This window comes from Talpa europaea (genome assembly GCF_964194135.1).
Source record: "Talpa europaea genome assembly, chromosome: 7".
NCBI classification, from domain to species: domain Eukaryota; kingdom Metazoa; phylum Chordata; class Mammalia; order Eulipotyphla; family Talpidae; genus Talpa; species Talpa europaea.
Window position 1 is genome coordinate 81661950 of NC_140074.1, and position 72089 is coordinate 81734038.

Below are 72089 nucleotides of genomic sequence, written 5' to 3' on the forward strand. Positions count from 1 at the left end.
CCCTGGCCAGGGTTCAAACAGTGGCTGCGGATAGCTTCATAGGTTGTGTCTTAACCCCTTGCACCACCAGGGAGACCCATATTGCTCTTTAAAAACATTCTATAGTGTCTCTTTTTTTAAAAGATTTATTTATTTATGCATAGAAGAGCTGGGGTACAGGCCAGACGTGTGGAGGGTGAGAGGATTCACTAGAGAGAGCGGGGAACAGAACAGGCACTGACTGAAATACACTGCTGAGGGGAGCAGCAGGCGAGTCAGGAGAGGTCGGTTGTGCCATGTGGGTTGCTCTCTGGCCGTCCGGGGGATCGAACTTGTGCTGCAGAGGCTGCAGACAGCTTCATACATTGCATCTTACTCCCTTGCGCCACCAGGGAGGCCCTATAGTGTCTCTTTTTAGAGACTTAATAAAAATTACTCAAATCATTGCATAGACTCTCATAATAAAGGTTTAGGTGATAACAAAAATAATTACATTCATTATAATGGCAAATCTGACAGGTTTTATATGTCTCTAAAGCAGAATGTAAAATAGCAATGTACTACCATAGCTATTAATAGGTTAGTATAGTTTCTATAGTCAAATGCCCAAGTTCATATCCAAGTTCCATCTCTTAGGTGACCAGGATCAGGTTATTTTCCCTTTAAAAAAAACTTGCTTTTTCTTTTGTGCCTCAATTTCTTCATGTATAAAATGGGTATGATAATAATCCCACCTACCTCATGTGTTGTTATGGTGAATTGAATGAAATTATTTATATGTAAGATTAAATATAGAATATTTTATAATAATAGGTGTTGTGTTTGTAATCATTAGTTCTCATTATTTAGAACAGAGCAATTGTAATCAAATTGTTCTTTCCAAGCTTAGTAACTGTTAGATACCATCTTAACAAAAAATGATTAAATGACCTTCCTACTTCATTTACAGAGTTGAAACTGTGGGACAAGCAGACAGAAGAGACAGTATAGGAGTCTGTGCAGAGAAACAGAATGGATGTGACTCTCTGCAGCGGGATCAAGCAGTATGCATTAGTACAAATGGTAAGAGATAAAAAACTGTTATTCTCTGTGAAATATATGAATTACTATAGTAAGACATGAATCCGTTCCATTATTACACATTGTAGCCAGAGAGGTGGTGAGGTCTTAATGCCATGTTCATGTGGTACTATGCACCAGGCATTGTTCTACATCCTTCACAAATAATACATCATTTAATCCTTTTAACAAATTTATGAAAGGGGAATAGCATTTTATACATCTTATAAGTGATAAAAACTGAGCAACTGGCTTAAACTCTCATAACTTGGAGATGATTGAATTGGAATTTGCAATAGACAGTTGCAAATTCTGTGTTCCCTAGAGCATCTGAATTCAGCGTAGATTATCTACTATTCTGCAGTATGCACACTTTTTTTTTTAAGATTTATTTATTTTTATACAAGAAGTGGGGTACAGGTCAGAGGCGCAGGAGGGCGAGAGGATTCACCAGAGACAGAGCAGGGAGCAGAACAGGCAGACGGACCAAATACACTGCTGAGGGGAGCAGCAGGCGAGACAGGAGAGGTCCGCCACGCCGTGTGGGTATCTCCCTGGCCGGATGGGAATTGAACCCATGCTGTAGAGGCTACGTACAGCTTCACAGTGCTGTGCTCAACTCGCTGTGCCACCGGGGAGGCCCAGTGTGCACACTTTTAAAAATCACTGCCAAGAGGTATAATATTTTGGAAGATTCATATTTGTTCCATGTTGAACAATTTTGCTGTTCCACAAAACGTGATTTTGTAATGGAGTCAAGTTTCATTTGATGTTCTCCATATCAAAAATTCAGACTGTATAAGTCTATTCTAAAAAACGCTGGAGGGCCTCCCTGGTGGCACAAGGGTTTTTAGGCACCGCACTATGAAACAATCCGCAGCCGCTGCAGCAAGAGTTCGATTCCTGGCCGGCCAGAGAGCAACCCATATGGCGAGGCAAACCTCTCCTGTCTTGCCTGCTGCTCCCCTCAGCAGTGTATTTCAGTCAGTCTGCCTGTTCTGTTCCCCACTCTGTCTCTGGTGAGTCCTCTTACCCTCTGCTTCTTTGGCCTGTACCCCAGCTCTTGTATGCATAAATAAATAAATCTTTTAAAAATAAATAAATAAATAATAAAAGAATGCTGTACCATGACTCTAAAGTCTTGACTAAAGTCTTAACTTTTTCTCCTGGTTTAGGATCAGAGATTAATTAACAATTAATTACGTGTATTATCTTTGACCAGTTGGCATTCCAAAATGTTTTCTTTATCTGAGTTGGGAAGTTAGCTGTGTTATTGATGATGAAGAATCTTTTCAATTCTTGTTTATCGCACCCATGTAAATGACTCTTGACCTTAACATCTTAGGTGCAGTTTTTGTGAATGGAAAAGAGATGACTAATCAGTTGCCTGCAGTTACTTCTGGATCCACTGTCACATTTGACATTGAAGCTGTTACCCTCGGATCCACCAATAATAATGAAGGCGGAAACTTCAAACTTCGAGTAACTATTAGCTCAAGTAACAGAGAAGTGGTTTTTGATTGGTTGTTAGATCAATCTTGTGGTTCTCTTTACTTTGGATGCTCATTTTTCTATCCTGGATGGAAAGTGTTGGTGTTCTAAATTTTTGGCTGGCTGGCTGGCTCTAGTTTGTAGGGTTTTTGTTTAGCTCTCCTCCACCCAGTTTAGTTGTAATTGATTTAAAAATCATGAAATTCATCTCTCAGTTACGCCATCAGAAATGGAATATGCTTACTAGATTTATTTTTAAATATTATAATAATAAGAGGCTTGAATATTGTGGACAAAACCATAAATTGTCTATTTTTTCTTTTAGCATAAATTAATTGAAACACGACATTACAATACAAAACAATTTGACTTTAAAAGTGTGAAAAACTATTGTAAGGCTTATACCCTTTTTAAACTTATTAGGACTAAAAACATAGTAGTATTTTATTAAATAAATCTCCATCTATTAAGGAAAAAGCCATGTAAGACTTTAGAATAAAATAACAGGAATAGACCAGATAGAAGCCAGAGTTCTGTAATATACATTGACTTATTTGATCTCCGCATTGAGTGTGGTATATGCTCTCTGTATTCAGGTATTTGTAAACAGTGTTGGATTTTTATCTCATGTTCAGTAATCTTTAAATCTCAAAACATAATTTTGGCATTTTTAAAAATTACTGAACAAATGTCTACAATAGGCAAAGTACTTTCTGTTCTTGCAATTCAATTCACAATAGCTAGAGTATTTTTACAGGGTAAAACTACTTCCGGAAGTAGTATGTGCAACAGTGTTAACCACTGCACTTGTATGTAATATGCACATGTGCATATCCTGCCTCAGTGATATGCACATTGCTCTTCATAGGGTATGAGCTGCAGTCCAGTTTAATATATGTTTTATAAATGGTCTCTTGGTGGACCAAACAAATATAGGGTGAATACTTGACCTATTTTTGGGAAATAAATTTGTTTAAAATATTTATTTGAAGGAAGGCCTTACTGAGTATGTGAAAATGATCATCTTAACTTGCTATACCAGCCTACAGATTTTTTTTTTTCCTAATGTGAATTTCTTTTTCATTTTTACTAGTCGAAAAGTGGAAAAGCAAGTTGGATATTTTTGTAAAATAATTTATTTGGGGGTTCAAATTCCCTGTTAGACAATCCTGACTTTCTTCTCTTTTCAGTAGGTGTCCTTTTTTTTTTTTTAAAGTAGATGTCTTTCACTTGTTGATTGTGTTGATGTGCTAGAATGTAGGTGCCCTGTCTACCCCTATCTGAAACAAAATAAAAAGCTGAAAAGTGAAGTGTGTGTATTTTGTTTTTTTCCATGAGGTTAGACTAATCCTACTTTAATCTTTTAAATAGAGACAGAAAGGATTTCTTGTAGATCTACTCATTTTAATTCAGACATTATAACTTGTAAGAAGTAAATTATACTTTCTTATAGCCTGTGTGTTTGACATATAACAGGTACACAATAAATGTTGATTTGAATGTAGATGATTTACTTTCCCTAGAACATTTTCATCTCATTCCCTTCATTCACCAAATATTTATTAACAGTCTTATTTCTTATTCTCCATAGGAGGATGACATCTTAAATTTATACCTTTAGAATATGCCTTTTCACAGAAGTGACAAGTCTCATTTAATTCTAGAGAGGAATGGATTTGTAATATTTTGAACTCTGAAGTTTATTTAAATACTCATTTTTTTTCATGAATGATGAACTGAAGATTTTGTTTAAACTCAACTTATCCTATTTATTTTATTATTTTTTAAAGATTTATTTATTTATGCATACAAGAACTGGGGTACAGCCCAAAGGTGCAGGGGGGTGAAAGGATTCACCAGAGACAGAATGGGGAACAGAAGTGGCAGACTGACTGAAATACACTGCTGAGGGGAGCAGCGGGCAAGACAGGAGAGGTCTGCTGTGCCATGTGGGTAGCTCCCTGGCTGGCCAGGGATTGAATTCATGCTGCAGAGTCTGCAGGATAGCTTCATAGTGCTGTGCTTAACCCCTTGCATCACCAGAGAGGCCCACAACTCATTGTGTTTAAACAGATAAAATAAGCTAGTACTCCAAAACTCATGTGTTTGGAGTGACAAGAGAATTTAGGTGTCAGTATGACAAGAATTGATATTTATTGGGCTCCTACTATGTGCCAGGTACAATGCTATATTGTCAAAGTACATTCATTATTTAATTCATTTAAACTGGTGTTATTATTTCTACTTTACAGATGAATAAATTTAGACTCAAGAGATGTAAACTAATTTTTCTAGGGTCATGACTAGTGACTGGTCTAGTGAGGACTGTAGCCCAGATCTGTTTCACTCGAAAGCCTGTACCCCACCTCCTGTAAGCATAAATAAATAAATAAATCTTTTAAAAAAAAAGAAAGAAGACCTTCATCATGATCCACTGATGATTTCCTTTTTTTTTTTTTTTTAAAGATTTATTTATTGGGCCTCCCCGGTGGCGCAGCGGTTGAGCGCTGGGTTGCGAAGCTGCCCGCAGCCTCTGCAGCGCCGGTTCGATCCCCGGCTGCTCCCCGGCCACCGGAGGAGGGTCCCACATGGCGTGCAGACCTCTCCTGCCGCCCGCTGCTCCCCTCAGCAGTGTACCTCGGTCCTTCTGCCTGCTCTGCTCCCCGCTCTGGCTCTGGTGAATTCTCTCACCCTCCCGCGCTTCTGACTGTACCCAGTGCTTAAATAAATAAATAAATAAATAAATAAAAAATAAATCTCAGTTCTCCCAAACACGTTCTATGAAGCCAACATTACACTAATACCAAAACCAAACAAGGACAACACAAAAAAGGAAAACTACAGGCCAATCTCCCTAATGAACACTGATGCAAAAATCCTCAATAAAATTTTAGCTATCAGAATCCAACAATGTATCCATAAGATAATTCACCACGACCAAGTTGGATTCATTCCAGGGGCACAAGGATGGTTTAACATCCGAAAATCAATCAACGTTATCCAACACATCAACAAAAAGAAATATAAAAACCATATGATAATATCAATAGATGCTGAGAAAGCTTTCGACAAAGTGCAACACCCATTCATGATAAAAGCCCTTGAAATTCTTGGGATACAAGGAACATACCTCAACATCATAAAGGCCATCTATGACAAGCCAACAGCCAGTATCATTCTCAATGGTGAAAAGCTGAAAGCAATTCCATTAAGATCTGGAACAAGACAAGGATGTCCACTCTCACCATTGCTTTTCAATATAATACTGGAAGTCCTAGCCAGGGCAATAAGACAAGAGAAAGACATCCAAGGAATCCAAATAGGAAAAGAAGAAGTCAAACTATCACTATTTGCAGACGATATGATATTATACATAGAGAACCCCAAAAACTCCACAGAAAAGCTAATTCAACTCATCAATCAGTTCAGTAAAGTGGCAGGATACAAAATCAACACGCAAAAGTCAGTAGCCTTCCTATACACAAACAATAAATCTGAAGAAGAAGAAATCAAAAAGACCATCCCTTTTGTTATTGAAACAAAAAAAATCAAATATTTGGGAATAAATCTAACAAAAGAGGTAAAGGACCTATACAAAGAAAACTATAAAACACTGTTAAAAGAAATAGAAGAAGATACAAAGAAATGGAGAGACATCCCCTGCTCATGGATTGGAAGAATAAACATTATTAAAATGGCCATCCTTCCAAAAGCAATATACAGATTTAATGCTATTCCAATCAAAATTTCAATGTCATTCTTCAAAGAAATAGAACAATTATTGATGAAATTCATATGGAATCACAAAAAACCCCGAATAGCCAAAGCTCTCCTGAAAAAAAAAGAAGGGAATGGAGGCATCAGACTCCCAGACTTCAAACTATACTACAAAGCCATAATCATCAAAACTGCATGGTATTGGAACAAGAACAGACATACAGACCAATGGAATCGAATAGAAAATCCAGAAATAAACCCACAGATTTATGGTCAACTAATCTTTGACAAAGGAGCAAAGAATATGCATTGGAGCAAAGAAAGTTTGTTCAATAAATGGTGCTGGGAAAACTGGGTCGCTACATGCAAAAGAATGAAGCTTGACCACCACCTCACACCATACACAAAAATCAACTCAAAATGGATTAAAGAACTAGACATAAGACCTGAAACCATAAAATATATAGAAGGAAATATAGGCGAAACACTACGTGATTTGCACATCAAAGACATCTTTACAGACACATCACCCAAAGCAGTGATAGTGAAGGCAAAGATAAACAGCTGGGACTATATCAAATTAAAGAGCTTTTGCACAGCAAAAGAGACAATAACAAAAACAAAGAGAAACCCCACCAACTGGGAGAACATTTTTGCACCCAACACTAATGATAAAGGACTGATCACAAAAATCTGCAAAGAGCTGATGAGACTCAACAACAACAAAGAAAATAATCCAGTCAAAAAATGGGCAGAAGAGCTTAAAAGAAACTTCTCTGAAGAGGAAATGCAAATGGCCAACAGGCATATGAAAAAATGTTCAACATCACTTGTCATCAGGGAAATGCAAATCAAAACTACCATGAGATACCATCTTACACCAGTGAGAATGGCACATATTAAAAAAACTAGCAACAACAAATGTTGGCGAGGGTGTGGAGAAAAAGGAACTCTTCTGCACTGTTGGTGGGAGTGCAAACTGGTCCAACCACTGTGGAAAGCTGTGTGGAGATTTCTGGACCTACTAAACATAGAGCTTCCATATGACCCAGCAATTCCACTCCTAGGTATTTACCCAAAGGACACAGAAACATCAATTCCAAAGAACACCTGCACCCCTATGTTTATAGCAGCACTGTTTACAATAGCTAAGCTTTGGAAACAACCCAAATGCCCAAAAATAGATGACTGGATCAAGAAGATGTGGTACATATATACCATGGAATATTACTCAGCATTCAAAAAAGATAAACACATGCAATTTGCTGCAACATGGATGGCGCTGGAAGGGATCATGCTCAGCGAAATAAGCCAAAAAGAAAAAGAAAAATACCGGATGGTCTCACTCATAGCAGGAATCTAGAAAACTTAAATAAGGGACCAGGAAAATGAATAACTATAAGAAAGTGAAAATCAAAATCAACAAAAAACTATGAACCAGAGACACTTTTAGGGGGGCGGGGGCGGGAGGGGAGGGATTGGGGTCAGAATGGGGGGCTGCAATTGTATGGGGAATATAACAATAAAATTTATATAAAAAAAAAAAAAAAAAAGAGTCATAACCTTTTAAAAAAAAATAAAGATTTATTTATTTTTATACAAGAACCGTGTATATTTTTGGTCTGTGAAATGCAAAGTCTGGACTCTATTTACTAAACTGTATTTCCTGATGTAGAGGCATCTGATAAATACTTTTGAACTAATACTAATTCTTCCCTTTTTTAGATGATAAACATTTTCAGTAAAGTAAAATTAATCTTTCTCACAAAAGCTTTTATCTAATGAAATTTCTTTTTTTTAAGATTTATATATTTATGCATTCAAGAACTGGGGTACAGGCCAGAGGTGTGAGAGGATTCACCAGAAGACAGAGCAGGGAACAGAACAGGCAGATTGACTGAAATACACTGCTGAGGGGAGCAGTGGGCGAGACAGGAAAGGTCTGCTGTGCCTGTGGTAGCTCCCTGGCCGGGGATTGAACTTGTGCTGCAGTGGCTGCGGATAGCTTCTTAACCCCTTGCACCACCAGGATCTCATGAAATTTAATATTGATTCAAACCTTTCTATGCCATTTTGTTAATCTTACCTAGAGCAGTTTAAAAAATGTACTTTTGTAGGAAATTAAACTGTTACATAATTTCAAGTCACAGTGAAAATGTCAGTGAAAAATTCTTTCCCATCCATTCTTTATCTTCCCTGAAAGCAGTTGTTTCTGTGTATCCTTTTAGACATATTCAACAACCCAAACAAAAATGGGCACATAATTTTTCAATTAAAACAAACATAAAAAGAAGTACACTACAAATCATCACATCCCTTTTCACTTATATTTTAGCATATGTTCCACATTGGCTCACAAAAAAACTTTTCTGATCTTTTTAATGGCTGTAGAACGTTCCATTTATGGGTGTATGAAAATTTCTTTAACCAATACCCTGCTACTTACTTAAGTCTAATCTGCTGTTTTCAACAGCAGTAACAATTTGTCATTTCACACAGTCCAGTTTTTCTGTAGAATAAATCCTAAAGTTGAAATTGTTAGGGAAGAAGTTGAATGTATTGATTTGAATAGAAAGTACCAGATTGCTCTGTCGAAAGGTTGTACCAGTTTATTTTTCTCCCGGAAATGTGTTGAGTGTCCACTCTCCTTACCATTTTTGTTAGCAAATACTCATCTTTATCAAGCTGAATCATCTCATTCCTTACTGCTGCTTCTGTTAAGTTTTAACTTTGGTCTTCTGTCTCTTACCCAGTCTACAGTTATACTAACCTTCCTATCCATTCTCCCCAGAATTCTTCCTTTGCTTATCTTTCTCTTCCTGTGGCCATTTTATTTTTGTTTTTTAAAAAGATTTATTTATTTGTGCATACAAGAACTGGGGTACAGTTTAGAGGTGCAGGGGGTGAGAGGATTCACCAGAGACAGAGTGGGGAGCAGAACAGGCAGATCCACTGAAATACACTGCTGAGGGGAGTAGTGGAGAGACAGGAGAGGTCTGCTGCGCCATGTGTGTACCTCCCTGGCTGGCTGGGGATTGGCCGTCTGGGGATCGAACTCGTGCTGCAGAGGCTGCGGATAGCTTCTCAGTGTTGCGCTTAACCCCTTGCACCACCAGGAGGCCCCGTGGCCCCATTTTACACATACTGTTCATAATAATACTAATTTCCCATTTACTAAACTTGAAATCTGCTTTTTGTTTGGTAACTCAAAGTTGCCCTCTTAGTCATTCTCTGTTATATAGTACTACCTTATTCTTTGTGAAGCTACTCTCATGGCGTTGTCACTGTTCATTTTCATACTGCACCACCATTCAAAGATTACTTCTTGGGCACTTCATGATAGGCAATGTTCTAGTAGTTGGATGTTTCCTTACAGGACATTTAGTCCTGTCCAAAATGTTCTTTGATAATTGGTTCACACTAAAAGGTGCTTGAAATTTATTCTCATCAGAAATGTCCATGAGCGTATTTGGCCCATAATTCATTAAATAATACACTTAGCTATGTGAAAAATTTTTTATTGTATATCATGAATTTTGTTTGGTTTTTATATTTATCCTTCCTCATCAATTTCAGCAGGATTAATCTTAAATAAATAAGCAATTGTTCTGAAGTATATGTATCACCATAATTATCGGCATTTACTTGTTATATATGTTAATAATTTCAGGTACATGAATTTGATTCTGTTGGTAATAGGAAGTCAGTTGCCATAGTTGAGTGTGACATGGCTTTACTGTTCCTCTCTTAACATTTCAATAAATCTCCAAATTGAAGGAGAATGAACTGCCATCAGCATTTGAATTTTGCTGTGCCAAGCTTCTCTTGTGTTATTTGTGCTCTGGTCACTGTTCAGTACCCATGATAAACATTATGAGTTTCTGATGGATATTTTGTAGTTTCAGGTTTCTGCCTCTGCCATGCCTTTCATGGACACTCAGTATAACCCATCTTGTTTTCTAAATGTTCTTTTCTTTTTTTAAAGAGTGAGGTAGATTTTTTTTTTAATTTATTTATACAAGAACTGGGGTACAGCCAGAGGCACGGGAGGGTGATAGAATTCACCAGAGACAGAGTGGGGAGCAGAACAGGCAGACGGACCGAAGACACTGCTGAGGGGAGCAGTGGGTGAGGCAGGAGAGGTCTGTGTGCCATGTGGGTTTCTCCCTGGCTGGCTGGGAATCGAACGCGTGCTGCAGACAGCTTTACAGGGCGGCACTCGACCCGCTGCGCCACCAGGGAGGCCCTTTCTAAATTTTCTTCTGCATTCTCAGTGTACTCAAAACTTGTATCTTTAAAAGGCACATATAGAAGTCCAAACATGAATGTGTAGAGGTCAACTTTTTATTTTCATATACTCACCTGTTAGACTTGAAGACAATTCCACATTGTGAAGTATCTAACAAGCATCCTTTTATAAATTTGATAGTTGATACAATTTTGAAATCTACCATGTATAAAGGGCTAAATGTCAAGATTCCTTTCCCATGTAAATGCAAGTACCTTGTCATCTATTAGCTATTCATCTTTATCATCTTACCTTTTGTTAGCGCTTAAATCAATAACAGGGTCCCAATACTACACTGTGCACAATTTGGTGAACTGTTGGTGCTGTTTGGTAGTGCCATCACTGAATGTGGTACTGACACTTAAATATCAAAGTTTCATAAAAGTTCTTTCATCTTGAACTGTGTAATCATGCATAAGAAAAGGTTCTCTGCATGTCACTCTTATGCCTCTGGAATTTCAACCCCATGCAACGTAGCTGGTTTTGAAGGTTGGTATCTTTTTTTTTTCAAGTTTTTTTTTTTTTTTTAATTTATTTATACAAGAGCTGGGGTACAGGCCAGAGGCACAGGAGAGTGAAAGAATTCACCCGAAACAGAGTGGGGAACAGGGCAGGCAGATTGACTGAAATATACTGCTGAGGGGCGAAGTGGGCGAGACTGGAGAGGTCTGCTGCGTCATGTGGGTATCTCCCTGGCTGGCTGGGAATCGAACCCATGCTGTAGAGGCTGTGGACAGCTTCACAGTGCTGCGTACAACCCACTGCACCACTGGGGAGGCCCCTGAGGTTGGTATCTTGAAATTTTTTTTGAAGATTTATGCTTATGAGAACTAGGGTGCAGGCCAGAGGTGCAGGGAGTGAGAGGATTCATCAGAGACACAGTGGGGAGCAGAACAGGCGGATCCACTGAAATACACTGCTGAGGGGAGCAGCAGGTAGACAGGGTTAACTCCTTGGCTGGGGATGGAACTCATTTTGCAGTGCCTGGCCATACCTTCACAGTGCTGTGCCTTTAATCCCTGCGCCACCAGGGAGGCCCTTGTTTTGAATTTTCTTTACTTGCCTTTCTTTCTAGTAGCACTAACTGAACCTTTTCATTATCAACATCACAGTCTTAAAGAACCTTTGAAGGCAACATCACAGTTCTTCACAGTACATGGTGGTTCTGCATGTGATTTTAACCTATTCAGGTTTTTCCTTCCTCTTCAACATTGTGATGTTTCTCTCCCATCTTGAATGGTTGTATTATCCAAATGCTGACTAGTTGTGTTATTAGACATTACAGATTTTCCTCTTAACAGCTCCAGTACCTTTTATTCCTATTTCTGTTCAAGGAATGGAAATGGTAATGAAAACCATTGTAATGTAACATTTATTTTTGTCAGTATAATGTTTGTGACATTCTGCTGAGCATTTTCAAAAGAAGAAGTCATATTGCCAGGCAACAGAAAGGTTTTCTTTTGTAACTTCAGACAAATGGCTGCTGGTTTACTGGTAGGGGAGACCTCGTGGTTCAGGACTTGACACCCATTAAAATCTCCCACACATCATAGTTACTGGACATTGATTCAAGGAAAACATGGACTTAGTTTTAGGGGGAGTTAGATGCCTGGAATTCCCCTTCATGGCAGCTATTTGACTGACTGAACCACTATGTGGTAGGAGAGTCACCCCACCATTCTCATTTATCCCAAACAAGCCAGAACAGCATTTGTTTTAATAGCTACTTAATCCAGTTCCTCCTTTGAAACTCCTTTATTGAATGACCCAGCCACATCCAACCAAATACCCAGTGCTACATTAATACACCATCTTCAACTTCTTGCCTTCTGTGCATTTTTCTAACTGTACGGCTCTTCCTCAATATAGTTAATATAAATCCCACCTTTCTGCTAAGATTTGAACCCTGACCAATCTACCTAATTATGCACCATTTGAAAGCACTAGGCTACAGAGGCAAAGTAGGGTTATCAGCAACACAGTCACAATTAATGGACAGTAAAATACTATTATTGTCTTAATCCTGTAAACCAAAAATACAAATAAATGTTATGGGCTACTTGAAACAAGATTTTACTAAGCATGGATATCTTTGACAGCACCAGATTTCAGGAGCCTTTTGATAGGGACCAACATCTTAATGGTTGTTTTGAACTGGACTAAATATCAAGTAATCAGGTATTTCACCTGGCTACAGTAGCATCCTAGTTATTCTCCTACGTAGAGCCTCTTCTCGCCCAAATTCTTAAAGCCATATAGCTCAATGAAAACCACAAATTGGCTTGTGTCATATATGCAGTAAATCTCCTAAAACTTCCAAATGCTTGATATTCAAACCCTTAAAATGGCATATAAATCCCTCAGTTCATGTCACCATCTGAGCCCCAGCTAAGACCTTAGGCAGCACTAAGGTTAGTGAAATTAGTTTAACAGTCTAATGAAAAGGAATACTTAAATGCACAGTGAATCTGGGACGCAGAAAGGGGCGCTCATCTCTTAATACACAGCAACATGTATAGAGACAACAGAACAACTAAACTCAATTCTTCAGATGTATTCCTTTTCTAAGTACTGCTGACTTTACAAATATTTAAACTTTTCATTTAAAAGAAAAATCCGGGCCTCCCTGGTGGCGCAGTGCTTCGTCTCCGTGCTATCAAGCTATGAGTTTGATCCCTACCAGAGAGCTGACCCACATGGCACAGACCTCCTCTCACCCTCTGCTCCCCTCAGCAATGCATTTCAGTAGATCTGCCTTTCTACTTCCTACTCTGTCTCTGGTGAATCCTCTCATTCCCGGCCCCACCTCTGGCCTACACCCCAGTTGTTCTATGCATAAACAAATCTTAGGGGAAAAAAAAGAGAAAAAGCCCACAACCAAAGATGGATACCTGTTAGCTTAACTAGTACTGACATTACTAACTTCTTACTAGTCCAGGTGAGCATACTTTTTCTGGATCCTTACCAAGCCAAAATTTTTGTGCACACACTAACAATGCATAATAAAAAACAAAAACAAAAAAGCAGAATACAGCTTTTATATTATTGAACTTTATGTACAAAATCATTTGATTTCAAATAAACATTTAATGTAAAAACAAACGTTCTTTTAAACTGAATTTTTTTTACATCTATTGTACCATTCAAATGCTTTATCATCTTACATGATTTCTTCAAAATCTTTTATCAAGGGTACATATAGAAAAGCATTTTTTTTTATAAATAGAAACAAAGGGATTTTTTCAGCTTTTATTATAAGATGACATAAAAAGTTTACTCAACAGAAGTAATTTCATTACTATTTGGGGGAGGGAATCACCAACTTTTTGTGCAAACAATGCTAGCCTTCTTTTAAGCATTAAGAGCATAACTGCTTAAGAAATGACATAAGCAATAATTCTACACCTACATCTCCCCTAAAATAATCTATTTTTTTTTTTTTTAAAAACAAATGTGCACAGCTTTAGCAAATTAAAGCCCGAGAGAAATGCTGGAGATCCACTATCCAAAGGCATGATCAGAGTTTGTTTAACTCATCATTTGGAGAGCTTACTAATCAAGGAGTCTGTAATGAAAGCTGCAGTTTCCCTCTTTCCTATTTTTTTTAAAACACAAAAATCAATGACTAAGAACTTAATACTGGATGACAAATCACATCCACACTATTAGTTAAATAGCCTCACAGTTAAACACATCTTAAAGACCAATCAAATCAGTATTTACATTTTATAAATTTCTGAAAACACCATTAGAAAGCTTATATATCCCTTCATTAAACAAAATAGGGAACTGCATCTGATGGTGGTGGAATGAAATAAAAAATTAAAAATACCTGTATTTACAGCAGCATTGATCCTTTATAAATAAAGAATATGAAAATGCAATTATCTTTAAGGATAATAAAAAATTGAGGTGATGTTACTCAACCACAGTGCTTGGAGTTGGAATATAAATCTATTGGTGCTTGTTAATGTGCCAGTAGTGAAACCACTTTCTGTTGGAGAAAATCCAACCGCAATTATGTGCATAAAACACATACAACACAGGGCAAAATTGCTCAAAACAATTCAAGTCAGCTTATTTGTATTGGATATTCTAATCATGAAATACATTACAAAGACATCCTTGCAAAGAAAAAAAAAGTCAACATTTCTGGTTCATTTTTATAGAGTATTTCCTCCCTTGAAAGTGGCATCTTAAAAATCTCTAACTCGTTCTTCCCTTGGTTTACAATCCTAATGAAAAGAAGTGGAATTTTCCACATGATTACCTAATTGGAAAAAAAAAAAAACAAAAACAGTAACAGCAAAATGTTCAAGTTAAAAAAAATATATACTGGGTGAGCAATGCACTAAAATTATCCACGTAAAAACAAATGGTCAATAACTTTATAAACCAGTATGACATTTCACTGTCAACAATGTGAAAAATTAACATCTGTTCTCAAACAGGCATGAGATGAAGAAGTGCTATTTTAAAGTTGTGAAATGTACTTTTGTAATGTAAAATATATTATGTCGTAATTTTTCATTCAAAATTGATAAATGATTTCAAACTCAAGGATTAAGGTTTGATTGCTAATAGTAATGCAACATAATTTCACAAAAATTTTCAGATTTTAAAAAGGGAATCACATTCCAATTTTCCTACCCCCAGAAAATGTCTCACAATTAACAAGTAAAAAAATAGCCAGTCACAAATGCAGAAACCATTAAAATTTAAATGATATAATTTCTAGATTATCATTCAATATATTTCATAAAACAACTGTTGAATAAAAAATTTTCTTTGAAGTGTTGTTTTTCATGCTCAAACTACAGAATCTTAATAACATCAACAGAACTCATATTACACATTTATGTGATGCTGCATAATGAAGTGAAGTAGAACCCTGATACAAACATCCTCGTTGAAATCATTTACTTCATCTGGCAGTGCCTGTTTGGAACCTATGATTTAAAACAAAAACAAAACTTCCTAGAGGCTGAATTCCCTAGAATGTAGTTTCAGTGTTTGTCCATCATGGGGTGGGGGAGGGGGCGTTAGGCCTTTTCAGAGTTTTTGTTTTTTGCTCTGTTTTGAAACCCCTGAGACACCATCTGTTTCCAAAGCTTTCTCTTTTGAGTTAATTTCACTAAATCCATTTGCTGTCCCATTTTGTTCTTCAGTGTTTTCTTCATTTGTAGGGGAAGCTGATTCTCCTTTTTCTAATTTTTGCTGCATTTCACGGAGCTTAGTAACAGCTTTATCTATTGACATTATGCTAATAAGATTAAAGTCATGCATGCTGACTAGATGAAGCATGAAGTTTCGACATAAATTCTTCTTAATTATTTTCTGTCCATAGTTTTCTACAAACAGCATACAGGCATGATTCATTTGATTGTCAGCAATAAACCTATTTAATAAAAACAACACAAAACATCAATAACAAAGCATTTTCTTATAACCATTATAGTAAAGACTATATCCAAATACAGTAAACGATAATTTAACAAACAATAAAAGTACTGTGAAGCTGAGAATTATTCACCTGAATGTGCTTACCATTTCGGAAATTTAAAGACTTAACTTAAACAGATGTCACTCATTTCCTAATGAAAACATAAGGCAATATTAAAAATATAAATAACTACATATAGACACTAACTATTCCCTCTGTTCTTTTCCTTGATCTTGACAAACTTTCCTATTTTAGAAGCAATTTTCCCTCACATTTTCAGTTTGTAACAGGGTGGGTCGTGGGGACCACCCTGTTACAAGTTCATGGTAAACCTTTGAAAAAAATGAAGATGCCATAACAAATACAGCCTGTGAGGTTGTGGTGGTAGAAAGTGATAGAGCACATTTATAAGAATACAATTTGAGAGGACCAAATTAAACCAAGTAGGATTTGCAAATTTTTAAAGATCCAATCAGTTTACCCAACTACCAGTCACTTTACATTGCCATCACATAATGAACTACAATAGTTGTTATGCTAACAACTGGCTCAAAGAATTAAAATGGAACTGAATAAAGTAAGCTGAATAACACTGTATTTGAAAGTGGCTTTTCAGGACGCTAAAAAAGATTTAACCCAAATACCCTTAACTCATAACTGAGTTTAATGACTGGGAATATTTTCTTTAAAAGGGTAGATAGGGGCCTCCCTGGTGACACAGCGGTTGAGTGCTGGGTTGAGAAGCTGCCGGCAGCCTCTGCAGCGCCGGTTCGATCCCCGGCTGCTCCCCGGCCACTGGAGGAGGGTCCCACATGGCGCGCAGACCTCTCCTGCCGCCCGCTGCTCCCCTCAGCAGTGTGCTTCCGTCCTTCTGCCTGCTCTGCTCCCCACTCTGGCTCTGGTGAATTCTCTCACCCTCCCGCACTTCTGACTGTACCCAGTGCTTGTATAAACAAATAAATCAAAAAAAAAAAAAAAGGCTAGATAGATTGGAGTCTGCTGCTCCATGTGGGTTGCTCCCTGGCTGGGGATAGAACTCATGCTGCAGTGGCTGCGGACAGTTTCATAGGTTGTGTCTTAACCCCTTGCGCCACCATAGAGCTTCCACATGATCCAGCAATTCCACTCCTAGGTATTTACCCAAAGGACACAGAAACATCAATTCCAAAGAGCACCTGCACCCCTATGTTTATAGCAGCACTGTTTACAATAGCTAAGCTTTGGAAACAGCCCAAATGCCCAAAAATAGATGACCGGATCAAGAAGATGTGGTACATATACACCATGGAATATTACTCAGCATTCAAAAAAGATAAACACATGCAATTTGCAGCAACATGGATGGCGCTGGAAGGGATCATGCTCAGCGAAATAAGCCAGAAAGAAAAAGAAAAATACCGGATGGTCTCACTCATAGCAGGAATCTAGAAAACTTAAATAAGGGACCAGGAAAATGAATAACTATAAGAAAGTGAAAATCAAAATCAACAAACAACTATGAACCAGAGACACTCTAAAGGGGGGTAGGGGGCAGGAGGGGAGGGATTGGGGTCAAAATAAGGGGGTTGCAATTGTATGGGGAATATAAAAATAAAATTTATTTAAAAAAATAATTATTTAACAACAACAAAAAAAGGCTAGATAGCAACTATTTTAGGCTTTGCAAACCATGTGATGTTTGTTATCTTCCTCTTTTTTTTCCTTTTTCACAACCCAGTAATGTAAAGACTATTCTTAGCTCAAGGCAGTATACAAAAAAGTCTGTGGGCAATGTACCCCAACTAGCCCTTATGCTATTTACTCCCCAAGGGTAATGAAACAGCGTGTCACCTCCCACTTAATTTCACTTGTTGTAAATGAAAATAAAAAACAAAACTTTTGATAGCTGTGTTATAGAAGCCTTAAGTGAGGATCTAATAATAATGAAGGCAGACAAAAATCTGTGTTTTAACAGATAAATAGATCACAGAGGGAAGGAGATAGATCTGCAGGAAAAACAATGCTCAGCAACATATTTTTTTGCCACAAAGACATAAGTAGAATAAGGACTAGTACACTTTGGTCTATATGAAATGGCAACAAACAAGAAGTCAAAATAGATGTTCTATTCTAAATAACTAAGCGATTAAAAAATTATGGCAGTAACTGTGGCAAGTAATTTTCAGGATTTCCAGACATCTAGCTACATGGCATATTATTTCTGTATTCTCTGGCAATAAATGAAAAAATATGTCAAACAAAGTAAAATGTTAATAAAAATAAAAACACAGCTACCACGTTCCTTATGTTGAGCATCACTTTCTTCCCCCAAAGAACAGGTTTATTAAAAAGGAAGACAAATGGATGTTTACACAATGGGAAAAAAGAGCTGCCTTCACCCTTTCTCTTTATGCAATTATAATACTTTATGAAGGAATTTAAGGCACATCATTTAGAGAATATTAAGCAGCAAAAATAGCAGAAATTAAATAGAATATTTAAACTACTATCCTACCCATGCTTCATGACATGGAGATTCCAGAGTTTCATCACTTCTTTCTCTCCTTCATTAACATCAGAAAATTCTTCAATTTGCTTAAGGAAAAAAAAAATCTATTAAATGCAGAATATAATTGGCATTTTTAAGAAAAGTTGTGAGAGAATGCCAAAAACAAAACTTCCATCAGTTCATAACTTTTTAAATGACAATTAAAAACTGGATTTCTGAACTCCTTAAAGTTTCTTTACATTAAATTTAAAGTTTAATTTATGTCAAACAATAGTTTTCAAATAAAAATCATTTAATCATAAAATTCTAAAGTAACTGTCAATGATGATAGTGATAACAATAATAATTACTGTAATGGTTTTTTCTCTTAGCCATTCAGGATCTTTTTCATCTTCACTATCAACTTCCATTTCTTGTGGACGGAGAGGTAAGCAAGTGTCACTATGGAAATACAGACGATTGTGTCCACTACTGTACGTTCGTTGCTGTTCCACTTCTCCATCTTCAGATTCAAGAAATTCGGACATGCTTGCTTTCGTTCGCTTTGGCCTAATAAAAAGAGATGTTGAGGTAACATGGAATTTACATAAATGACATCTAATTTTATGATTATGAGTTTAACTCTAATAATTTGCAATATTACCATTTTATAAGACTAACCACAAAGCAACTGCATTTGAGGTAATCCTTTCTAAAAACCAATTATAAAGTTAATTATTTTTGCATATGTGAAATGGGTCTATTACATATCAACTTAAAAGCCAGTATTTTGAAGATAAAACTGTCTTTCTGGGTGTGAAAAATGAAGGAATTTTAAGAAAGAGAAGTATTGTTTAAAAAAGAGAAAAGGGGGCCTCCCTGGTGGTGCAGGGTTTAAAGTCTCAGCACTAATAAGCTATCATCAGCCACTGTGGCACTGCATGAGTTCAATCCCAGGTCACAGAGCTGACCCACACGGCAGATACCTCTCCTGTCTTGCCTGTTGCTCTCCTCAGCAGTGTATTTCAATAGATCTGCCTGTTCTGCTTGCCATGCTGTCTCTGGTGAATCTTCTCACCTCCCGCACCTTTGACCTACACCCCAGTTCTTGTATGTGTAAATAAATAATTTTTTTTTTTTTAAGGGAGAAAAGTGCTGGTTAGGGCACTTTAAGTTAAAATAGGAATATGCATGCATGAGTCCTAAAATTGTGTACCCAAACACATTCTGTATATCCATAAATCCCTTTTAACTTTAATCTTGCAGTCAGTCTGCTATTATGAATACACCACTGTGACTATAAAGCCTAACGGGAAGAGAACCAGTCCCACATGATGACCAAAAGGATAGTGTCATGTGGAATGTTAAGTGATGGGGTTGAGTTCTTTACATTCCTATCACCCAGTTTCTTTATATTTCAGATCCCATTCTTGAAGGGTTCTACTTAGGTATTCATAGAGAAATTTCCACTGGGAAAATATTTTGACCCTCCCAACCATTGTAGCAGCAGTGACATTAACATTTAAAACACAGGAAAAACTGTGAGAAGGAACTGAGGAAAGTCTGGAAACATAGGAGCTGGGAAGGTTATAAGCAGTATACCACCTATTTATAGCTAATGGTGGAATAATGATTCCCCCCAAACAGCATCTCTGTCGGACTTCTTTGTCCCTTCATCATCAATAAAAATCAGAGAATAGGGCCTGGTGGCGCAAAGGATTAAGCACTGCACTGTTAAGCAATTCGCAGCCTCTGCAGTAGGAGTTCGTTCCCCGGCCGGCCAGGGAGCAACCCACATGGCGAGGCAGACTTCTCTTGTCTCGCCCGCTGCTCCCCTCAGCAGTGTATTTCAGTCAGTCTGCTGTTCTGTTCCCCACTCTGTCTCTGGTGAATCCTCTCACCACCTGCATCTCTGGCCTGTACCCCAGCTCTTGTATGCATAAATAAATGAATAAATCATTAAAAAAAATCAGAGAATAAACTTTGGTTGTATGAACTTTTTACCCACCTGCACACAAGAATGTGTGTGATAGGTGTTCTCTTTACTGGTCCATTACGACTAAAAGCAAACCCAGGCTGGCGATGAATATCCTGAGGGTTTCCCGCATAGGAGCCATCATAACACTCGTTGATAGAAACATCTATCCTAGCACCTTTTGGATGATACTGTAACAAAAATGGCAATGTGTTTAGGAAAAGAAAATTTATTAATTATCCTATCCTAAAATCTAGCCTTCAAATTTAGGTAATTAAAAAAGTACATGTGGGCAGCACTCCGTCTGCCCACCTGTGCCTATGCAGGTGCTTTCTTTCATCAACTCTCTCCTCTGCAGGGCAGCAGCCTCCTGCCTGCCCGTGACCTGTACATGCCAGGGCTTCTCCTCACTGACCTCCCCCAGTGGAGGCAGGTCTCCTCAAGGCCGCCAGCCTGCAACCACTTAGGCCTCTCAGCAAAACTGAGCAGGGGCAGCTCTTCCTGCCCGCTGGTTGTCTATGCAAGTGTCTTTTATTGTCCTATCACTTTTCTAATAAACCTGCTCTTTAAAAAAAAAAAAAAAAGTACATGTGAGTTACTGATGTTTCGAAAATTAAAACAAGCCAGATGTATGAACATGGTGAACATAGAGTTAGAAGATCTGGAATCAAAACTGATTTGTGTTAAAATCCTGGCTGTGCCATTTATTGGCTTAACTGTTGTCTGAGTGAGAATAAGGCAATTACCACTTAAAGAGTTTGTATGAGGAGTATTCAAGTCAACACAGATGCACTGTGCAAATATATGTAAGCTCTGAATACATTTTGTAATTCATACATACAACAAGCCATCAAATACAGCAGTTTTTGGTATTTTGTTAAAAGTACAATTTTTGAAAACCAGATTGTCTTGTAATACATATCTTATTGATGAGAAAGAAATGAATTTACTGGGGCCTCCTCCCCTGGTGGCGCAGGCGGTCGAGCACAGCGCTGTGAAGCTGTACGCAGCCTCTGCAGCGCCAGTTCGATCCCGGCTGGCAAGGGTCCCACATGGCGTGGCAGACCTCTCCTGTCTCGCCCGCTGCGTCCCCTCAGCAGTGTATTTTATCAGTCTGCCTGTTCTGTCCCCCCTCTTTCTCTAGTGAATCCTCTCACCCTCCCATGCATCTGGCCTGTACCCTGGTTCTTGTATGGATAAATAAATCTTTAAAAAAAAAAAAAAAGAAAGAAAAAAGAAATGAATTTACTTACAACATAATTAAAGATAAATCTGCTATGGCAGAGTTTAAGATGCTTGAGTAAACTATAAAGTTTGCGGCAGTTCAGAGTGCACCAAGGGCAATGCAGGTCATCTCGAGCTTCAGTTTGTTGTCTTGTATTATTGTTATAAAGGAACTTAAAAACAAACAAAAAATCAGCAAATCTCCAGCTTATATCTCAAGATATTGATTCAACATCATCTTTAAAAATAGATTAAACTTAAAAAAACTATATCAAGTTAGAGAAATTCCTTTCCTTTAAATATGCCAAAATATTTCATATAACCACACAAAACAGAGGCACTTTAAAAAAGACTTAAAAAAAATAAGGGTCAGCTATGCTTACCTGATAAAATATTCTTAATTTTTGCCGGTTTTCATTTGAAGTATCTTTTTCTTTTCTTGTTTGTAGATCTGTAGTCAATGATTCCTTAACAGCTGAAAATACATACTTTTGTATTTACTGAAAATACTTAGGTTCTAAAAAATACAATAATGTGTCTCATGAAAGTAACTAAACATTAAAGTTTTCACAAAATCTAAGTGTAGTGTTAAACACAATTTTTGGGGCTTCCCTGGTGGCGCAGCAGGTTGAGCGCCTGTGAAACTGTCCACAGCCTCTGCAGCGCGGGTTCAATTCCCAGCCAGCCAGGGAGAAACCCACCCATGGCACGGCAGACCTCTCCTGCCTCACCCACTGCCCCCCTCAGCAATGTCTTCAGTCTGCCTGCCTGTTCTGCTCCCTGCTCTGTCTCTGGTGAATTCTCTCACCCTCCCGTGCCTCTGACTATACCCCAGTTCTGGTATAAAGCAATCTTTAAAAAAACAAAACAAACAAACAAAAAAACCACTATTTTTGTCCTTACCTTCAAAGGATAATCATAGGAACAATCCCCCTTAACCAGCACCCGTAAGTAGGTATCAAGATCTTTGTTGAAAAGTTATTTTTTTCCCATAAAAATCACACACAAGTAACTGTATGTAATCCCTATGTTATTTTAAGCACTTCAAGGTCAAAGTGTGGTTTGGGCTAGTTTTTAGACTCCTAGTACACAGCAGTTAGCGACATCTACTAGTACTGGTTTAAAAGAAATTAAATTTAAAAAATGATAGTATTAATAATGATAGTACTAAAACCAAAAGATAAACACTGTTACTAATTTTGGTGTATTTCTTTTCAGACTTAAAAAAAATTTTTATTTCCTTTAACCTAACTATTCTGTATAAATTTTTTTCCCTCAGTTGCTTTGAAACTTATACCTAACCAGCCTCAGAATATTTTTAGAAGTGCCAATACCACAATTTACTTGAGAAATCTTTCTTCTAATGCCAACCCATTTTTCCTATCTCTTTATAATCTGATTTATATATAGACTCTCATGCAATGATTGGACATGAGTGGTCAATGTCAAAGACAGGTGTTTTAAGCTTTTTGCCTTCATTTAAAGACTTAGATAAAAAACACATGGATGCTCTCAGATCAAGAACAATGACCCTGTTAAGGCAGATACACTCAAGAACAGTGTAACCTAAACTGTAACTCAACAGAGTTCATTCCATTTGTAAATGTTCTCTTAAAAATATACTGCAGGGCCTCCCTGGTGGTGCGAGGGGTTAAGACGCAACCTTTGAAGCTATCAGCAGCCACTGTAGCATGAGTTAGATCCCCGGCCAGGGAGCTACCCATATGCGCAGCATACCTTTCCTAACTCACCCGCTGCTCCCCTCAGCAGTATATTTCAGTCAATCTGCCTGTTCTGTTCCCCATTCTGTCTCTGGTGAATCCTCTCACCTCCCACACCTCTGACCTATACCCTAGTTCTTGTATGCATAAATATATTTTTAAAAAAATATATATACCGTAAAATTTAACCTAGTAAAATTCATGTTATGATGATCCTCTTCCAACCCCAAAATTGTAAAAACATACTAAAATGGTAAATTCACCATTATAGCTTCAATTTCAAAACCTTAAAAGCATTCAAAACCAACTGTATTCTCATGAGTTTAAAGCAAATTTATTTGGTGAAAAAACTTGTCTTAAATCCACATAAGGCTATTTTGTAGTTGTTCCATAAGGAACCTAAACTATATGCTAAATTAAAAACTAAAACAAAATTTCCACATACAGGGGCCTCCCTGGTGGTGCAAGAGTTTAGGATGCAATCTGTGAGGCTGTCCGCAGCCATTGCAGCACAAGTTTGATCCCCGGCCGGCCAGGGAGGTGACCCACATGGTGAAGCAGACCTCTCCTGATTCACCCGCTGCTCCCCTCAGCAGTGTACTTTAGTCAATCTGCCTGTTCTGTTCCCTACTCTGTCTCTGGTGGGTTCTCTCACCCCCCCACACCTCTGGACTGTACCCCAGTTCTTATATGCATAAATAAATAAATCTTTAAAAAAAATTTCCACATACATCTGGCACAAAGGTTTTTATTTTTATTTTTGCAGACCAACTGGGGTGCAGGCCAGAGGTATGGGGGATGAGAGGACTCACCAGTGACAGAGTAGGGAGCAGAAAGACAGATTTCCTGAAATACACTGCTAAGGGAAGCAGTAGGCAAGACAGAAGACGTCTGCTGTACCATATGTGGGGTAGCTCCCTGGCCCAGGACTGAATGCAGGCCATGGTGAATAGCGCTGAGACTTAATCCCTAGGCCACCAGGGAGGTCCCTACAAAAGTTTTTAGATAAAGCACTGCTGATTAGCACTTCCACACAAACTTTACATTTAAAATAGGACAATCCGGGCCTCCCCAGTGGCGCAGCGGGTAGAGTGCTGCACTGTGAAGTTTTCTGCAGTCTCTGCAGCATGGGTTTGATCCCCAGCCGGCCAGGGAGATAACCACATGGTGAGGCAGACCTCTCCTGTCTCACCTGCTGCTCCCCTCAGCAGTGTTTTTGGTGTGTCTGCCTGTTCTGCTCCCCGCTCTGTCTGTGGTGAACCCTCTCCCCCTCCCACACCTCTGATCTGTACCCCAGTTCTTGTAGAGATAGATAAATCTTTAAAAAGAAAAGATTTTTAAAAAGTAAATAAAAATAAAATAGGAGAATCCTAATTTACCATGGCTTGTAGTTAGACTCAGTAATAAATGAAACTAAATTTCCCAGAGAATAGTTACATGGAGCAAAAGACAAATTAATATGAAGTCTAAGTTGTAACTCTACGAAGAATTATTCTGATAACCATTCTTACCGATAGTTTGAGTAGGTTTAACTGAACCAGGCTTGTTTTCTTGATGAAGACTCTCTGAATTCCTAGTAGCAAGAGGCTTGGCAATAGGAGCTGTAGATTTATCATTGGTTTCTCCTGTCCATCGAAGAGTGAACTGCAACGTAGGTCCCTGAGAAAATGTTTCAAATGGAGGCAGCCTCTTAAAACAAAACAAAAAAACCAACCAGAAAAAGTGAGGAGATATATAATGAATTGAAAAAAAATTATTATAAGTCAGTGTAGATTTGATTTATATCAACAGGTTTTTTTTTTTTCCCCTTGAAAACTCAAAATGCCTACAGGATGGTCAGACAAGTAAATTAAATGTATAGTATGTAGAGACTGTAATCCTGGGATATCTAATAGTGCCAGCCACTTATCAACAATAACGGTTGCCAAGTTTAAACACTGGTCCAGCATAGCCAGAATTTCAGATTTTTAAGTCAGAAATTCATGTTTTCATGAGAAATCTTACCAGTAGTATATGTTGATACCAATTAAAAAAATGTCTAACAACAAAACTGTAGCACTACTAGTCTACAATCTGTGTTCTTAGATGACCAATTATTTTATTTTTGTAAAATGAATAGTTGTGGAAATAATTAATTTTCCTTGACTCCTCTCAGCTTCACTGACAATTGCCCTTGCTTCTCTTCTTTGTGTGACATTGAACTATATTGCCTTTCTTCCTCCACCTCTATTCCATTAGAACTCTTCTCTTTGTCTCTTTAATTCCTAACTGATATGTAGCCACCTGTCCCAATGGCTTAACTGTTAGGCTGATGATCCCACACTGGTTCTCCATTCTTTATACTTAAGCTGTAAAACTGTAAAATTGTAATCCCCAATTGTCTCTTGGACATTGGCACTTGGATATCTATGTTACCTTGAAGTGAAGTATGTAAATCTAATACCATTTCTTTCCTTCCCATGTCAAACTATTTTTGTTCCTAATATTCTCATTTACTAGTGATTCTAAGCTAAAGATTTTAGAATTACATTTGACCCTTATTCATCCCATATATTTAACCCTTTGCACTCCGCTGTCCCCTCTCAGGGGACATAGGAATTCTAGCATATCACTCAGACGTCCCCTCTCAGGGAACAATGCAATTTATTAGTGATTACGGGGAATTGAGGTTATTTCAACGCAACTTTTTGAGACATGCATGTTTCCCTGAAGTTTTATCTTGAAATGGCACAAGGAATTAAATCAAAATATCGTAAAATGGTTCGGAGTGCAAAGGGATATTATGTATGTATGTATGTATATATATATATATATATATATATATATATATATAAATAAATCAAGTATAGATTCTTGCTGCCTTATTAGTTATCATAGTATCTCAACTGCTCTTCATGCTTCTGATTTTTACTTCTCAGTCCATATACAGGAGGCCAAATAATCTCCTCAAAGACTACTTTCATGCTATTTTCCCTTTGTAGAAACCTTTAGTGGGTTCCTATTTATTTGACTACCTTTTAGGCCTAAGCTCCTTCTACAGCTTTATAAAAATCCTTTTAAAAATATAAACTGTAGACAGGAATGAGGTAAAAATGTGATAAACTGGTTATGATACATGAAGTCTCTATCGAGGAATGCATCTTACAAAAGTACTTGCAATACAAAAATATACCTAAAAAAAGTATATTCACGACATCATTTTTGAACATGTAAAAAAAATAAAATAACTGAATCATCCATTAGAATGGCATTAGTTTAGTAAATTATGGAACACATACTGAAAATGCCAGTTTTTAAAAAGAAGCAAATTTTTATGGTCTGACTTAAAGGGATGCCAACTTTTTATTGTTTCAGACAATTTCTTGGGAAAAAACAACTCATAAATGTAATCCTTAGTTCCTCACAGGTTAATTTAATAACCCTTTGCACTCCGCTGTCCCCTCTCAGGGGATATTGGTAGCCAATGTCCAGAATGGTTCGGAGTGCAAAGGGTTAAACTTTAAATAAGAAATTGAAAACATAAAAATAAATACCTATAGAAAATTCAAACCCTGTAGATATTTGAAACAAAAATATTTGCAAACCTATCACCTAGAGGCAATCACTATTATTAATTTTAGAAAATGTGGAAGTATGTATACTAGTCTGCAAATATTAAATATCATGGAAAACTTTCTGCCAAAGTACTGTCCTATCTGATGGCTATCTCTTGAGATTTAAAGTATTTCCAATTTTTCACTATTTAAAACATCTTGATAAGACTTGCTAATATATCTTTTCAATCAACCAGTTACTACCTTGTGATAAAACTAGAGATATGGAATTGTTAATGACTACAAATACAATTAAACTTTTTATCCATATGCCAGTCAACTCTCCAGTAAGGTTGTACCAACTTATTCTTGCATATAGTCTGTTATAGTTACTTAATGATGTTTAGTGAACACTGGATTGGTGGTCCAATAGGTTTTACCATATAGCTTAGACGTGTAGTAAGCTATACCATGTGGGCTTGTGTAATTAATTTCTATGACATTCACACAACAATGCAATCACCCAACGATGCATTTCTCAGACCATACCCGTCATTAATCATCTCATCACTGAATGTTCTCACATCTCCAATTAGAAACTGTCATCTTTTTTAATCATTGCCGAATTAACAGTCAAAAGCAGAACCTCCGATTTTGTTTTCATGTCTTTTTATAATAAGGTTAAGTATCTAAGTATGCTGGCTATATTTATTGCTTTAAGAACTACCTGCTTGTTTTTTTAGCCATTTTTAAAATTAGATTGTTGACACTTTTGTCACTGACTCATAAAACTATGTATTCATATTAGCCTTCTATATGTGGAAAATATATTTTTCCAATCCATCATGTTTTTAGTTTTTTTAGGATACGACTCATGTTAATCAACTGTTTTATTTTATGCTTTTGCATATTTCTACCTTTTGCATATTACTTAAAAAGGCCCTTCCTCACAGGAAGAATTATATTAATATTCACCTATATTTGTTCCTGAAACTATGTAGTGTTAATCTTACATGTACATTTATGTGCCTTCTGGAATTTATTGGGTCGAAGTTTATTTCCAGATGGCTAGAAGCCACTTCTGTCACAATTAATGAACAGTCTATGTTTCCCATAAAGTCCAAACACCATTTTTATCATAGGCTAAATTCCAAATATACATGAAACTATTTTAAGACCATATTTCAGTCATCTGCTTATCTATTCTTATATGGTTATACCACAGAAGTTCTTTTAATGCTACAGTATGCTACATTATCTGGTAATTAAGACTTCTCAGAAAACTTTTGTATAAATTTTCTTTAGTATTACTACATATTGTTCTAGGTTAATTTGATAGTAATTTTAGGACTTTAAAAAAAATCCTTTGAGGATTTTGCTTCTAATGGTACAAATGACCTATTAATATTTAAAATTAAGTGACAGTTTTTCTTTTGAGTTTGCCTATTCAAGAAATGTATGTAAGCCTTTTAAGTCTCTTAGAAGTTATTTCAAGAAAACTTTATCTAAGTTTAGCACATGTCCTGATAAATTTATTAGTAATCATCATCTGTACCTGCTGTTACTATGAATGGGATTTAAAATAGCAGTTAACATTTATTGAGCACTTATTTTATGCCAGGCACGGTGATATTTAAGTATTTCATTTAATTAATCAATTCTATACACCTCAATTTACAGATGAAAAAATCATGACAGACATGCTTAACTGACTGCCAGATGCTATAAGCTAGGAGTGGAGATGGGCACCTGGCAGTCTGATTTCAGTGCCCTACATTAAATACTCTAACTAGATAGTATTCACTTGTTTTTCAAAGTACAAAAACAAAGGACTCTTCTACTTCCAACATGAATTTCCATTAGGGGAAGAAAACATCAATCAAAAAATGGGAGTTTGTAACTACAATGTGCTCAACCTTCTAAGTTATCCATACCTTCCCATCAAGAATAGTTTCCCATGTTGCTCTTTTCTTGCTTATTGGACATTCTTCCATTTCCTGCATGGCTACTTCATATTCCCCATCTAAAAGCTGTAAGCGCCTGTTAGACAAACACATACACTTTAAAGTAACCTGTGTATTATTTTAAGTACACAAATTCTACATTTTTAGATTTATACTAAAAAGCATTTATTAAATTTATAAACTAGCTTACATATCCAACAAGATATACCTAAAATATACCTACAATCTATTCCTGGCAAAAGCAATTTTTATGATTTTGCACTAACAATCATTAGTTATTGCTGAATTATTATTTTGTTACTGCAAGTATTCAGATATAGCTTTAAATGTTTCAAGTATAAAGGCCTCAGCAATTTGCTCAGTTTTAAACATTAAGTATAAAGCATGTGTGCAGGCATTATACTTTTAAAAATGGGATAAGAAGCGTTACAATACTTGGCTAAGGGAACCACTAATGTCTGTTATTTTTAACTATTGTAAATATATGAACTAGAATTTTTATACTTGACCAATAAAATGATTATAATGACAACCCTGATAAATATATAAGATCCTGGGGGCACCTGGCACATATAGGTGCTCAATAAACATTCATGGATAAATGAAATATTGCCTGGATTAAAGAATCAGTTTAATTATACCCATATTGCAGTACAGTTTTAATGTGTAAGTACGAGTGAGTGAGTGGTGAGTGAGAGAGAGTGTGTGTGGTTTGTATAACTTTCCTATACCTTTAAATACTGGTACCTACACTACACTAAATATCATTCTTCAATCATGCACAATAATTGTATGTGTTAAGATTCTGGCTTCTCTTCATCAGTCTTAAAGAAATTCTGTTGGATGATAACAGCTAACATTTATTGAGTGCTTACTATGTGCCAGGCACTATTTTAGTAATTTTATGGTTCATTTAATCTTTTCAACAACTCTTATGAAGTAGATGCTATTACTCTATTTTTCTAAACTAAGGCAAAGAAAGTTAGATAACTTGGCTGAAGATCACAATTAGAGCTAGCAAGTGAATTCAGGCAGACTGACTCAAAGCACCTCTTAACAGGAAATGGTTTTAATTAAAGACCTGTCTTTATGCAATATTACTTGAATTTAGTCTACTTCAACAGTCCACCAGCAAAGCTATTTTAAAAGATCAATTTCTAATAATGTTATTGGAGTAAGCAATACATTCATATACTTTTAAACTGAAATGGAGTTTCCCTCATGTGTTTTCATGAGTACAAATATTATAGTTTATGGCTGTACATTTGATAGCTATAATCCAATTTACTCTCCTACCTTTAATGTAGGAGGAGGGCTTTTTTCCCCACAGCCTCATCAATAGTGCTTTATCAAGTTTTTTGATCTCTGCCAAACTGGTAAGTGAAAAAATGACATCTCAGTGTACTTTTATATTCAGATGTCTTATCAAATTGTTTAAGGACAAAATACATATTCTTTTTTTGCAAACAATTTTATTATATCACTTGCTCATTCATTCTTCTATTATACTGTGGTGTTTTCCTTTTAATCAGTATCTTTTTGTTATACAGGAATGCTATAGTATGAGTAGCAGTTAATTTTCCCCTGGTTTATTTTTATTATGACTTGGTTTATGGTAGCTCTTTTGTCTCTCAAAGAAGCATTTTCTTTCTCTCAATATTTCACCTATTTCCGACACAGCTTTTGAATTTTAGCAATTCTTTAAGGAGACCTGAGTCTCTCTGAGATTACAAAAACAACTTTTACACATCACCCGAGATCATGGCTTGCAAATACTTTTCCTCTACTAAAAGGAATCAAGACTCCTTGAAGAAATGGTCAATTCCAGAGGAGAGGTAGGAAAAGTAAGTTTGGAACATATAACTGTTACAGAAAATAAGGATGTATGCATGGATGGGTGGGTAGACAGATAACGTCAAAAGGATACAGAAACCTGGTAGGAGGGTTCCTCCTGACCAAATTAGGGACAACTATGAACAACAACATAAATAGATGAAAAAGCTGAATATAAATGGGAATCGTTAACCCATACTGATTTAAAAAAAAAAAAAGATGAGGGAAGGAAAGCTGTTCTTTACAAGAAAATACCAAGACAGTTGGAGAAATGATAAAAAGTTACTGTATGGCAAGTGTGGTACAAGTAATTTATTCAAGCAAGAATCATCAGTGGAAGATAAACTTTGGGCAAAAGGATGTTGGGAGGAAAATGACATTTTACCCAGTTTCATATATTACCAGAGATTATATAATTAAAGGCAAAAAGTATTGCTATAGTAATGATGAATATCAACATATACTGATGATGAAAATCAACACATGTGTCTATGATGTGCACAAAGAACATATCAGCAATAAGAATTCCTGCTAAATGAATCTAGTAGTAAGGAAATAATCACGATAGCCTAGATAGAGACATTTTACAAAACTGTAGATCTGTACTTGTTTTTAAAAAAAAAAAAAAAAAAGTGTTATAAAAGGCAAAACAGGGCCTCCCTGGTGGTGCAAGGGGTTAAGAAACAACCTATGAAGCAAACCACAGCCACTGCAGCATGGGTTCTATCCTCCACCAGGGAGCTACCCACATGGTGCAGCAGATCTCTCCTGACTTGCCCACTGCACCCCTCAGCAGTGTATTTCAGTCAGTCTGCCTGTTCTGTTCCCCATTCTGTCTGTCTCTAGTGAATCCTCACACCCCCTACATCTGTGACCTGTAACCCGGTTCTTGTGTGCATAAATAAATAAATCTTCAAAAAAAGGGGCAAAACACTACAGCCCAAAAATAAAGGTGGAGAAACTATTCCTAATTCAAAGAGACTGAATAGGTATGACGACTGACAACCAGCTACAGATCACAATTCCTGACTAAGAGGAGAGGGGAAACAGCTATAAGGGACATTATTGGGGCCAACTGGGAAAGATGATTGTATTTTTTTATACTATGTTAAATTTTCTGAGTATGAGAGGTGTATTGTGATTATGGAAGGAAATGTACTGTTCTTAGGAAATACAGGTTGAATGTTTAGGAGTGAGCAGTGAAGTAGACTGTTACAATCTCTAACTTTCAAATGGTACAGCATAAAAATAAAAAACACAAAGGTGGTAAAATTTTAACTTATGTATCTAGGTAAAGGACATATGGGTACTAATTATCTGCATTTTTCAACTTTTTTAAAAGTTTGGAAATTTTCCAAATTAGGGAAAAATACGCTCATGGTTTCTTCATGGTACTTTTTCATTGAATAAAAAGCAGCATAGAAATATACTAAGCTATATATATATATATATATATATATATATATATATATATATATATATATATATATGGCAGAAAGAGTTTTATAAAGAATATGTCTTCATGTTGACAGAACATTTACCAACATCAATAAAGTGTGCCACATCCTAATTGCTTTTCCCATGGATATAACCACTATCTCCTAGGACATTTTTGTGTGTTGTTTTCCCTTTAATCTTAGACCCCAATCAATTTGTCAGTAATATCAAGAAACATTAAGTGACATATCTAAGACAACATAGTAGCCACATCTATGGCATTCCTAATCTTTGCTTTCCTATAAAAAGGCTGCCCTGTTAGCTAGTAAGTGATTTCATTAAACTAACAATCAGTACTTTTTTTAAAGAGGAGGAAGAATGTATTAAGTTACTTTTCCTAGCTCTTTCTCCTGTACCTGACTGTGAACTGTGGCCTGGGACAAGAAATCACAGCATGTTAAAATTCCATTATTTAACCCTGACAAAAAGAAAGCCACATTTGCTTTCTTGATCTTCTTTAACTGGCACTAAGATGCTTCATTCCCAAATGAAAACTGCAGAGACAATTATAAATTCAAGTGTTGCTACCTTGTGCCAAATGCAGATAGTCACATGACAAGGGTTACACACGAATTTCTACCTTCACTTTAGTAAACACACATCTCAAGACTTTTATGTGGACCACTTCATTCATGTCTCTGCTCAAATATTACCTTCTCTGGCTTTCCTCTATAAAACAATAGCCCTTTCTATTTTTCTTTACGGCATTCACCACCGTGTGATATTAGTGGATATATTTTTCTAGAGGTGGTGTGTGTTTTCTACACTAGAAGTTAAGCTCCACTAAGGCAGGAATCTTTTTGTTGCCTTCTCACTGCCTAAAATAGTGTCTGACAAAGAACAGACATTCAAAAAATATTTGTCAAATAAACTCTCTTAATTGAGCCATAAGAGTCCTCATCTGTTTACTGTTTACAATGAGATAAAAAAAAAAAAATCAGTATTTATAAATTTTCTTTTTCATTTTTAAGAATGAAGGCAAAACAGTAACAACACCACAGTATTTTGCTTCAGAATAAAAATATCCTATAAAATTGATGTGTATTCATCAACATTACCTGTTTTTATCAAATACGGTCATTTGGGCAACAAATGTCTTTTCCCCATCCTCACGACTTCGTTTTCTTCTAGCTGGAAGTTCTTCATTGACATCTGAATTTGATAAACATTTCTTATGAATCAAACATTCTGGCAAAAATGTCATTATTTTTGCTTCACTGACATGTTACATTTATCCCAAATAAAGCACAAATAACACTTAAGTTGCAACAGAATACCCATATTAATCCTCTTTAATTTTATGATTTTACCATGTGTATGTCTCTGACAGCCATCTTATATTTTTGCAAATGTTCAGAACGCTCTTACTTGATAAAGGGGGAAATCCTCTTCTGTAGTTACTTCAAGACTCAAAGACTATTTCTTTCAAAGTGTTTCTCCACTGAACTTATATATAGCTCTAATGTACCACTCATCATTTTGCTGCAATTATTTCTTTTATGTCTATCTACATGTTCTAGGTCATGAACTTTGGAAAAAATAGAACTGGATGATTTAAATCTTTGTATACTCTATACCTATATATTGGTCGAGTACCTCAAAGGTGGATTCCTAACTGTTAGAAGTACTGAAGGATAGATATGTGATAAGCAGGTACAATAAAATGTTATAGAATCTAAGTGGTGGGTAGATAGGTATCCACTATAAAATTCTTTTGGCTGCTCTGTATGTTTGAAATTGTTCACAATAAAATGGGCAGGGGAGTGGTAGGGAAAAACTGCGGAGAGTCTGAGTACGTCTTTTCCATCCAGTGTTCAAGTTCAATTTATCTTTTTACTATATGAAATATAAACATCACTAAATAATAATGCTAACCTAACAGATTAAATACCTAGTCCAGCACACTGGCCAATAGTCTAAGAGCAAAGGCATTCTACCATAAAATTATCTCATTAGACTGTAAGAGATCTGCAAATAAAGACCATTCTATTAGCACACATGCAATCTGTTTCTATTCTATACCATCTTCTTCCTTGGAAAAGCAAAGTTTTAAGTAAGTTACTGAAATAAAAGAAAGTTTATACGCAATTAAGAATGCTACGAAGATATATATATTGGTTCAATCACTTTCACTGTTGCCTTAGTCTCCAGAGACAAAATATAGTAAAATTATTAAAATATAAATTACCAATATTTTCATTGGTTTCTCCATTCATTATTCCATTAAACTCTCTTCTTCCCGGACGAGTCACTCTAAATAGTAATGAGTAAGACTTCACCATATGGCTGTTACTAGGTTCAAATTCATTACTGGAAACTGCAAGGGATGGGAAATTTCCAGGTTTTGTTTGATTGAGGTCAGGATTCAAAGGCACCTGCTTTTTACCTGTAGGAACTTGCCTTATTGGACAACTTACATCCTGCAAAGGCAAAGATTATTAAATTACATTTATTTATGCATATAAAATTATAAAATTAAAATAAAACTTCTAATCACAGCTATGAGAACATGGTATAGAGGCCATGATTACCAAATGACATGCTAAAAGTTAAGTATAGTTCTGAAAATGGTGAAGTAAAACAAAATAAATTGGAAAAACTGTATTCCAAATATTAAACAAAATTTCCCCATTGTAATGAAGGTAACAATACAGCATATCCAATATTTAGCTTGAGAGTCACCTGAAATAGTTTAAAATTAGAAACATGGAATTAAAATCATGTTTTAGGGCCTCCCCGGTCATGCAGCTGGTTGAGCGCAGCGCTGTGAAGCTGTCCACAGCCTCTGCAGTGCCGGTTCGATTCCCGGCCGGCTGGGGAGAAACCCAGATGGCACAGCAGACCTCTCCTGCCTTTCCCGCTGCTCCCCTCAGCAGTGTCTTTGGTCCGTCTGCCTGTTCTGCTCCCAGCTCGGTCTCTGGTGAACCCTCCTGCACATCTGGCCTGCACTCTAGTTCTTGCATAAACAAATGAATCTTCAAATAAAATAAAATCATGTTTTAGATGTTAAGCCCATGTAAATTCATCTTTTTCCATATATATTTTTCAACAGAATAACTGTAGGACCATCAGAAAGAAAAAAGATTATAACCCCAATGTCAATAAATATTATGAAATAGTAAATCCATGTATTTGAATGTTACTTAATATTTGCCTTATGAGCAATGTTCTGTAATTATAAAGCTAGTTATGCTCAAACAGCACAGGAGAAAAAAAATGGAAGATGAAGAAGACCTTTATAACAAGAAAATATAGTACCTATTTTACAGTAACTTCTTTTTAAATATAAATATTTATGGGTCTTACAAAAGAATATAAAATGAGAAATACAAGTCTCCCTTGTAATTCTTACATTTTGGAGGTAACAGTATTAATGGTAGGCTGCATATATCTTTAAGACAATGTTTATGTCTATTAATTTTTGAAACACAGAAGGATTATACTATACTTACAGGCACATTCTTGCCTAAGTAACAATGTGTCTTAAAGAAACTTCATCTCACTATGTGATACTACAGATTGCAGTTGGGTGAAAATGGGGAGTGATATTCCTAACTTCAAATTTTTAACATACGCTACTGTTTCCTATTACCTCAGTCCTCTCCATACCAGTGCTCTAGCACAATTTTTAAGTCCTGTGTCACCTTATTATGATTTGAGGAAAACCGCAGCAGTAAGAATCTCTATACAGGTCATACTGACTAGTTTTTTAAAAACCATTTTATTTATTTGAAATGTTTATTTTTGTGTAGAAGAACTGGAGTATAGGCCAGAGGTGTGGGGGTTGAGCAGAATCATCACAGACAGAGTGGGGAGCAGAACAGGCAGATCTACTGAAATACAATGCTAAGAGGAGCAGCGGGAGAGACAGGAGAGGTCTGCTGTGCCATACATGGGTTAGCTCCCTGGCCGGGATCGAACTCAGGCTTTAGCAGTGATAGTGCTGAGACTTAACCCCCTAGGCCACAAGGGAGGTCCCCTACTGACTTAAAATGCCCAAGGACATAAAGTTACTAAAGATTTATCTACTGGCTTTGATGGGTTGCCCTCAAAATTTAAACATCATAACACTTGTTTCTGTGGTGAAATGATTTCATATTATAAATAAAAATTTAAGTAGTAAGTTAGTGGCTGATAATGGTGACAACAGTATTTCTTTGCCTGCAATAGTAGTATTGTAACATAATCATTTTGGGAGAATCTCTCCTAGCCCTTATTTAAAATTTCAAAGGATACAAATAGCTAAGAAATAAGTGGAGATTGAACTGGTAAAGAATCAATTAAATTTATATGTTAAAATGCTAAAAGATCTTCCTCCTTTGATCATCGTTCCAATTTTAGTATATGTGCTGCCGAAGCGAGCACTTCCTCCTTTGATTATCAAACTACTATAGGAGAAAGTTTTATATAGAAGACCTGGGAAGTTGTCAAAAGAGGTTCATCAGCAGTTTTACAATTCAGTATATTAAAAGCATACAAGATTTGAAAATACAATATTTATACACGAACATGTTCAATTAAGAATATTATTGCATTTAATCTATCAGTATCATTTTACATGTTACCTTTCTTTTTTTGTGGCAGACTTTGACAAGCAGGACTTCCAGCGTAACAGAATTTTGTTCATTTTCTGAGTTTTGTGATGGCTTATCTAAATAGAAAAATAAAAAAATGAAGACCTCTCAGAACTTTACTCCTTCTTTTTTCCCCCAAATCATTTCCAAATTTGCTGCAAACACTTTAAAAGCATGTATCTAAAATAATTTAAACAGGGCCTCCCTGGTGGCGCAAGGGGTTAAGACGCAACCTATGAAGCAATCCGCAGCCACTGCTGCATGAGTTCGATCCCCAGCCAGGGAGCAACCCACATGGCTCAGCAAACTTCCCTTGTCTCGCCCACTGCTCCCCTCCGCAGTGTATTTCGGACTGCCTATTCTGTTCCCCACTCTCGTCTCTGGTGAATCCTCTCATCCCCCACACCTCTGGCCTGTACCTCAGTTCTTGTATGCATAAATAAATCTTTTTAAAATAATAGGGCCTCCCTAGTGGCGAGGTGCTTGAGTGCAGCGCTGTGAAGCTGTCCGCAGCCTCTGCAGTGCTGGTTTGATTTCCGCTGGCCACGGAGATACTCACATGGCAAGGCAGACCTCTCTGGTCTTGCCCACTGCTCCCCTCAGCAGTGTATTTCAGTCAGTCTGCCTGTTCTGTTCCCTGCTCTGTCTTGGGTGAATCCTCTCACCCTCCCGCACATCTGGCCTATACCCCGGTTCTTGTATAAAAATAAATCTTAAAAAAATAAAAATAAAATAAAAAAATAATAAAATAATTTAAACAACCCTTTCACTAAACAACAACTAACTTCCTATACACTGTTGTTTCTTTTGGTTCAAATAAAGATTTAACATTTATGATAAAAAGAATGTAACAATCTAAGTCAAAAGTATTTCTGATATATAAAGCTTCCTGATGGAAAGCACAAATGATACAATTCAGATGAGACACACAGGAGATAAACACCTTTAATTTTTTCCTTCTTCCAAAATCTATTAGAATAAACACTTACATTTAGGCTATATTACTAGACTTATACATGTTTCATTTTGAATGTAAGGGTGTTAAACCAAAAGGTTAGATTCCTTTGTGATCAAAGAGATATAAAAATGGCTTTCATAAAATAATAAACATTATACAAGTTAAACATTACCATTTCATAAGAAAGATACCTATTTTTTTTTACGTTTTTCCTAGAACGTCTCTGAAGTCTAAATGGGCTAGCAAAAAGCAAGACATTATTATTACCTAGGGAAGTCTCCTGTTTTACAAAGTTTAAGGATTTAATTTTGAAATAGCAGTTCTCTTTGTCAACTAACAAAGTCTTTTGGCAAATTAAGGTCCCAGAGTACTTTATAATTTGTCTTTAATCCTAAAGGTGTCAATAGTTCCAAACTTTAAATATCTAATCATGTATTCATTAAGTTTCAATAATATATAGAACTACTCTAATAGATGAATTTGTAACATACAAAGAAATAATTTCTTTTCCTGAGATTTTGGAGACCTTTTTTGTCATTGAAAGCATTCTTATGCAGAGTGTGTGCACACACAAAAAAAAATAATCTGAATCAATTTCTTTGGAAGATGTAACCAGGATAAAAACATTTTATACAGTAACAAATAATCTAATGTCTAAAATGCAGTAATAAAAATACTCTATGAAAAACAATCACAATGAAAATATTACCCTAAGAATCTTCATGTATTCATCCTAAACAGTTTCAGTAGTAGTTGCTACAAAAGCCTTCATTTAAAAACAAAAGAAAAAAAAAAATTCTAGATTTCAGAAATCTGGATGGTTGTCTAGCATGGCTTCTTAAAATATTATTTCATAAACAAACAAACAAAAAAACCACTGAATAGAAAAGTGAAGCAATTTATCTGCTCTTTCCAACTTGCATTAATTTCAAAGTTACAATAGGAAATTATTTTCTGGAAACAGATGCATCAACAGAGTTTACATTCTCCTTTATTAACATGAAGAAAAAATTAAAAAGAAAATTTAAAAATGTTTTGAATTTCCAGTATTTTGTTATGTAAACAGGAAAAAGTTTAATTGGACAACTTTACAATTAGCTTCAACTTACTATTTCAATATTAATTCAGTTCACTGATATCAATTATAATATGTATGTGCTTTATACATGTTCTGGGAAAAAAGGACTAACAAACCCATTAGATCAAATAATAAGATTCTAAAGTATTAGAGTTCAAATACTTTAGAAGTACCATAGAAAACATGATAAATGATTAGCAATAAGGACACTGCAAGATGATTATAAATGTTTAGGAGGAAAAAAATGAAAATGCTACTTGGGTTTATTCCTAGTAAGAAATGGACAAATTTTAAGGCAAAAGTAGAAGCTACATTGGCTGCTAGTAGAGATTAAGATCAAATTTCTTACATAAAAAACCTGACTAATTATCGAACACTTCTTACATAACCATTTATTAGTATACATTTCTTTCCAAACAATATAAATACATTGTTTCCAAACAATATAAACATGTCAAGTTGGAGACATGTTTCTTATAAAGGTTTTATTCCATTTCACGATAATCAAAGGAAAAACACAAATTTAAAATGGACAAGCTACAGTCATTTTATCCATTTTTGAAACCAACTGTGACTTTGTCCAGCAATCTTTGACCTCTTCTAATAGAGCAACACTTAAGATTATATAATTTTCCTTATATCTAATATATTGATATATTCTATTAATAGCAGCTGTTGTCTCAGTTGTCCATTTTTTAACATTTGATGCAATAACATCAACTGTACATGTTTATGCAGACAGGTTATACTCAAGGAGTAGAACTTCTCCCAGTTTCTAAGGCAATTAACTAAAATTTTTATCATCAGTCTTTATAATTTAAAGCTCAAAAAATATTGGAATAATGGCAAAATCTAATAAATTTAATTTTATAAAAAATTTCCCCCAGATTTATTTATTTATGCACACAATAACTGGAGTATAGACCAGAGGTGTGATGGATGAGAGAATACACCAGAGACAGAGTAGGAAGCAGAACAGGCCAAACTACCGAAATAACACTGCTGAGGGGAGCGGCAGGCAAGTCAGGAGGGGTCTGCTGCGCCATGTGGGTTAACTCCCTGGCTAGGGATTGAACTCATGCTGCAGTGGCTGGTTAACAGCTTGATAGTGCTGAGACTAACCCCTGAGCTACCAGGGAGGCCCCAAGGTTTTTGACTTTTTTAATATTAACAGTGAGAGATAAGAGGTAGAATTTTATCTATTTAGATACGATCCAGATGAACCTTCAAGAATGTCCATATAGCTTTGACTAATGTAACACTTTCTATTTATTTATTTTAAGATTTATTTATTTTAAGATTTATTTGTTTATTTATACAAGCACTGGGTACAGTAAGAAGCACAGGAGGGTGAGAGAATTCACCAGAGCCAGAGCGGGGAACAGAACAGGCAGACTGACAAAATACACTGCCGAGGGGAGCAGCGAGTGGGGCAGGAGAGGTCTGTTGCGCCATGTGGGACCCTCGCCGGTGGCCAGGGATAGAACTGGCGCTGCAGAGGCTGCAGGCAGCTCCCCAGCCCAGCGCTCAACCGCTGCGCCACCAGGGTAGGCCCCTTTTAATTTTTTTAAGATTTATTTTATTTATACAAGAACTGGGGTAAAAGCCATATGCGTGGGAAGGTAAGAGGATTCACCAGAGACAGAGAGGGGAACAGAACAGGCAGACCGACCAAAATACACTGCTGAGGGGAGCAGCGGGCGAGACAGGAGAGGTCTGCTTCGCCATGTGGGCATCTCCGAGGCCGCTGGGGATCGAACTGGCACTGCAGAGGCTGCGGACAGCTTCACAGCGGTGCACTCAACTGCCTGAGCCATCAGGGAGGCCCTAATGTAACACTTTTAAGACCTACTGAAAACTTAAATGGATAAGGAAAGCATATGAAAACCAGGTTATGAACAAGATTAAAGCAGAACTTCTTAAAATATTTTCTTCAGAAAATCCACCTCTAAATTATCTTGGGTGTTTTATTTAAAATGCAGACTTCTAGGGCCTCCCCGGTGGTCACGGGTTAAGTCTCAGCACTATAAAGCTATTGGCATCCGGGCGCAGCGGTTGAGCGCTGGGTTGCAAAGCTGCCAGCAGCCCCTGCAGCGCCGGTTCGATCCCCGGCCGCCGCCGGGTGAGGGTCCCACATGGTGCACAGACCTCTCCTGCCGCCTGCTGCTCCCCTCAGCAGTGTACTTCTTGCTCTGCTCTCCCCTCTGCCCTGGTGAATTCTCTCACCCTCCCGCGCTTCTGACTGTACCCAGTGCTTGTATAAATAAAAAGAAAAAAGAAACAAATGTTTAAAAAAAAAAAAAAAAAGCTATTGGCATCCACTGCAGCACAAGTTTGATCCCCAGCCAGGGAGGTGACCTACATGGCACAGCAGACCTCTCCTGTCCACTGCTCCCCTCAGCAGTGTATTTCAGTCACTCCACCTGTTCTACTTCCCACTCTGTCTCTGGTGAATCCCCTCACTACCAAGTACCTCTGGCCTACACTCCAGCTCTTGTATGCAAAAATTAATGAATCTTTAAAAAAACATGCAGACTCCTAAATTCCACCAAAACCCTAAACTGTAGAATCCAAAAATATGTATTTAAACTGGTAATTTGTTTCTATGCACACTAAAATTTAAGAAACACTACAGCTGACCCTTGAACAACACAGGTTTGAACTGTGTGGGTCCAGTCACTGATGTAAACTTATCATATCAATAAATACAGTACTGTAAATATAGTCTCTCTTCCTTATGATTTTTAAAATAATTTTCTCTACCTTACTTCACTTAAAAAAGTGTACACACACACACATATATACATAAAATACATACACAACATATATGTTAATGAGCTGTTTGTTGTTAACAGTAAGGCCTTCCAGTTAAGAGCAGGCTATTAACAATTAAGGTCTGGGGGAGCAAAAACTTATATTGCAATTCAGTGTCCCCTACCCTGCACATTATTCAAGGGTGCAAGTAACATCAATATCTCCACATCCTATCAGTGACCAAAGTAGTAACTGACGTTAAAGAGAAGTTAAATTAAGAGCAATGTCTTTTCCATAATTTTATAAACTCCCTTCCCACAAAGAAAACTTTTTATATATTCACAAAGGTGTTTTGTTGTTAGAATGTCCATGTTTACTTTGAAGCACATACCATTTTTGTGGAAGAAACCAGTAAACGTAAGCTGCAGATGAGCTGACAAGCTGAACAAAACAAATAAAAAAATGTTATTAGTTTAATGCTCTATAATAAATAGCCTAGACTTTAAAATTTAACATTGGTATCAAAGCTACTTCAGCTAATTTATAAATCTTTTTTCTTCATTCTTAACTGCTATACATGCTATATAGGCTCCATGCCTTCCCCATTGAGTATTAAATCCCAAATAATGTCTACGCATGTAATTAAATAACGAAAAACCACCACACACAGAAATAAAAAGTCAAGAAAAGACCACTAATCAGAAAAGACCACTAAATAAAAGGCAAGATAATTTACTGTGCTTTAGTGTTTTAATCTATAAAATGGGCAGATTTCCCTTTTTACCCCTCAAAAGAAAATTTTCGTAAGGGTAGCTGAATAAAATGCAAACACGTTTTAATAGTTTAAGGCAATGGAAATTCAATTTACTGAAATGATGCAGAACCATCACTTTCTATTGCTAAGTGAAACCCAATACAGATTTGTAATTTACTGTTTCAACAAGTCATTTTTCTTTTTAGTTTTAGAAGCAATGAAAAAAGGAAAAGGTAACAAACTACAGTGATCCCTGTTTTGAAAAATATCTACTAACAATGGAAAAACTATTAAGATGTATAAACAGAAACAGACTTTTGTAGTACCTTTAAACTACAAAAGAGAACAATCTATCTGTTGATCAGGAGTCATAACTTTGCAGAACATAGTTTCTGTTGTGGTATTTAAACAGACACCAGATGACAGAGGGCTCCATACGCCAAAGATGGCAGGGAAAGAGAGAAGTACTGATCCTTTACTTGAGAAATTTACATAAAGAATGAGAAATTTAGCATAAAGAATGAAAGTAAACAGTAGTTAGTTAAAGGTCAGTAAAGAGTGTGCTTTTTAATGGTGATGATACAGGCATTTTTATAATCAGGAAAAGTTATATAAAGATATTGAGGCAACAGAGTTTTAGGAAGCAACTCATGATTGAAAAAGAGGTTTAGCCTTGTAACTTTGCCTGGACTCCTTTTTCTTAGAGAAGAGCTGAACAAGATATTTCAACAGAGATATGAGGATGCAGTATACCTTCTCAGTGCAATAAGCCATGGCACTGTTTAATAAGAAATACAGGGTGAGGGCAAAAAAAGGCATTTTTAAAGCCTGTGCTAAGAATATGCTAGGCTATCACAAAACAGCAAGATGACTAGTGAAGAGTAGAAATGTAAGGGTCCAAGCAGAGTTAGAAGGCATAAATAAGAGGGGAAAAAAAACTAAGAATAACTATAAAAGTATCAGCAAAATGTATCCTGGGAGTCATGAAAACAGATAATTCATGTATATTACTCATTTTCTAAAATGAATCAGATACATTTTAAAAAGATTTGGAGTGGGGAAGGGGATGGAGGATGACTATAAAAGGAACATGAGGATATTTTTAAGATTTTTTATCTTGATGTAATGGTTATTACCTGACTGCATGCATTTGTCAAAACTCAGCATTACACACCAAAAGGAGTGACAGTGACTACACATAATTCATACCAAACAAGCAAACAAAAAACATTAAGAGGATCTAATGTGAAGTCACCCAAAGGAACTTTTCAAGATGATGGAAATGTTCTACTTCTTTTTGTGGTTATGGCTATGCATATATATGTATTTGTCAAAACTCAAGCCATATACTTAAGGTGGGTATTTTTAATTAAACATTAAATTATACCCAAAGCTGATTTTTTTTTTTTTTTTTAAACAAAGAATTTGTAGCTTTTTTTTTTTTTTTTTAAAGATTATTTATTTATTTATACAAGCACTGGGTACAGTCAGAAGCGTGGGAAGGTGAGAGAATTCACCAGAGCCAGAGCGGGGAGCAGAGCAGGCAGAAGGACCGAAGTACACTGCTGAGGGGAGCAGCGGGTGGCAGGAGAGGTCTGCGCACCATGTGGGGCCCTCCTCTGGTGGCCTGGGAGCAGCCGGGAATCGAACCGGCGCTGCAGAGGCGGCGGGCAGCTTAGAAACCCAGCGCTCAACCGCTGCGCCACCGGGGGAAGCCCCCAAAGCTGATTTTTAAAGAATTTACCTACCATCTATGAAACGGTAGTATTTTCTTACAAAAATAGGAAAATTTACTAAAAGGGAATATTTTCCTATAAAAATAATTCCACAAATGTCACTGTACAAAGCAGAATTAGTTCAATTCTAGAACTTAACCAAGAAGAATATTCTACAATTTCTAGTCTTAGTGCTTCAGTTAAAGCTACATACCAAATGCTTGTTTATTTTCTTAAAACACCATTTTATAAGATTACTGCTTTCCCCCAATTTTCTGATGAGCCTCTCTCTCAGTGTCAAATCTTTTGCCTAAGTGCTGTCTATGGCTCTATTTCTTTGTATCTCCACTAAAGCCATATGTAAGAGAACATAGTACTAAAACAGAGTCAGAAAATCCAAGTTTGAAATCTGGCTCCAGTTACTAGCTATAACTGATAGCTATAAAAATGAAGAAATAAACTGTCAAGATTGTGAGGCTGGCACAAAAAAAGTATTCATCAAAGTAATCTCTCCCTCTCCTTCAAAGAACCCATCCCCAACCATCCCTGCATTTAACGATCATAGTTTCTGATTTTCCATTCTAAGCACTGGTATTTATCAGTTTTTTTGGTCACTATTTTCCCCCACACACTCATTTTTGACAATCTCCTTATCAATTGATTATTCCCTGGCACCTATCAGTAGCTTACGGCAAGGCATTCAGTAAATGCTTCCCACAAATATAATGATGTCCTCTTAGGGTAATAAGATTTGAAAGGTCAGGAATCATGACCTATTACACTGTGGTACTTATGTTTTACATTGTTTTTATGGGGAATATAATTCTAAGGTCCAACTATGAAATGCCAGAAACATCTTGCATTGATTTACCCTGAAAATATTTTGTTAGTGTTACTCAAAATACAGCCTGCAAACTGAGATTCATTCGGGAAAACTGGTATCATTCCACAACAAGGTAAGATATTGAGAATTAAGACATTTGAAATTATACAGGAACTTAACAATGTATAACATCCCAGCAAGTGACCAATATATAAAGCATCAGTCTACAAAATACCACAAATTAAGAAAAATGTCTTTCACCACAAATAATTTGAGGTAGTTTTAAATGGTTTATTATACTTTAAATGAGAAAGTCAGCACATTCAGCCATCATTTTAACATTGTTTGAGAAAAGGAATTCCAAATTTAAAATTTTAATTAACCAACTTAAATAACCAGGGATGAGATTTCCTATGCACAATTCTACTCCTCCTCCCCTCCTAGAAATAAATACTGATATGTACCTAGAATAAACTTTAACAATGAGGTTAAGTTGATCTCCACAGCTGGCTCCATCTAGCGGAAAAGGTAGTTTTCCTTCCCTTCCTTATTTATACTCTTCCCTCTCTTGTGCTTACTACAGCCACATCTTAATTGGTTAAGATGGATTGGAAGGGAAGGAAAAGAACCATATAGGGCTGGTTAGGCCTATTTGATTTTAGGCTACATAATATCTAGCTGAGCTATCAGGATAAGGTATGAAATAAGGATTTGGTTCATCTATGTAAGGTGTTCCCTATCCAGGTCTTTTGAGAAAGCAAGCACTAGTGCAATAGGAAACTAGATGGAGAACTTTTTGTAGCAAGAGTAGAAGCACAAACATCTGACAATGCTGAAGGAGTCTTTAGAATGAGACTAAGTAAATTTAACCTCATAAGGGACTAACATTTTGAAATGAGATTCAAGTAAGAAACTCTAATTTTAAGAACAGCCAGACCCCACACAGGGATCAACGTTTTTATGCTGAAGACAGACCAAGATTAGTACCCCTAAATTGCATACAATAATCTGACAGTAGCAGGTATAAGGTTTCACTTCCAGGGTCATGGCTGTCTTTCCTCATAACAGAACAAGATGAGTAACTTGACACCTCTAATGCTAGATGTTAGTTATCTAAGTTTTCTTATACATTTAATGATATGATGTACAATGCTGAAGAACTGGTGACGACATAAAGCTCATTATTCCGGAATTCAATACCTCAAAATAGAGAATTCAGACACATGGACAGGAACATTTTGTAATAACAAAACAAAGTTGAGAGAGAAAAAGGTCCATTACATAAAAATGAATCACTTTTCAGGAGTATTATAGACAAAGCATAATGGAATTATTATATAAGCAAAGATTAAAGAGGAAGGAACATCTTTAGAATTTGTCCTTAGATTTTAAGAATCAAATATGCTCAGTGATGACTGTTAAGGCACCTTCAGGAATGTAGTGTGTACACAAAGGTTTATTGCCCAAATTCTGAAGAAGAAAATTTGAAACTCAAATGTGAAAAAATTCTGATCTGAAAACAACTTCAAAATTTAGTCATAAAAGGATTGTTAAAAAAATTAAGGGAGGGCCTCCCCGGTGGCGCAGCGGTTGAGCGCTGGGTTGCGAAGCTGCCTGCGGCCTCTGCGGCGCCGGTTCGATCCCCGGCTGCTCCCCGGCCACCGGAGGAGGATCCCACATGGTGCGCAGACCTCTCCTGCCACCCGCTGCTCCCCTCAGCAGTGTACTTCAGTCCCTCTGCCTGCTCTGCTCCCCACTCTGGCTCTGGTGAATTCTCTCACCCTCCCGCGCTTCTGACTGTACCCAGTGCATGTATAAACAAAACAAACAAACAAATGTAATAAATAAATAAAAACATGCCTCTATAAAAAAAAAAAAAAGTAAAAAAAAAAAGAATATATATGTTTAAAAAAAAAAAAAATTAAGGGAGGTCCTCCCTGGTGGCACAAGGGTTAAGACACAACCTATGAAGCTAACTGCAGCCACTGCAGCACGAGTTTGATCCTCAGCCAGGGAGCTACCCACATGGTGCAGCAGACCTATCTTGACTCACCCGCTGCTCCCCTCAGCAGTGTATTTCAGTTAGTCTGCCTGTTCTGTTTCCCACTTTATCTCTGGTGAATCTTCTCACCGCCCCCCCCACCCCCCCCCCCACACCTCTGGCCTATACTCCAGCTCTTGTATGCATTTAAAAAAAAAAAAAACCTTAGGGCCTCCCCGGTGGCGCAGAGGTTGAGCGCTGGGTTGTGAAGCTGCCCACAGCCTCTGCAGCGCTGGTTCGATCCCTGGCTGCTCCCCGGCCAGCGGAGGAGGGTTCCACATGGCGCGCAGACCTCTCCTGCCGCCCGCTGCTCCCCTCAGCAGTGTACTTCGGTCCCTCTGCCTGCTCTGCTCCCTGCTCTGACTCTGGTGAATTCTCTCACCCTCCCGCGCTTCTGACTGTACCCAGTGCTTATATAAATAAATAAATAAATAAATCTTTCAAAAAAAAAAAAAAACCCTTAAAAAAAAAGGGAAGAGTAAAACATCAGATCTTATTAATGGTAGAAAAGATAAATAATTAAAGCAGCAATATGGAGTTTAAAAAATATGGTTTAATATGAAAAAGGAAAGGGTAGGGAAACCTACTAATACAATACAGCTATTTAATTTATCGCTCTTTACAGGATAAAGAAAAACACTTAGTATAATGTCTGGGACATAGTACACTATGAAAATGGGAATCCCAGGGGAAAAAAAAAGATGGAAACTGTTCTGTAACAGTTTCTGAAAACAGAAAGATATTTAGAAAAAGGAATGTTTAGAAAAGATTAGTAATACAAAATTTTAGATTGTTAATAACAGTAATAGCACTTTACCTCACCAACCCACCAAAAACAAGAAGCGTGAAAATATCTCTAGTATATATTCTAGTTAGGTAGCTTTTGAGAGGATATCCCCAGCACCAGAATGGAAGAAGATTAAGAGGAAGAGAGAAGACAATTCGCTTCTCATCATCCCTGCGAATTACTTTTAGAAGCAACTTTAATTTGGAAATCTTTTCTTGCTACTTCTCTAGTCAGGAGCTAGAGACTTAATTACAGAACTGGCAGGATTAGTAACACAAAGACTCTTTAAAGTCTGCTAGGATGAAAAACTACATTACTTATCCTACTTTATTAAACAGGATAAATTATTGGAATTCATTCTAATAACCATGGTTTTTGTAAAAAACTAAAATAAATTAAAAAGCCCACAATAACTGGAGTGACAGAAACAAGAACTAGAGAAGACAGGATATAAGATGTTGTATCCAATATTCTAAAAGAAAATATCTTAAATATACATAATCATACCAAAAAAGGAGAAACATCAGTAGAAACCTAGGCACTAGCGGTGCAACTGCTATAAATTTCTGAAATTTGCTTATTGGTTTGAAGTCTTCAGAAGACACTCTTCAAGAAAAGAAACAATTTTCATAGATTATCACTGAGTTTTAAAGTTACAAATGACAATTTTGGTCACTGTCATGCGTTAACTGATACAATTGAAAAAATTAAAACTATGAATGTCCCATGTTTTTCCTTTTTCAATCAGCTCCTTCTCCTCATGAATGTCCATCATTATGACCAGTAAGAGAACTATAGTTCTTTAATACTTTTTTTTTTTTATAGAGGCATGTTTTATTTATTTATTTGTTTGTTTGTTTTTTTTGTTTATACATGCACTGGGTACAGTCAGAAGCGCGGGAGGGTGAGAGAATTCACCAGAGCTAGAGCGGGGAGCAGAGCAGGCAGAAGGACCGAAGTACACTGCTGAGGGAAGCAGCGGGCAGCAGGAGAGGTCTGCGCGCCATGTGGGACTCTCCTCCAGTGGCCGGGGAGCAGCCAGGGATCGAACCGTCGCTGCAGAGGCTGCGGGCAGCTTCACAACCCAGCGCTCAACCGCTGCGCCACCGGGGAGGCCCAGAACTATAGTTCTTTAGATCTTATAGATCTAAAGTATAAAACAAAGGATCCAGGAACATCAATTTCATTTTACAGAGATAAAACAGGAATTTAATTTGGTTTATAAATCACTACATTGTTATAAATAGGTCAGGTGTTCGACCTAGCTTTCGAGCTATAGTACTATGGATTTTTATGTTTCTTGATAATGCTCTGGAAGTCTAGAGAACGAAGTACTTTTGTTGGGAGTGTAGACATTACAACTTTGAAGTGCTGGGGGAAAAAACCCCGCGTGAGTATCAATGGAAGACTCCCAAATCTTAGCCCTTTTACAGATCCAGGATCAAACTAAGCTAAGAGATCTCTATATCTGAGATGAACAGAAGAGCAATATATTATAGACAGGAATGAGATTACTTTTTTGGGGATACAATTTTAAGATTTTAACTTGAACTAACTGATGTCATGGAACAATAAAGATTTTGTTTGGTTTTGTAATAAGAGAATTTGAACACAGATTTTATAAACAAAGTCTTATAGTGCTGGCATTATATACTGATGCTAGGGAATCTCACAATCCAATATGACAATTTTAGTAGAGCAAGAGGATTATACCTAATTTAAGATGAGAAATACACTGAAGTAATTGAATATAAACTTGGGGTAAACATAAAATAAAGCAATTTCCTAATTCATTCAAATGATTCCAGGAGTAACACTAAAACATTCATAAAGCTCTTGAAAGCTTTATTAACTCACGGCTCCTAAAGATTGAAAAGGTGGTCTTTCAAAATTACAAGAAGGAATTCTACGAAAGACTCTAACACTCTGCAAATTGATTAACAACATCTCTGTTACAGTATTGGTCTAGCTGTTAAACACTCTGGGTCAAAAGGACCAAAAACACTAGGTGAATTATTATTCAGAGAGAAATGACCAGTATAGTCTATCTCCCACACAACAGACATTCTAAGGGAAGCTCCGTAGTTTTTATTGAAGTCAACTTCACAATGAGACAACAGGAGGGGTAAGCAGTGATGAAAATGAAACTTTTATGGGGAAGATGAAGAAAAGGGTCAAGTTTTCTTCTTGGTTTATTCTTCCTTCTCACATAAACTCTGAAAGTGGTTATTTTCAGAAGAAAAATAGGGAGGTCAAATCAAGCTGACTACAGCTTACATTTTAAGTAAAAAAAAAAAAGTCCCTGAGAATCCCAAGAGTTTTGTGCAGGGTAGGTGACCAGACAAGGATAGAGAGTAGAAAGTCAAGGACAGAATAGTGTGCATAAAGGAGAAATATTCTCAGTCCTATATTGCCTATGAGGTACTCCATGGGCAATAGTAGACTAGGTAAAGATTTGGTATCTTAGGGCCTCCTGGTGGCGCAGCGGTTGAGCGCTGGGTTGCGAAGCTGCCCGCAGCCTCTGCAGCGCCAGTTCGATCCCCGGCTGCTCCCGGGCCAGCGGAGGAGGGTCCCACGTGGTGCACAGACCTCTCCTGCCGCCCTCAGCAGTGTACTTCGGTCCTTCTGCCTGCTCTGCTCCCCACTCTGGCTCTGGTGAATTCTCTCACCCTCCCGTGCTTCTGACTGTACCCAGTGCTTGTATAAATAAATAAACAAATCTTTAAAAAAAAAAAAAAAGATTTGGTACCTTAGCTATCAGAATGGACTGTTGAAGTGTATTTACAAGCCAGGCATAAAAGACATGGAAATATAAATTACACTTCAATTCCATGGGATCTCAAGATATAAAATTTAAAATTTGATTTTATAATTAAAGTAAAACTAACCTTATTTAAGAGTCAAGCCTAAACTGCAAAGGTAACATATTTTGCTTATCACTAAAGCAAGGTACCATAAATGAAGCATCATTAAGCCACTACATATCCTATCTAAATTAGTAAAATGTGATTTTAACCTTAAAGATAAAAACACACTGCAACAATTTTTCAAATTTCATTTTTAAAAAGACTGGTATTTTCAATTCTGTATTCTCCCTAAAAGTAGTCAGTGAATGAACACATACCATCCAAGTTCTTTTCTTTTTAGAGCAGTATTAACTTACTTTAGTTTACATATCAAAGAATAAACGGAAGCCTATGTCTAAGAATGAACAGAGTGCCTAATGTAGACAGATATTAAGCCAATCAGAACTTTAGTTCTGGGTATCATAATGAAAACATACAGTAAGTAGATTCTATCTAAAGGATCAAGTTTCTGAAACTACTAGAATAAACATATTTGCCTAAAAGATGTAAAGGTGGAGAAAAAGAGACCCTTTCTCACAAGATTTGAAGATAATTGCTTAGAAGAGATGTGATGCTGTTGAGTATCTGGCACAGCACCTAACTCTGTATGTACATCATGAATGAGTCTCCACTCCTTAAATAAGGTAATATGATTAATACGAACTGCAAAAATTACAGGAACTGACTCAAAATCCAAGAAATTGGTAAGAGATGAATAAAAATGAAGACAAATGCCATAGAAAACAAGTGAGCCCCCATTATTGGAGGCATTCAAGAGGATGCTTAAGGATTCTCTCAGAGGTGCTACACAAAGTAATTCCTGATTTGTGTATGAGTCTGGACCAACTGACTTCCAAGATTCCTTCCGACTCCTTACATTGAGCAGCTCACTAGAGAAATGATCACTTTATTTTTTCCTCTTTCCTCAAGTATGTCACTTAATGTATACTGATAGGTTATCTTACCTATGAGATTCTTGCTCTCCTTTCATTTTCTCTACTTTTGATAACATATCATCAACTTTAAATGTTTTCCTGGAAGAAACAGATAAACAAAATAATCACTTCTCAACTGGGAAAAACAAACATTAAACTTTATTGTCACACTATTAGGCAAGCAGGAAATCTATTTTTGTGAAGAAAATTATGGATGGTTAGCCCTAATAGTATATATTATTGAAATGTTGTAATACAGCATTCAAATCTTGAAGTCCCCACCTGAAACACTAACTTTTCCATGAAATATTTTGTAATTATTCCCAAACCATAGTGATGTCTCCTTACCCATGGTACTTGCTAATATTTATTTTGACATTTAGTCTCCTACATGTGAAATTTGTGCAACTATTTCTCCTACTAGAGTATAAGCTCGTGAAGGGCAGAGATTGCTTTTCTTCAAGCAAAGTCACAAAGCATAGTGCCTTATACTTAGGTATTCCATCATATGTTGGACTGGCTCAAACAAATGCAAATTTAGTATATTTTGGAATATGCATACTCTATTAAGTAACCTGACAAATATATACACTAGCAATATTACAGAGATACTCTATTGATATAAAACATATCTGAAGTTAATAAAATATCCTCAAAGATTATTAGCAATGCTGGAGTTAAATGATACATCGTAATGTACTTATTTCTCAAAAGCAACTACTACACCCAGCAACTAACAGAAAAATCTCAGTAGAAAAATGTTAATACAAGTATACTGCAGTAAAATACTGATAGGAAAAGCAGAACTGATATAATCTGTATTTCCAGTGAATAAATAGCTTTTATTCACAAAAGATCTCAAAAACAAATTAAAAATAACTTCTCTCTTTACCTTTAGAGTTACTGAAAACTTCAACATTACAAATTTTATCTAAGAGAGCAGAGTAAGAAGGACTTTATTTTAGGATGGTAAATAAACTTTCAATCTCCACAGATAAGAGAGAAGAAAGAAGAAAAATACATGATTCTTTTAGGTTAGTTACTAAGAACTTTTCTGTCTAAATACTGAAATATGTTACTGAGGGTCGTAAAGTTGCCAGAAACTTTTAGTATGTTTATCTTTATGCAACGATTAAGAAGAAATCCTATCTGTAGGAAGGAAGAAAAGACTAAGTCACAAGATTCATCTCTTCCAACATTTAGGAGTTATACACAGAAGAAGTGCGTTAGGGGAATTGAATGTTAACAATCATTTGAAATCAGTTAAGATCCTAAGGGCAATCCAGCCTTCTTTAGGAAAAACTGTTAAGATTTACACAAAAGTAGGGCCTCCCTGGTGGCGCAGGGGTTAAAGACAGCGCTCGCCAGCCACTGAAGCACAAGTTTGATCCCCAAGGCACAGCAGACTTCTCCTGTCTTGCCCGCTGCTCTCCTCAGCAGTGGATTTCAGTAGATCTGCCTGTTCTGCTCCCCACTCTCTCAGGTGAATCCTCTCACCCTACACCCCCCCCCCCACACCTCTGGTCTACACCCCAGTTCTTGTGTGCATAAATAAATCTTAAAAAAAAAATTTTCTTAAAAAAAAAAATACATATATATAAAAGTAGTCCCTCCCAAAACAACATGCATTTGTTTCTTTAGAAAGTTACTGATACAATAGCTCAGATTTAACAAAGGATATAGTTATCAAAAGGTCACCAAAAAGGAGACTATTTTAAAAATCCAGGAAATTTTCTTGGAAGAATTCAGAAACAGCTTAGATGACACCTATTAAAATGGATTCAATAAAACATGCCCTCCTTCCTCACCATTTTTCTATTGTGTCAATGAAGTGTTAGCCTGTAGAATTTGAGTATCTCCATGAAAACTAAAGTGTAAGACGAGTTTAATAGTACAACAAACCTTATGACTTAAAAGGGAATGATGTTCATTCCAACAACGGGTATTATTGTAATAGTAAATAAGGAGTTCTGAAAATGTTTTGTGCAAAGGGACAGTACCAAAAGCAATTTATTAAAAAGCGTTCCTCAAACATTTTGAACGAAGATCATAATTCCTAGGCTAAATTCACTACCATCCAAAGTCACCAACTACTTTGAAGAGGACAGCAACTCAGTTCAAGACATAAGCTGTGGTATAATTTGTTAAAAATTAGTCTTAATAGCTTCTATAAGTCAGGCATGTAACAAGAATTAAGTGATTCCTAATGCATTTTTGTATGGAAACAAATTAAGAAGGATTTGTATGTTTCTTGGATAACAAATTGCTTCAAACTCCCCCAAAAGACAGTATTTTACCTGAAGGGCAATAAATTAAGAATGAGTTTTTATAATCAAGCTTTTTATATTGCCTCCACCTGTAAGCAGTCAACAGAAACATTCCACAATAAGACAGTCAAATAGTCTAATAAATAACAGAAAAATGATGAACTTAGATTTTAAATATATTTTTATTCATTTATAAATTCAAATTTACTTTGAAATAAAGTAATGACTTTTAAATTAAAATCAGCCAGCAGCCTAGATGGTAACTCAACTGACCATCCATATTGAAAATGCTAAAGAAAAAAGTTAAGCACTATTCAATAAACTCTCCCAGTTTTTAAGACTAAATCAAGAGTCAGCAAACAATGCGCATTGGGCCAAATCTGGACTGTCTCGTTTTTGTATAGCTCATGAGCTAAGAATGGTTTTACTGATAAACAGTTGTAATTTGATGATAGAAGACACTAACTCTAAACCCCAAGTAAGCTAAATGTTATCTCCCCGGCAAAAATACAAGAATCTCACACATCTTACTAGTACCTGTATTACAAAACATTGTAGTCTATTACATTTTAAATTTCATCAGTTAAAAAAATGTGTGGACAGTTGTTTTCTCTCTCTTTGCATAAATCAAATAATGGACAGGTAAATAGCTGGCAAATTTTATTCTGTTGCCTAATCCATCACCTCCTTAATTTAAGCATTTGGCAAGTTCTACCTAGTAAATGCAATCTCTCTCAATTAGGTAAGATTACCAGAAAACAAATACTTTTAACATTTCAGTCCCTCAAAACACACCTACATATATAGCTACAAAACTAAAATGGTTTGCTATAGCAAACATGATGTCTACTTAGTAACCAAGAATCTCCAAAGGAGTTTAGTTTCAAAGTCTATTGAGAATAACTTGATGGCTGCACTGAGTCAAGACTCTAGCAATACCAAAAGCTTCACAGAAAACGTTCCCTCCCTTAAAGTTGTTCACTTGATATGCTCAGTAAATAGTCCCACGTGTAGGATAAGAAACTACCATTTTATCATTACATATGGTTAAATATTACAAGGCAAAAATAAGCTGTCCCACTAGATGAATTAAGACTTTTTGTCTTTTAAGGACATTCATCCTATTGACTTCCAAAGTATCTCCCCTTTACTAAGATCTAAACTTAGATCTTAAATAGGTGAAAATTTCAGAATTGATGATTACAGAAGGGAATTCTTTATCGTAACACATGTAAGAAATATTCAAAAATTAGCTTAAATTTACGTATCTACCATAATTCCCCTGCAGCCTCTTTAGTAAATTTACAAATCCTCAATTTCCATCAAACTTGAAAATAACCAGTAGCACGTGTAGGAACAAGTCAGTAAAATCACTTCATTCACTGCTCTACTATCAGAAGAAAATGCGTATAGACAGGAGCTTACAAAAATGATACCACTAAAAACAACACTGCAACCACTTTTTCACTTCAGTTTTGTATTTAATCTTTAACCTGAAATAGGATTGAAACAAAATTTTGACATGGTTTGATCAACTTGAAATAAGATTCATAAATTGTACCTTTTGATGTTTGTTCTGGAGTTTCGATGAGACATGTACGTAAGAGTTCTGTGCAAAAATATTGGCTATAAAAAAAGTCATAAAAAATAATTAAACAGATGAAATTCTAAGAAAAATACTATTGATGAATTATTTTGATTACTTACCGCAATAAGATTTCGAGTTCGAAGAAATCTATAGATCTGCGTTGGTTCTAGGTAACAGGAAACAAATCCAAACATTACCTACATTTGCTTATTACTGAAGGTGCCAAGCAAATACCAATAGTCTATATTTTCCAACACAGTCTATATTTTAACCACCATAAACCCATCACCTATTGTGGAAATCAAATATTAAATACTTACACCCAGAAAATTAGTATGCACCGTGAAATCAAAAGACATTGAATTCATGACATACGTTCATAACATTCATTTACATTTATTTAAATTTAAGGTTACAAGCCTGTTCTTAAATTTGGCATTTCTAAATAGCTATTTTTTAAACTAGTATGTATGCAGAACTGAAAATAAGTCGCTATTCATGTACTTTCACTAATTTATACATGCTATTTATACACCAGCTTGCAAAAAGTAGCTAACTGAGGTAGCTGGATTTAGCAAAAGAATTGATTGCTGATGTCAAATAACAAAATGAATTTTCACTTTTTAATTGGCCTTTTTAAAAACTCTGTAATTCAGACAAAATTATTCCCTAGATGTTCTCATACAGATATGAAGTCAGTCAGTATTGAAAATCAGAGATAGAAATTAGTTAAAATTTAATGATTATTTCTAGTTACAGTTTAAGCTGCTATCAATTTTGCACAATGAAAATATTACCTCAATATGTAATTACCACCTCAATACATACTTTTTAAAGTAGTCAACAGTTTCAGTGTTCTAAACGCTGAATTTAGTTATAAAGATTATAAGCAGAAAATATTTTATATACAAACACCGTAGTGCGCATTATAGCAGTAACCTATTAGTATCATGTCTTAAAATACAGCAGTGTAAAATGAGTGAAACATGACTATATTCATTAATACATTAAAGCATATAAACTTCTCAGAAACTAAGTTCCATATTAGGGAAGAGTAAGGTTGTTTTGTGACTTGATCTAGCTCTTAATGACAGTTCACTTCTCCGAGGTATACTCATCAGAACTGCCAAGCAGTTCAAAGTTTCTTGGCGGATTTGTCTTCTCCCAACATTCAGGTTTTTTTTTTTTTTAAATTTCCACTTAATCATCACTTAGTTTAGTTTTGGTTTCATATAAAATAAAGGGAACTATATATATATATAAAATAAAGGGGCAAAAACATGAGTTTATTGTTATCAGGGCGCTTCAATGCACCTATATCCAATTTAAAACCTCTCCATATTTTTGACTGTGTATGAAGCAAAAGAAAGGGAATCTTTCATCTCTCGAGCAAGTTCAATATTCGTTTTACAAAAACTGAAATTCCTTGTATTAAATTTCAATTAGAATTTCATGAAGCACTAAGGAGAGCAAATGATAGAAGGGCATTAAACAATGTAATGCCTCTTTCCAAGCACAGCTGATACCATGCCCTTAACATATGCCACGGTAAAATTGTAAATAAAGACATTGGGTGTTAGAGTCGAGTTTATTCAAGTTTCTGGAGACATTTAGCAATTAAAGATCATCCAAATTATAATACCCACACAAAAGCAGAAAAGAAAACCACCGGGAGATAATATTCAACAGAGAACAGTTGCGACTACTTCTCGTCGTGATGTTTTTGGTAAATTCTATTGTTTGTTTCCAGACACCTTCCTCCCCCTTCCCAAATTAAGTCGTAGTTTTAGCCTAGAAATAGACCTGAAAAACAGATATTGACGTAGGACAAATGTTCCGGAATTAAGACAAGTGCAACGGGCAGAATTCCGGGAGCGGCCCGAGATGCAAAACGCCTCAACGCGCCCGTCTCAGTCGCTGTGTCCCTGAAATGGGTGGATGGCTTTGAAAGGTGTGAGGCACCCAAAGGTGCCATGTTAACAGGCGGCACCGAGTGGGGCTGAGAGCATGTCAGACTAATGACAATTGGGTCGATTTTACCGCATTCATCTCTCCACGGGTTAAATTCTGTTCCTTTTTCAAAACCTACCACCGAAACCCCGTACTTCAGATGGAGTACGAAAGGCATGAAAGAAAGCAAAACTAGTCTTCGGCTCTGACTGCATCCTCAGTCCAACTCCTCACCTAAAAGAAGCCTGCTCCGAACGTGGGGCCCCAAGCCTAACCTCTAGCGCCAATGTCCGGGAGTCCAGCACCTCACCGGGACCCCCGATCCCGGCGCCCGCAGAGGCCCCACACTTCGGGCCCCCCGGGCCGCAGCCCCTGGAGGCGCAGCAGCCCCCTCCCTCAATTCCTCCCTCCACTCCCAGATCAAGTCGACTCCCGGGGAGGCAGGGGGCCCGGCGCGAGCGTCCCGTCCCCCGACGCCCTCCAAGCTGCCGGCACACTCACTCTCAAAGGCCTGGAGGAAAAGCTCGTGGTCAGCCTGGACGTGCTCCATTTTCGGCTTCTTCACCGGTAACACCGCCGCCCCCGCCGCGGCCGCCGCGGAGGAGGAGGAGGAGGCCGAGTAACTGCCGCCGCCTCCACAGCCCCCGCCGCCGGATTTGCCGCCCGCCGCCGTCGCCGCAGCCACCGCCGCCGAACCCCCGAAGCCGCCTCCCCCGGACCCCGCGCTGGGCCCCGAGCCGCCCCCTCCCCCACCGCCGTGCTTCTGAGGCGCCATCGCGGTTCCTGCCTCCTCCCCCCGCCAGCTACCGCCGGGCGGCCCGGGAGAGTAGGCGCCTGCAATACCAACCGCTCGCCCCAGCAGGCTCCGGCGGACCGAGGGGGGAAGGAGGAGAGAGGGGAGGAGAGGGGAAGGGAAGGGAGGAGGAGAGGAGGGAAGGAGGGAGGAAAAAAAAAGTGTCTCCTCCTGAGAGCCCCGGTTCGCTCCGGAGGCTGCTCACCCTACCCTGGCCTCGCTCCGCCCACTTCCCCCGCCCGGCGCTCTGATTGGCCGGCGGGTGCGCGCGCCGCCCGGCCGCCCAGCCCGTTGGCCCGCGGATTCCCCCGTCAGTCACGCGGAGGCGCTTCTCGCGGAGGCGCGGCTTGGTTGGCCCGTGCGCGCTGCCGATCGCGGGCCCGGCCGCCTCTTTGAACTGAATTCGCGGGAAAATTAGGGGTCGGAGCGGCCTTCCTGCTGGCCCCGGTGCATTGTGGGGAGAGAGGGACCCAGCGAGCGGCTTAGGGAGCCGTTTCTCGCCTTCCGAGCGTCGTCAGTCACCGCCCCCAGGGGGCTTCAGGACCCCTGAAGAGAGGCCTCTGAGGAGCTGGGGGCGAGGAGCCTGTTCAGAGCTCTGAGAGCCATAACCGATCGTCGAGTCCCTAACTTCCCAGGGAGGGGCCTGCCTGGGGCTTGGTCGGGTCGCCTCTCTGCGGAGGGACTCCCGGAGGCGGCGCGGGTCCCCTGACCCCTCGTCTCCACGTGCTCCGAGCCACCCCGGGCTGAATCGCGCCCCGCAAAGCCCCGGCGAGGACGGGGGGGCGGCCCAGGGGGAGCGGCTCTTGCTATCGGACGCGGCTGGGATCCACCACGGGGAGCGCTTTCTGTGTCACAGAAACGTCCTATAAAATGAAAAGTATTTTCTGTAGGTGCTTTGAGGCTTCAGGGTCGTTCCTGAGAGGTGGTGGCTTCTCAACGGGCTGGAAGCAAAACCTAGATGTTTGATTCACCCCCGCCTCCCCCTCCCGACACCAGAGGGATAAAAGGGATGGTTTCTTGGAAGTTCGTACCTGTTGAGAACCTGTTTATTTTGCGCTCAAAAACTTAAGAGAAGTCGCTGCTTGGCGGGGTCTTGCTGAAAAGATTGGTTCATAGGCCCGATTAAGTTTTCTGGTACAGACTGGTTTGGAGTTGAGCTAATACACTTACAAAGATTTGAATTTCAGGTTCAACAAGATGATCTCTAAGCATGTTCTTGCCATTCAAATCCAGGATGTTCTTTCAATCCAATCCTGTGATCTTATATTAAAATGAAACATTACCTTCCAATACCCCAACCCCTAAGAAAGAAAGAAAAAGAGAAAAATAAACACAAATATCCCGATCCTTAAACAACCTTCATACTTTCAACAACACTTTTCAAATGCGTGCTTGGGGCTTTTATACTTAACTGCAAGACACTTTGCAAAACAAGTATCTTTGGAATGGTTATTTAACTAAAGTACTGATTTTTAGCAAAGCATTTGCTACTTTAGAAAGTGAGCTCTACAAGTGATGCCTTTAACATAAAATGTGGCGTTTCAAGAACACATCTGAAGTTAGGATTACCTCTTTCGTCTGAAATTAGGTTATACCTGTTGCTGATTTTTAGGTATAGATATCTATATTTTTAGTCAGACAAAAAGTTCAGGATGCCCTTTTTTTTGTTACGCTAGTTTCTGTGCTCTATTTTTAAAAAAAATTCTCTCCAGGAAAAGATTTTTTTTTTATTATTTCTTAAGTCAACCGTATTTGATTAATGCCACCCTTTAGAGATTTGTGGCATTTGAGTTCTTGGTAAATGGCTCATCTAAAGCTTTATGGGGTTAGAAAATGAGGTTTCATCAATTCAGTCAGGGCTGCGAGAATTAAATCACACTAAGCAATCACAAAATACCAGCTTAGAAACCAGAATGCTAAGATATCAACAGTAAATATAACTGGCAAAATGTCTGGTCTTCATTTCTACCAGGTGTTCCCTTTTGGTGGAGTGTGTTGGGGGTGGGGAACAGGTACAGTCAAAGAAAAAGATCATATCACATTATCATAAATCTTTGATGAACACAAAGTGTTCACGAGTGAAGAGGACTGGGATAGTGTGAAAGGGTATTTCCTTTAAGATTGTCATGGGAGGGTTCTCTGCTTAAGCGTGGGAATCGCTTTAATATAAAATAGCTAACCAGGACTGGGCACGGGAATCAAACCCAATCATGCTAGGAAGCAGGGTAACAAATTCTCACTTTTATATTCACCTTTGTCAAGAATGTATGTAGAGGGACCTCCCTGGTGGCTCAAGGGGTTAGGTGTCAGCACTGTGAAGCAATCCACAGCTACTGCAGCATGAGTTCAATCCCCGGCCAGGGAGATAACCACATGGCGCAACAGACCTCTCCTGTCTTGCCAGCTGCTCCCCTCAGCAATGTATTTCAGTCAATCCACCTGTTCTGCTCCCCACTCTGTCTCTGGTGAGTCCTCTCATCTCCCCTCTTCCCCCACTCCACACCTCTGTCCTGTACCCCAGTTCTTGTATGCATAAATAAATAAATCTTAAAAAAAAGTATGTAGAACAATTATTACCTCCATCAAGTTGGAGTTAATCAAGGGATTTTCTTGTTTACATATAGGTCTTCTTTTCTTTTTTTTTTTAATAGAGGCATGTTCCATTTATTTATTTGGATGCTTGTTTGTTTGTTTTGTTTATACATGCACTGGGTACAGTCAGAAGCGCGGGAGGGTGAGAGAATTCACCAGAGCCAGAGCGGGGAGCAGGGCAGGCAGAAGGACCGAAGTACACTGCTGAGGGGAGCAGCGGGCGCGGCAGGAGAGGTCTGCGCGCCATGTGGGACCCTCCTCCGGTGGCCGGGGAGCAGCCAGGGATCGAACCGGCGCCGCAGAGGCCGCGGGCAGCCTCGCAACCCAGCGCTCAACCGCTGCGCCACCGGGGAGGCCCTACATATAGGTCTTCTTAATCAGATTTTGCTCTATAGGTAAAAGATTTATAGGTCACTTTAGGATTGGTCACCTGTGTGGTCAGCTTATATATTTTGTATTGTTATTTCTAAATTTGAGTGGCAACTGCTTTTGAAACTTATGCCATCAGTGATTCATATGTGTTTAGTTCCCCTACTTCACACTGAATTTGAGCTGCTTTTTCTAGGGTTTTGTTTATTTTTGCATTTGTGCTTTATCTGGGGTTGGTAAAGTTCTAAAAAGTAAAGGCTCCTGGGCATTTCTTTTATATTCCCTAAATTAGATTAGATATGTGTGCAAGTAAAGAATAGTAATCATTTTAACTTTTGAGGTTATCAGTGTGTTTTTTTGTGTATTATCTTGCTTTTCAATAATGATGCTATGAAAGTGGCATTTGTTTTTTTCATTTTACTGATGAGGAAATATGCTCAGAGAGGTTAAGTGACTTGTTCATTAAGTGGCAAAACTATAACTTAGACCCAGGTTTTATACTCTAATTTCTCTGTTGTATTGCAATTGGAATAAATCGGTCTTTAGCACCTCAAAGTACTGTTTTTAAGTTTGTTTTAAAAAGTGAGGACTACTCACTTCTCTTACCACCCCCAACCCCGCCTGCTTCTAAATCATTTTTTACTAATCCCTGTTGTGCTTTCTGTTTTAGTGTCCTACTTTGCCCTACACAGACTTCTGTGTTGGGATTTTTAAACTTTCTGTGTCATGGATACCTTTGGCAATCTGATAAAGCTTATAGGCCCATTCTCTTGAAAGTGCACAGGCGTGAAATTTATCAGATTAAAAAGGAAAGGAGTTATAATAAAATACCATTACCAAAACAGTGAAAAACAAAGTTATGATGTAGTAATATCTTTTTTATTAAGTGAAAAGTCTTGAAATTTGATTAATCAGAACTGTTGCAGGGAAGAATTAGGGTATAGGTCAGAGGCATGGGGATGAAAGACTTCACCAGAGGCAGAATGGAGAGCAGAAAAGGGGAATTTATTGAAATAAACTGCTGAGAGGAGCAACGGGTGAGATTGGAGCGGTTGTCTGTCTTTTTGGAATGTACAGTGAACAAGAACTAGCAGCCAGGCAGTCTGATAACTTTATAATTTCAAAGTAACAATGAGGCAAATGATATTTGGTGATACCTGCAAGAAACATAATGGGATATAGAAATATCTATAGTTTCTCTTGGAAACAAAGCCACAGGCACTGCTAGCACTACTGTGATTTATGAACAATATAGTTAGAAATGCTTAATTTTAGCTAGAAGTTAGTGTAAACAAAGACATGATTTTTTTCTTGTTTAAGTTTGTGGACTCCCTGAATGTGAATTAACAATGCCTGTGTTATAGCACCTAGTCTTTTTTGTAAACTTTTGGGGACAGGAATGATGGGTGATTTGTATTAGTAACTGAGATAACTATCACTGTGCCTTATAGGAACCAGGCATCATCCAATGAGTTTTCATGGACAAGGATAAGGACGGACATCAGTGTACAAATATAAGTAATGATAATGATTGAGTGTTTACTGTGTGCCAGGGCAATAAACACTTTCAGCTTTTTTTTTTAAGCTTTTACCATTTTTAACTCATTCAGTTTTCACCTGATTCCCACCTCAAAAATGAAGAAATAAAGGCAAAACTCATTAAATAGTTTACACAAGCTAAATAGCAGAGCTTATATTTTACCCAACCTCTCCAGAGCTCTTAGTCTTGACCATCAGGAGTAAATTTTACAGATATAAGATTGAAATGTTACTTCTAGGTTAAGAAAAATCAGTAGATATTACCTATGATGTGCTGTAATGATTAATCATCAGTATTGATGCATTTGCTGAATAACCTAGATATTAATTTTCCTTTTGATATATACAGTGTCTTTTTAACCTCTATCCCCTCCCAACTCCTTAAGATTGAGGACTGAGGTTATTAAAATTGGCCAACAATTGCTATATATAAAAAAGTTCTGCTTCCTTTGAGAAAACTAAAAAGTTAAATTTGCTGATAAGTTCTGAGAGCAATCTAATCAAAGTTGATTTGAAAAAAAGGAATGACCTCCCAAAGTAAAAATAGTAATAACCTTCCCTCCTCATAAAAAGTAGTGTGAAGGAACAATTTTAACATTTCTATTTGAAATTTAAAATCAAAAGTTCACTCATTTTTGTTTCTGTTGAAACACAAGAACCATGAAACATACACTGTATGTTTTGGGGTTTTTGTAATAAACCACTCATTCGTGTGTGTGTTTATCTAGAGTTGACTAGGTATAATAAGGATGCTAGCAAGCCATAGTTAGAACCCCTGGGAAAAGAAGAAACTTGATACTAATAACCTTAGGGAGGAAAACCTGCCTGAGACAAATTGGAAATATCTAAACCTGAATTTTGAGAGGCCTATCTCTGGAGACAGTTATTATGCCCATTTCAAAACAGTGGGACAAGTTGTTTTATGTTTAATTTTAGACAAAACCAGAAGTGAACTGATAATTATTGAGCATTGTATCCATACAACAAACAAACAGTAAGGTTAGTTATTAGATTTAACCTATTCCACACCTGTGAAACTCAAAAGAGGTTAAGTAACTCTCTCACCACCCCAAGGCTTGTAAGGGAGCAAGCCAAGTTTTGAACTCAGTTACAGAGGACTCAAAACCTTGTGTCTTCTAATACAACAAAGGTCTTCTGGCTGTCATCTTGGAAGCCCCAGAGTTTCAAGAATCTGCCGTAGTGAAAAGGCAATGCTGCAATATGGTTGGCTCTGCATTTCTGTTTGTCTTCAGTCAGAACTATTCTGCTTTTATCTATTTTGTAATTTGTTTGAAAATAAAAGTTGTGCTTGCAAAAAACAAAAAAAAAATTTTTTTTTGAAAGCCCTAGCACTACACTACGCTGCCTTTCCAAGTCTGACAATGGGAAGCAATGAACTGAAGTGGGACTAAGAAGGGCTATACTCACCTCAAAATTTGACAGCTTCAGGGCCTTCCCTGGTGGCGCAGGGGTTAAAGTCTCAGTGTTAGCAGCCACTATGGCATGAGTTCAATCCCCAGCCAGGGAGCTAACCCATATAGTGCAGCCGACCTCTCCTGTTTTGCCCGCTGCTCCCCTCAACGAAGTATTTCAGTAAATCTGCCCCCACTCTGTATGCTCCCCACTCTGTCTCTGGTGAATCCTCTCACACCCTGCACCTCTGGCCTATACTCCAGTTCTTGTATGCATAAATAAATTAAAAATCTTAAAAAAAAATGAAAAAGTGCCATCTGTGTATATATCATGCATGCCTGTTCAGAAAAAAAAATTAGTCTTGCTTTTGTTACCTTTAATTTTGGAGAGAATCTGCTGTTTCCAAAATGAACATTTTCTTCATTTTCTGAGGCAAAAAGGAAGGTTTGTATATTGCTGCCCTTTGTAAGTCATGTCATCATAATTTGGTTTTAGGACTACTTCCATAATTCTATCATACTCTGGAACTCCATTCAAAGTTTATAAATTCTTCTTTGCTTCACAATTTCTTACAAATAGTTTACTCAGAACAAGTTCAGAGATACAAATATTTATTTGGTTATTATTATCGCAAATATTGTTAAAATGATGTGACTTTCGTGTGAAGGATATATTTTTCAGTTACTGCTTAGAATTTTTTTTAAAAAAGATTTATTTATTTATACATACAAGAACTGGGATACAGGCCAGAGTTGTGGGGGGGTGAGAGGATTCACCAGAGACAGAGTGGGGAACAGAACAGGCAGATCAACTGAAATACACTGCTGAGGGGAGCAGCGGGCGAGTCAGGAGAGGTCTGCTATGCCATGTGGGTAGCTCCCTGGCTGGGGATTGAACTAGTGCTGCAGTGGCTGCGGCGATCTTCATAGGTTGCTTCTTTACCCCTTGTGCCACCAGGGAGGCCCTTACTGCCCAGAAATTAATGTATTACATGGAAGCAAATTTTATAGCTAGAGGAAGCTTAAGATAGTGTATAGTTTAAGTCTCCTTTTATACACGTAAGGAAGTTAAGTCCCAGCGTTTCAATTGTCAAGATCACACAGGCATAAAAGTTATATGTTGAGAATATATTGTGGGCTATGCTCTTTTCAAAATTTGACAGCTTTGGAAACAACACTAAGTATATATTGAGAGAGAATCTGTAAGGCTAAACATTTGTGGAAAAGCCGTCTCTTAGCTTACAAATTCAGTGTTCTTTACAATGTTTCATGAACTTCATACAAAATATATCCTTGTCTGATCACAAAAATCTGCAAAGAGCTGATGAGACTCAACAAAAACAGAGAAAATAATCCAGTCAAAAAATGGGCAGAAGAGCTAAAAAGAAACTTCTCTGAAGAGGAAATGCAAATGGCCAACAGGCATATGAAAAAATGTTCAACATCACTTGTAATCAGGGAAATGCAAATCAAAACTACCATGAGATACCATCTTACACCAGTGAGAATGGCACATATTAAAAAAGCTAGCAACAACAAATGTTGGCGAGGGTGTGGAGAAAAAGGAACTCTTCTGCACTGTTGGTGGGAGTGCAAACTGGTCCAACCACTATGGAGAGCTGTGTGGAGATTTCTGGACCTACTAAACATAGAGCTTCCATATGATCCAGCAATTCCACTCCTAGGTATTTACCCAAAGGACACAGAAACATCAATTCCAAAGAACATCTGCACCCCTATGTTTATAGCAGCACTGTTTACAATAGCTAAGCTTTGGAAACAACCCAAATGCCCAAAAATAGATGACTGGATCAAGAAGATGTGGTACATATATACCATGGAATATTACTCAGCATTCAAAAAAGATAAACACATGCAATTTGCAGCAACATGGGTGGCGCTGGAAGGGATCATGCTCAGCGAAATAAGCCAGAAAGAAAAAGAAAAATACCGGATGGTCTCACTCATAGCAGGAATCTAGAAAACTTAAATAAGGGACCAGGAAAATGAATAACTATAAGAAAGTGAAAATCAAAATCAACAAAAAACTATGAGCCAGAGACACTCTAAGGGGGGTAGGGGGCGGGAGGGGAGGGATTGGGGTCAAAATAAGAGGGTTGCAATCATATGGGGAATATAAAAATAAAATTTATTATAAAAAAACAAAAACAAAATATATCCTTGTCTATCTTACTCTGCTCTCATTGCATACTACATAGTGGGACTGCTGCTTTTATTCCGGTATGAACTGCCTAATTTTAATTCATACTCATGACTTTCTACCTCTTAATTTTAATCTGTAGGAAAAATTTCCCTTGGATCCTGTGGGAATTTGAAATTTAACTCCATTGATAGGTATTTTCTTTTTAAAATGTATTTATTTATGCATACAAGAGCTGGGGTATAGCCTAGAGGTGCAGGGGGGTGAGAGGATTCACCAGAGACAGAATGGGGAGCAGAACAGGCAGAGCGACTGAAATACACTGCTGAGGGGAGCAGCAGGCGAGACAGGAGAGGTCCACTGCACCATGTGTGTTAACTCCCTGGCCAGGGATTGAACTCGTACAGCAGTGGCAGTTGTGGAAAGCTTCACAGTGCTCAGACTTAACCCCTTGCGCCACCAGGGAGGCCCCATTGATAGGTATTTTGATTCCATATTCTTTGAAATTATTACCAGTATAAATTAATTTTTTTGGCATGAGAGATTCTAACAATTTATTCATCTGACTAGTCTGAGAAAGTTGCCGCCTTCATGGCTGAGTTGAATAAGAGAAGTGTTCTGAAAAGACTGCAGAATGATTTAGCAGCTGTGTTTGACAGAATAATACAGGGCTTATTTATTTCCACTAAAATAGTGTGTACTCTATGTGCCTGGAAGAAATTCCCAGAGATTGTGAAAGCATTCAACAAAAGAATTTGGAATTCTGTAACCATTTTCTATCACAGAGACACTGTAAAGAGAAAGGATGATCGGTGGAGTAGGACTTCTTTTTTTTTTTTTTTTAAGATTTATTTTTATTTGTACAAGACCTGGGGTAGAGGCCGGAGTCGCGGGAGCGTGAGAGGATTCACCAGAGACAGAACGGGGAGCAGAACAGGCAGACGGACCAGAGGCACTGCTGAGGGGAGCAACGGGCGAGACAGAAGAGGTCTGCTCGCCTTGTGGGATGCTCCCTAGCCAGCTGGGAATCGAACCGGCACTGCAGAGGTTGTGGACAGCTTTAAAGCGTGGCCCTCAACTCGCTGCGCCACCAGGGAGGCCCTGGAGTAGGACTTCTGCTTTATATCAATATAAATTAAGTTTCCATATTTTCAGTGTATCAGGATGAAATTAACACAGAGACACCAGGTAATTTTATTTGGTTGGATTTCTTCAGAGAACATTTTTAAAAGAGTTTTCCTAATAGGAGAGAAATTCTTCTTGCTTTCTTTCTCTTTTACATCTACTTTTTCCTCAACTTCCACTTTGCAACAAACTAAGGAGAAAGAACATTATGCTATGATCCAAAATTTGTCTTGATCGTTCATTCAAAGTGTGAGTTTGAGAAAGTTATTTAAACATCTCTGTCTCCATTTATACAAATATAAAATTAAGCTTTGAATGAGAGCAGTGAATTTTCACCACAATATAATCCCTAGATGTTGAGGGTGGATCATGTGTAATTTGGAAAATCATATTCAACATTATAATTGTATTTTTGGATAGCAAAACAAAGTTATTTGTACTTTTTATAATATGATCTCTAAAAATAACTATTTTCACATGAAGGTCATCATATATTATCAGTAGACACATGAAGAGATAAACAATCTTTCATACAACAGTGCCCTTATGGCACATATATCTAGTGAGATAGACATAAATTTCAGGGTAGGGGAATATGAGATTTTTAAAAATAAAAATTACAGATTGAAACATTGATCTTAGTTACTATGAAAGTTATTCCAGTTCTTTATTTCTAAGAAAATCATAGATATCAACTTCCATTGTGCTATACCAAAGTTAAAGTCATACCAATGTTCTTTTACTGTAAAATAAAACACTCCTATTTTTAGTTCCTGAATGATCAAAAAAAATAAAAGGCAAATATTGTTATCTTTTCTCCAATGAAAAAGAATGGGGTTACAAATTCAGTTCAAAACATGTCAAATGATGCAGAAAAGTGTCCAGTAGGAAGGTGATCTACACAATATTTAGGATGAGAAATAAAATATAAAGGAAAATTTAGATGCATTTATCATGCAATAATCTAAAAATCCTTTTTGATGACCTTGACTGTTTCAAAGAGCACTGAGTCAGGTATTTTGTAACTTGTTCCTCAATTTGAGTTTGAGGTTTTCCTAATCAATAGAGTTGGATTATGAAAGATTTGGAAGAGGAAGATCACAGAAGAGTGGTGCCATTCTCATCCAGGATACATGCTATCAACATAGTTGTCATTGATGATGTTAACCTTAATCACCTAGCTAATGAGGTGACTGACTGGCTTTTCCGTTATAGAGCTGCTTTTCCTCCCCTTTTCATACTGTATTCTCTGGAAGCAAGTCTTCAGAGGAATAGCCCACACGCAGGTGTGGTGATGGTGATTGTGGTGGAATTACGCTCCATCTACTTGATGGGGAAGTCTCTATGCAAATTCAAATTCTGCTGTGCAGACTTTTTTTTTCTCATTTCTGAATTTACTCATTTATTTGTATGAATTGATGGATATTTATTTTATATAATACTATATCTAATACTATGTTGTTTTGTTCAAATTGTTCCCTCTTTGGCCACTGGAAGATCTTTTAGTTGAAATCCTGGGGCCCTTTGACATTCCGTCATTGCTGTGTGGTTATCTTTTTCTTCTTGGCACTCCTTTTAGCATATTCTCCAAGAAGTGCCAGCCTAATTTTGTATATTCCCTGTTGTCCTAAATCAGCCACTTCTCCCATGAGCCCTGGTTCCTCTTATTATAATAAAAAAATGAAGAAATCAAGACATGGATGGTGGGTATGTTCATCATTGCTTCTAGGGTGTCATTGTTTTCAGTCCTCAGTGGACAGATCTAGGAAATAAATATATGTATGCTAACACTTGTAAACATGCATATCTACAATTATTTCTATAGCTACCTTTATTAAGCTAACCATGTGTTCATACTGATATTTCTGTTCTAATCTTTTTTTAAAAAAGATTTATTTATTTATGCATACAAGAATGGGAGTGTAAGCCAGAGGTGCAGGGGGTGAAAGGATTCCCAGAGAGATTGGGGAGGAGAACAGGTAGATCTACTGAAATACACTGCTGAGGGGAGTAGTAGGTGAGACAGGAGAGGTCTGCTGCGCCATGTGGGTCAGCTCCCTGGCCAACCAGGGATCCAACTCATGCTGCAGTGGCAGGCTATAGCTTGATAGCATTGTCTTTAACTGCTGCACCACCAGGGAGGCCCCTTCTGTTTTAAGCTTTTTGTGAATTTTTACTTAAATGCCTTTTGCTTTTTAATGAGAGTAGTTGTATTCTTTCCAACCCCTCTCTCTTTCCTGTACACTTACTCTAATGGGTGATGCCAATATAAGTACTGGTGGCGAAAGGGGTTAAGACTTAGCGCTATGAAGCTATTCAGAAAAAGGAAAACAGAATATATCATGAACCAAGGGAATGAGTTCACCCTAAAACTCCCAGAGTTGGGCAATTAGTTTATTAGTAATAACATGTTGTATTCTGGACTAAAATTTATGACACCATGAATTCAGGAGTATTTCAGAGAAAAGTGTGGTATGTAACTAGAATGCAAAGTCATGAGTCTTGAAGACATTTTCTAGTGCCTAAGCTGCTGACTCCTGCTTCAAACATTTTTTTTAATTTTATTTTTATATTCCCCATACAATTGCAACCCCCTTATTTTGACCCCAACCCTCCTTTCCCCGCCCCCCACCTGCATAGTGTGTCTCTGGTTCATAGTTGTTTGTTGATTTTGATTTTTTCTTTCTTATAGTTATTCTTTTTCCTGGTTCCTTGTTTAAGTTTTCTAGATTCCTGCTATGAGTGAGACCATCCGGTATTTTTCTTTTCCTTTCTGGCTTATTTCACTGAGCATGATCCTTTCCAGCTCCATCCATGTTGCTGCAAATTGTATGTGTTTATCTTTTTTGAATGCTGAGTAATTTTCCATGGTGTATATGTACCACATCTTCTTAATCCAGTCATCTATTTTTGGGCATTTGGGTTGTTTCCAAAGCTTAGCTATTGTAAATTGTGCTGCTATAAACATAGGGGTGCAGGTGCTCTTTGGAATTGATGTTTCTGTGTCCTTTGGGTAAATACCTAGGAGTGGAATTGCTGGATCATATGGAAGCTCTATCTTTAGTAGGTTGAGGAATCTCCACACAGCTTTCCATAGTGGTTGGACCAGTTTGCACTCCCACCAGCAGTGCAGGAGAGTTCCTTTTTCTCCACATCCTCTCCAACATTTGTTGTTGCTAGTTTTTTTAATATGTGCCATTCTCACTGGTGTGAGATGGTATCTCATTGTAGTTTTGATCTGCATTTCCCTGATTGCAAGTGATGTTGAACATTTTTTCATATGCCTGTTGGCCATTTGTAGTTCCTCTTCTGAGAAATTTCTTTTTAGCTCTTCTGCCCATTTTTTGACTGGATTATTTTCTCTGTTTTTGTTGAGTCTCATCAGCTCTTTGTAGATTTTTGTGATCAGTCCTTTATCATTAGTGTTGTGTGCAAAAATTTTCTCCCAGTTGGTGGGCTTTCTGTTTGTTTTGGTTATTGTCTCTTTTGCTGTGCAGAAGCTCTTTAATTTGATGTAGTCCCAGCTGTTTATCTTTGCCTTCACTATCACTGTTTTGGGTGATGTGTCTGTAAAGATATCTTTTTTTTTTTTCCTGTAAAGATATCTTTGAGGTGCATGTCATGGAGTGTTTCATCTATATTTCCTTCTATATATTTTATGGTTTCAGGTCTTATGTCTAGTTCTTTAATCCATTTTGAGTTGGTTTTTGTGCATGGTGTGAGGTAGTAATCAAGTTTCATTCTTTTGCATGTAGCGACCCAGTTTTCCCAGCACCATTTATTGAACAAACTTTCTTTGCTCCAATGCGTATTCTTTGCTCCTTTGTCAAAGATTAGTTGACCATAAATCTGTGGGTTTATTCCTGGGTTTTCTATTCAGTTCCATTGGTCTGTGTGTCTGTTCTGGTTCCAATACCATGCAGTTTTGATGATTATGGCTTTGTAGTATAGTTTGAAATCTGGGCAAGTGATGCCTTCATTCCCTTTTTTTTTTCCAGAAGGGTTTTGGCTATTCAGGTTTTTTTGTGACTCCATATGAATTTCATCAATATTTTTTCTATTTCTTTGAAGTATGACATTGAAATTTTAATTGGAATAGCATTGAATCTGTAGATTGCTTTTGGCAGGAAGGCCATTTTGATAATGTTAATTCTTCCGATCCATGAGCAGGGGATGTCTTTCCATTTCTTTGTGTCTACTTCTATTTCTTTTAATGGTGTTTTATAGTTTTCTTTGTATAGGTCCTTTACTTCTTTTGTTAGGTTTATTCCCAAGTATTTGATTTTTTTTGTTTCAATAATAAAAGGAATGGTTTTCTTATTTCTTCTTCTTCAGATTGATTGTTTATGTATAGGAAGGCTACTGATTTTTGTGCATTGATGTTGTATCCTGTCACTTTACTAAACTGATTAATTAGTTTAATTAGTTTTTCTGTGGAGTTTTTGGGGTTCTCTATGTATATTATCATATTATCTGCAAATAGTGATAGCTTGACTTCTTCCTTGCCTATTTGGATTCCTTGTATGTTTTCCTCTTGTCTTATTGCTTTGGCTAGGACTTCCAGTATTATGTTGAAAAGCAGTGGTGAGAGTGGACATCCTTGTCTTGTTCCAGATCTTAATGGGAATGCTTTCAGCTTTTCACCATTGAGAATGATATTGGCTGTGGGCTTGTCATAGATGGCCTTTATGATGTTGATATATGTTCCTTGTATCCCGAGAATTTCAAGGGCCTTTATCATAAATGAGTGTTGTACTTTGTTGAATGATTTCTCAATATCTATGGATATTATCATATGGTTTTTATATTTCTTTTTGTTGATGTGTTGGATTACATT

At 37.3% G+C, this 72089-nt stretch overlaps 2 protein-coding genes across 4 annotated transcripts in view; one reads left to right on the forward strand and one right to left on the reverse strand.

The window, feature by feature from the left end:
- The window catches only part of CRLF3 (cytokine receptor like factor 3), a gene marked incomplete at both ends in the record, with an annotated part of 40199 nt that extends 37559 nt beyond the window's left edge, over positions 1-2640 (forward strand). The window contains 2 exons of one of the 2 annotated variants that reach the window (XM_084237344.1): positions 927-1041; positions 2384-2640. In XM_084237344.1, the coding sequence (XP_084093470.1) occupies positions 927-1041; positions 2384-2640 (372 nt within the window). The remainder of the gene's footprint in view (positions 1-926; positions 1042-2383) is intronic. The other variant, XM_084237345.1, reaches the window with a different exon arrangement.
- Positions 2641-15586: 12946 nt separating this feature from the next.
- Positions 15587-58036, reverse strand: SUZ12 (SUZ12 polycomb repressive complex 2 subunit; the record flags this gene model as incomplete). 2 transcript variants are annotated; one of them, XM_084237519.1, is made up of 16 exons in its annotated part: positions 15587-15932; positions 18472-18551; positions 18816-19014; positions 20453-20610; positions 21673-21816; positions 22027-22118; positions 24876-25053; positions 28832-28937; positions 33250-33343; positions 34380-34611; positions 36757-36842; positions 41947-41996; positions 51487-51555; positions 55285-55349; positions 55431-55477; positions 57763-58036. In XM_084237519.1, 16 exons carry the CDS (start codon positions 58034-58036, stop codon positions 15587-15589), a joined length of 2220 nt encoding a protein of 739 aa, XP_084093645.1. The 2 variants fall into 2 exon arrangements, with proteins under 2 accessions (XP_084093645.1, XP_084093646.1); XM_084237520.1 differs by lacking the exon at positions 51487-51555.
- Between the last annotated feature and the right edge of the window lie 14053 nt (positions 58037-72089).